The 72,089-nt window shown below is 40.8% G+C and overlaps 1 protein-coding gene across 4 annotated transcripts; it reads left to right on the plus strand.

The window, feature by feature from the left end:
* Positions 1-372: 372 nt before the first annotated feature.
* LOC147571716 (uncharacterized) lies at positions 373-46,672 on the plus strand. Of its 4 annotated transcripts, none has more exons than XR_015247116.1 (6): positions 1,455-1,692; positions 2,535-2,570; positions 2,653-2,939; positions 4,244-4,326; positions 45,561-45,695; positions 46,624-46,672. XR_015247116.1 is itself a non-coding variant. In XM_086696129.1 (6 exons), the coding sequence occupies exons 3-6, from the start codon at positions 2,680-2,682 to the stop codon at positions 7,944-7,946; spliced, it is 357 nt and encodes a 118-aa protein (XP_086552255.1). In that variant the 5' UTR covers positions 1,457-1,692; positions 2,535-2,570; positions 2,653-2,679; the 3' UTR covers positions 7,947-8,025. The 4 variants fall into 4 exon arrangements, 2 of the variants coding, with proteins under 2 accessions (XP_086552255.1, XP_086552256.1); XM_086696129.1 differs by lacking the exons at positions 45,561-45,695; positions 46,624-46,672 and adding an exon at positions 7,809-8,025 and having other exon boundaries at positions 1,457-1,692; positions 2,653-2,720; positions 2,845-2,939; XM_086696130.1 differs by lacking the exon at positions 46,624-46,672 and having other exon boundaries at positions 1,461-1,692; positions 2,653-2,720; positions 2,845-2,939; positions 45,561-45,748.
* The last annotated feature ends 25,417 nt before the right edge of the window (positions 46,673-72,089 follow it).

The raw sequence follows: 72,089 nt of genomic DNA on the forward strand, positions 1-72,089 counted from the left end.
TAGGGGTGCCAGTAGTACTGGATCCCTGCATCAATTCTGCTAGTGAGATTGTTCACAGCAGGCCCAATTCCTAAGGAAGCTGAGTTATTTCATGTCCCCTGATTTTTTAAGTGTAACTGCTCTGAGTCTTCACCAAAGCCCACAGCTTCACTAGGGCTCATCTTTGCTGGCCGCCTCTGAACTACACGTTTCTTTCTAAGTCCGTGCCCATAAAGTTGTTCACCTATTTTGCAGTTCAGTTGTCTGTCCCCAAGTTCATTCATGAGTCCTGGGGAGATTGGTTCCCACTGCCAGGCTGGCTTTGTCCTGGGATTCCTTCTTCTCCATCTTGGTCACATGTGTCTTCATGGGGTCATTAGAAATTTGGTGCACTCGCTCACATGTTTCCTCCTTTGTACAGTATTTCCTTTTGTTCTCAGGAGGAGATCAGGGCCTTTAGAGTCCCTCATTCACATTGAAAAGGAAATACTTCCTTCTCTTCCCTGGAGACTCAGCTTCTGTTAGTCCTTCCCACACCTGGGGTGGAGCCTGCTCTGTCTCACTGGCATCTTGTTTTTATCATTTCTAAGCTCTTTTGGGAAGCACGTACAGCACCCTGGCCACCTTTCTATTTTCAATCCCTTACAACAGAACCACTACATTCCAGCCACTCCAGAAAGCATTTGTTGAAGGACTGCCTGAGATGCCGGAAGGAAATGCATGTGCCTTTCTCTGTCTAGAGGTTTGGTGTCAGTTTCTAGGAGTCTTTCAATTTTGCATGTGACTCTTGAATACATCCATTACCAAGTTGAAACCCTTTAAAGCAACACCATGAACAAAATAGTCTGAGGGCAACACAGCAAGCCAGCCTTTCTAAGCATTTCCCTTTGCTGCCTTCACTGTCAATGAACTGAGTCTTGTTCAAGTACATTGGCTCCATGAAGTTGATAGTTTTCCATCTGAAATCTGTTTCCTGGAGATAAACCCAGACTGTGTGACAGTTCATATCAGGTTCTACTTCAGGAGATGTTGCTGCTCTAAGATTGGCCTTTTCCTCCACCAGGATATGTGAAGGTGGACACAGGGGTTGTACTCCTGGCTCTAGCGATGTCTGGGAGGGAGCTGCAATGTTGGGGAAGCCATACCTGGCAGGTCGTCTTTCAAGGTGATTGTCTGTGTCAGGGTACAACTTCTGGACTGAGAATCAGGGCTCCCCATGGAGGTCTGAGACTAGTGATGATCCCTTGCTTCATCCTAATGGGTATGGTTGGTCAGACACGGTTTTTCATGCTGAACTAAAATGAGCCTTCACCATTTCAAACAAAAGACCAGCTCTGGGAAGGCACAAAGTGCAATGTTATTTGATGACTTTATGATGAAGGAGAGGAAACAGGTCTGAGAGCAGAGACATGGCAGCAGGCAGAGGCTTAATTTTGTTTAACTTAAATGGGGTGTTCAGTTCATTTCTCTCACTGTGTTGTCAGTCCGTGCATTTATGGGTGAGGTGGGGGAAGGGATATTTGCATCTAGGCCTTCAAGAGTGCTGGGAGGTAAAAAGGCAGAATTTGTGGACCTTGGCTCCTGGACTGTGTATATGTCTTTCCCATCTTAGGAAGCTGAAAATGACACAGTGTGAACTGGCGGCAAAGAAGAATCAGCTGGCAGCTGCAGGGAAAATGTGAAAATAGCTATGAAAGAAATAAACAAGTACAAGTGAGTTCAGCTACTAATTACCAGCAGCTCATGAACCTCTCTTCATTTTTTTTGTTTCTAACCTTTTTACAAGGTTAAAAGTCTATGTTTAGACTCAACATACTAATATAAACAAAACTTCAGAGGACATATGCATAGATTATTAACAGATAAAAAGGTAAGATTTAGAAAGAACAAAACAATTAACTTCATCAACATTTCCAGATTTCAAGCAATGGCCAGACTGTGTGGAAACTTCATCCATGCCAACGTTCCTGGGGGTGGTGTCAAGTATCATAATCTGTAGGAAAGCAGTGTGTCTTAGAATGAATCATACCATCAACATGGTAGTGCCATTTCATGGCCCTGGTCTTTGCAACCCTAGGAAACGTGGTGAAGATCTAAGTGAAAGGACGAAAGAGCTTTATGATGAAAGACACTTGTCACATGATGAATTAGGGCACAATTGAAAGGGGGAAGGAATTATGTGAACTCTGAACCCTACAGTCATGGAATGAGTTAGGAAAGGATGGAACAACAGTTTTGATCCTATTGTACATTTACAATCATGTGAAAAGTGTTTCATGTGTAAAATTGTATTAAGGGACACATAGGAGGATGATGAGAACATGGGCAGATTATTGAAAATCATACCCAATATTGGGCCTTATCTGACAAAAGCAACTATAACTCACAGGCAACAAAATGGACAAAGACAAGAACAGCTTCAGCAGGCAGAACTCACCTTCAGACACCAGGGACCCTAAGCTCTGCCTGACATATTGAACCCTTAGTACCTCATGTGGGTGAGTGTAGTGGCCCTTGGAATTCCTAAACATGGACTTTTCATTGTTGCTTTTCAGATCGCAGTTCATGAGAAGAATGCTCAGGACAACTGGGTAAGTGTTTCCTTTTTTCCTCCTCTCCCTCTTTGGCACACAGTCTGGCACGACTGAAGGTGGATGTGTTTTTCTCCCCCAGGTCAAGCCTCAGATCTGGGAGAGGGAAATGGAAGAGCAGAGCCGGGAGGTCGCCCGCTTGAAACACAGGTGTGGGAGCGTGACATGAGTTTTTATGGGTGTTTTGAGGGATGACAGCTGTGTTGTTTAGTGTCTAGTCAGAGGACGTGGCATTGCAACTCTTATAGAAGTCCATTCTTTTTCTGTATCCAAGACTGGATGGGATGGAAGGAAAGAGGCTGCTTGAGGGATACAGGAGGCAGAGACCAATGCCTGGAAGTCCAGAGACGCAGAACCCTCCGAGGAGAGGTAAGGAGCAGATGGTGATGTGCAGCAGCCTAATTTCTGCGGCAAAGCCTTTTCCTGTGGGTGATCATCGTGTGTCCTGGACAGAACCACAATTACTACCTAAAGACAGCAGGTGGTCTGAAGGGGTGACAGGAGGGTGTTCTCCTCTGGTGCCCCAGCCAGCGGAGCACCTGTCCCTGTGACTGGTGGAGCTCAGGCCCCTCCCCTGACTGCGGACCCTCCCACCTCCTCCAGCATCCCCTAGCTAAAGAGAGGAGCCTGGAGGGGATGATGGGACATGGGCCTTAGCTTTCTTCCCACCTTGACGCAATGTGAAGACTTTATTTTAGTTTTGTTTGAGGAGAAGTTCATTTCGTTACTATTTTTAACGTTGTCATTTTTATTTTATTTTTTTCTTGAACCATAGCCCTACGTTCCTAAATTCAGGCTCCATATAGCTTTGTCCTCTGATGTTATCAGGGCAAGTCTGCAGCTTCACTGCTAAATACCCATCGTTTTTCTTTTCTCGTTTATATATTAGTATAAGTACATTTCTATTCAGATATAGTTATATAATAATTTCCAATGTAGAAGGCAGCTTATAGATAAGCGAAAAGACTGAACAATCCACCTGGAGCCTGAAGAAACATACCCAGGTTGAGCATTCCCTGATGATACACCCCAATCAGTATTCTCCATTTACCCTTTTTTAAAGCTCATTTATTTTGAGAGAGAGAGAGAAAGAGAGAGAGAGAGAGAGAGAGAGAGAGAGAGAGAGAGAGTGTGTGTGTGTGTGTGTGTGTGTGTGTGTGTGTGTATGTGCGCGCGTCTGTGAGGAGCAGAGAGAGAGGCGGGGAGAGAGAATCTCAACACCGTCAGGGTGGAGCCGGATGCAGGGCTCGAACTCACAAGCTGTGAGATCATGACCTGAGCCAAAATCAAGAGTCAGATGATTAACTGACTGAGCCACCCAGGCATCCTTATTTTTATTCTTAATCTGTAATGAAATGGTGATTTCCCATAATGTATACTGAGAAACCTCTGTTTAGGTGATGACTTCTAGATTGCTAGTTGAGCCTGACCTGTCTACAGTTATTTGATTAATTGCGAAAAACATGAACTAGGGCACGGTGAGGTCTTTATCAAGGTGAGGGGATGGTTCTCCCCCTTATCCTTGGGGGTCACCTGAGGCATGTGGGATACCCTCTGCCTCTGGCCAAGGACCTGTGTGTAGGGAACAGTTTAAGATATTGGAGGAATGAGGTGAGGGCTTCTTTTAATTTCACACAGTCCACTAAAGTAGAATAAACCTCTATCCCTTCCAGGGTCCTTAGCAGATCCAGAAACTGGTGCAACCTCTGTGAGTTACAGCAGCTCTGACTGTACAAAGAATGCAGACAAGGACAAGGTAAATCCTGGGACCATTCTCAGTCGTAACACTTTCGGGAAACCCTCATCTGTCTGTACAGCACGCTCTCCTGGCCTAGTCTCGTTTTGTGTGTTGTGTGATATGCCTGCTTGTTATTTGTTTTCCAAATGCACACTCTTAACCTAGGAGCCTACAAGCTTCTCTATTTTCAGCCTGTCATCTTTTTGTGGTAAGTTTAGAAGCCCAAAGGGCTTAGAGGCTGAGTACCCTAAAACTTTACCATGTGTTTCTGGAAATGACGAGAGGAGGATGACCCCATATTCCAAACAGACGTCTCCTGGCCTGGGTCACCCCTGCCAGACCTCAACTCTGTGGGAACAGTGTGGCTGCTGTGTCTTCCTTTCTTGATTCTGGCTAGGAGATTAACCTGCTAGAAAGTCTACTGTATTGTTTAAAATTGAAAAATGCAAAACCCCATCATTACTCCAACTTTTTATTTTGAGCCCTGTGCAATTTAAAAATTTTTTTAATATTTATTTATTTCTGAGACAGAGAGAGACAGAGCACGAGTGGGGAAGGAGCAGAGAGAGAGGGAGACACAGAATCAGAAGCAGGCTCCAGGCTCTAACCTATCAGCACAGAGCCCAACGCGGGGCTTGAACTCACAAACCTTGAGATCATGAACTGAGCTGAAGTCAGTCACTCAACCGACTGAGCCACCCAGGTGTCCCTGTGCCCTGTGCGATTCAGAGTGGTCTTAGACAAAGTCATTATCATCACTCATCACCTTCCCGTCTTTGTTGGTAAATGAGTTGTCTGGAATCCTTCCAGCTATACCTTAGGTAAAAATAACCTGAACATTGTGTCCTTCGATTGTGTTCATATGAGCAGTTTCTGGTTGTGTCCCCAGTCACTGTTAGAGCTGATACAGTCTCATGACACATCCCAGGAGTTTTATACCAGAAATCAAAACACACTTGAATTAATTCTGTCATGTGAATTTTTACCTCTTGTTCTCTGTAGGACTTAATTACTCTGTGTCCTGTAGTATGCTTAAAATCAGAATTCCCTATGAATTAAGATGAACACATCTGAGCTTTGGAGACATTCACCACAAGTCACTTGTTCCTTACAGAAGACTCTCATTCCCCTGCAAGATCCCAGGCATCCTCCACTCCCCAGAGGTCTCAGAGGCCTTTGACAACACTTCAAGAGGGAAGACTCTTTTCAGGGAGAGGAGCAGAGGAGGCAAAGTGAGGGTCCGGCTGCAGAACTTTTCGTCAGGAGTGGCTGTGATTCCACGAGCAGAATATGAGCCATTTATTCGCACTCAATTTGTTGTGTTCCTAATATATCAAAAACAGAGCATCAGGAGTCACTGCAGAGGACGGATGCAGGGTGAACTGGGACATAGATGCCTGCCTGTCTGGAGAATGCTGCTTCATTACTATGTAATTACTTCTGTTAACCCTCTAGGACGGGACCCTTGCCATTTTACTTCCGCAGACATGGGCAGTGATGTGTGGTGACAGCAGTTCCACCTCTTGCATCTACTACCCCAAGCTGTAGGTGGTATCCAGTGGCAGGGACAGAGTTTTCAGGTACTGATGCTACACTCTTGGATCCTGTTGGCAGAGAAGGTGGCAGGTGCTGACATGTTCTTCTCTGGGTTACAGCTGCTTTGGGTATTGGTTCTCTTGTCTGGCATATGCACATAGCTGTCACTTCTGTTCTGCAGGACAGTGTGGATCCATGGGGACTTCCTCCATTAACTGGAAGATTCTGCAGACAAGGACCCTAGACGCACCCCCATGGGCTATTCAGCACATCCACCTCCTGAACCTTGGTGGCCCTGGGGTCACTCCGAACCCTCCACCAGCAACACTTGGTAAGATGATCTGAGCGGTATGAGTTGACTTGTAAAGCACACTCATTTTTGTTGGTGTTAGGTCTTTGGCCAAGGTGCAGAGGTGGTACCACAGACCATTATGATGCAAGGGGAATGTGTCTGCCGCCATTACCACATTCCTTGTGTTTCATGATCGACATATCATCTTTCTGTCATTTCCTCCACTCTGTGTTGGTACAGGTGTCTCTCGTGGATAAGGAATGGGGCTGTATGCAGAAAAGCAGACATAGCGGTTCATTAGAAATGCCCTGCCCACGGGCTGGGCTCTGTGAGGCATGAGGCACAGCCTAATGTATATCCATGTACTCGAGCCCCAGCCATCCATCATTGTTTGATGAGTGATGAAAACATCTGAATCAAGGCTTTTACAGGTCTTCGTCAGGGTTTACAGGATGGGTCTTCCACTTCTTGGGGATCACCTGAGGGATGAGGCACACCCTCTGCATGTGATTTGTGATCTGACTGGAGCAAAGAGTTTAAGTTGTGTGAGGAATGTGAGGAGGGTTTTTTTGTTTTGTTTTGTTTTGTTTTGTTTTTAATCCCCCAACAGTCTACTCAAATCAGAGTAAATGTCCATCCCATCCAGGGCCGTTAGCAGATCCAGGAGCTGGTGTCACCCCCGTGAGTGATACCAATACTGACTCTACCAAAAGTGCCGAGAAGTACAAGGGAAATGCTCTGGCCATTTTCAGTTCTAAGTCTCTCCTGACACCCACATCTTTCTGTACAGCACACTCTCCTGCCAATGTCTCTGGTTTCTGTGTCATATGATATGTCTGCTTGTTTTTTTATGTTCCAAATGCACAACCTTTACCGAATAGTCTACGGGCTTCTCTACTGGCCACCTGGCATCTCTTTGTGTAAGTTTACAAGTTAAGTGTGCTTAGGGGTGAGGACCTTAGGGCTTTTCCAGTGTGTTCCTGGAAATAAGCCAAGGTGGATGATCCCACACTCCACTTGGAAGTCTCCTGGCTTGCCTCATTCTTTCTGGATCTCCTCAATGTGGCATCACTGCTCTTGCTGTTTCTTCCTCTCCTGTTTCTGTCAAGGGTTTTAATGTGTTCAGAAAATCTGTGGCTATCTCTACAATCTGAAAATGCAAACTCCCTTCACTGCAACTTATATTTTTGTATGTGTCATATAGAGTGGTCTTAGCGTAACTTTCATATCCATCAGCATTCAATCTTTTTGTGGTAAACATGCTGTCCAGAATCCCTTCAGGTGTGCCCTGGGTATGAACATTCTGAACTATAAGAGGTGACATACTTGTTGTAGAAAACACGCACTGAAAGTTAAGTTGTGAAGAGAAAAAAATCCAAAATGACCTGTGTGGCAAGTCCCCACCATGGTCTTCACTTGGGTTCACATGAGCAGGTTCTGTGGTGTCCTGTGTCACAGGTACGGGTAAAACACGGAAATTTACACCAGAAATCAAAGTGCATTTGTGTTAATTTTGTTAATTAGAATTTTAGCTTATATTTTTAGAGGACAAAAGTACCCTGCAAATTTTACTCTACTTAAGCTGAGAAGTACCTCTGAATTAAAATAAATTAGCTGAGCCCAATTAACATGTATAGGCGAAGTGTTTCTCTAAGAGCATGCTTTTTTCCAGATTCTCTGCAGGACCTCAGGCTCCCTATCGCTCCATGTGTCTCTGTGCCACTGGATAGCACTTCCAGAGAGGAGGAGACCCTACTGTCAGGAGAGCAGCAGATCGGGCACAGGCGGGGGCTTAGAGGCAGAGCTTTGAGCCACAAGGGCTATGATTCCATGGGTGGAAACTGGGACTGTCATTCCTTCTCATTCTATAGTTCTTCACATACACAGTAAGCAGCCTTTGTGGCGGAGGGGTATAAACGGTGGGGGGTGACTGTGGACTTAGGTGTCTTCCTATGGGGAGTATGCTATTTTATTAATTTAGTATTCACTCCATAAATCCTCTAGGAAAAGAGCCCTTGCTCTTTTCACAGTGGTCACAAAGAGGGGACAAAGGAGCTGGGACAGAGGAGCTGGGTGGCACCATTTCCCTCCTCTGCTCCCCAGCATAAACACAGAGCCACCTACCGGAAACAAGGCAATTCCCACACTGACTGCCTAACCTGCTTACACCAAGCCCCACCTTCCTGTGCTCTGGCGAGACTGGCCTTCTAGGTCAAGCTTGCCTCGGTCCCAGAGAAGCTGGCCCCTTCTCCAGAAGACCAGCAGAAGCCCCTGACCACAGCACCTCTCTTGACCAGACAGTTGTGCAGGGCTTCACTTCTAGTGGCAGTCGTTTCAAGTCTCATTTAACAAGCAGATCAGAGCAGACCTAGATAAAACTCCCCACGTTCCGCCCAAGGACCATACATTGCCCATACAACTGGCCTGAAGGATAGTGCAGCCAGAACACAAAACAGTGCACGCAACACACACCACAGTCACTCCCTGATGTGCCTGGCCCTGGACACTAGATGACATCCTCTTCATAAAGCCATTTATCTCACAGGCAGGTAACCTAAGGAGCTTTTGGAACACAGAGAAGGCAAATACTCAGCCAAAATGCCAAGACAAGAGGAATGCATCCCAAATGAAGGAACAAGATAAGGTTACGGCCAGAAAATGGAAGGAACACTTCCAAACTCATTCTATGAGGCCAGCATTGTCTTGAGTCCAAAGTGGACAAAGATTCCACTAAAAAGGAGAACTACAGACCAATTTCCCTGATGAAACTGAATGCAAAAATTCTCAAAAAAAATAAGCAAACCAGATCCAACAATACATAAAAAGAAGTATTCACCATAATGAGGTGGGGTTTTTTCCTGGGATGCACAGCTGATTCAATATCTGCAAATCAAGTGATGTGATACATCACATTAACCAAAAAAAGGATAAGAACCACATGATGCTCTCAATAGATGCAGAAAAAGCATTTGACAAAATACAGCCTTCTTTCTTGATGAAAAAACCCTCACGAAAGGAGGGATAGAAGGATCGTGCCTCAACATCATAATGTCCATATGTGAAAGTCCCAAAGCTAATATCATCTTCAATGGAGAGAAACTGAGAAGCTTTCCCCCTAAGGTCAGGAACATGACAAGGACTAAAACATAAATTAAAAAAAAAAAAAAAGAAACAGTACAAGAGATGAAGATGGACACTATCTCATAATAAAGGGGACAATCAAACAATAAGATCCAACGATTGTAAATTTTTATGCATCCAACATGCAATCACCAGATATATGAAAGAATTAACAACAAACATAAAGGAACTCATTTATAATAATGATAGTAGAGGACTTTAACACATTACTTACATCAAAGGACACATCCTCTAACAGAAAATCAACAAGGAAACAGTGGCTTTGAATGACACACTGGACCAGATGGGTTTAACAGATATATTCAGAACACTCCATACTAAAATGGCAGAATACACATTCTTTTCAAGTGCACATGGGACATTCTCCAGAATCGATCACATTCTAGGTTACAAATCAGGCCTCAACAAGTACACAAAGATGAGATCAGACCAAGCATCTTTTCTGACCACAAAGCTAGGAAATGTGAAGTCAACCACAAAAAAAAGGGGGTGGGGGAACCACAAATAAAGGGAGGTTAAACAACATGCTACTAAATGAATGGGCCAACCAGGAAATCAATGAGAAAATACACTGAAACGAATGAAAATGAAAATGCACTGGTAAAAACTTTAGAATGTGGCAAAAGCAGTCCTAAGACAGTATATAACAATACAAGCCTACCTTAAAAAGCAAGAAAAAATCTCAAACAATCCAAACTTACAATTAAAGGATGATAAAAAGAACAATCCAAGGCTAAAGACAGCAGAAGGAAGGAAATAATAAAGATTAAAGCAGAAATAAGTGATACAGAAACAAAAAACAGTAGACCAAGTCAGTGAAACCAGGGGCTGGTTCTTTGAAAACAGTTATCAACTTGAAAACCTCCTAGCCAGACTTATCACAAAGAAAAAAGAAAGAATTTAAATAAATAAAATCACAAATAAGAGAGGAGAAATAACAGTCAACACCACAGAAATACAATTAGAAGACAATATTATGAAAAACTAAATGCAAACAAATTGGACACTCTGAGAGAAATGGATAAATTCATAGAAACACATAAACTACCAAAACTGAAATAGGAAGATATAGAAAATCTGAAACCAGAAAGAAATTGAATCAGTAATGTAAAAAATATCTCCCCAAACACAAGAGTTCAGGGCCAGATGGCTTCACTGATGAATTCTACCAAATATTTAAGGAAGAGGTAATATCTATTCTTCTCAAATTATTACAAAAAATAAAAAAGAAGGAAAACTTACAAATTCATGTTATGAGACCATCACTACCCTGATACCAAAACCAGATAAAAACGAAAACGGGCGCCTGGGTGGCTCAGTCGGTTGAGCGTCCGACTTCGCCTCAGGTCATGATCTCACAGTCTGTGAGTTCGAGCCCCACATCGGGCTCCGTGCTGACAGTTCAGAGCCTGGAGCCTGTTTCGGATTCTGTGTCTCCCTCTCTCTCTCTGACCCTCCCCCGTTCATGCTCTGTCTGTCTCTGTCTCAAAAATAAATAAATGTTAAAAAAAAAATTAAAAAAAACAAAAACTGCAGGGGCACCTGGGTGGCTCGGTCGGTGGACTGTCCAACTCTTAATTTCTGATTAGGTCATTGTCTTGCGGTTCATGGGTTCAAGTCCCACATTGGACCTGCGCTGACAGTGCAGAGCCTACTCAGGATTCTCTCTCTCCCTGTCTCTCTGCCTCTCCCTCACTTTTATGTACTCTATCTCTCTAAGTAAATAAATAAACATTTGAAAATATGTTTTTAAAAATTTTTAATAAAAGTGAACGCCAATACCCTGATGAGCATGTATGCAGAAATTCTCATTAAATACCTTCAAATGAAATTCAACAATACATTAACAGAACCATTTCCCATAATCAAGTGGGATATATTTCTGGGCTGCAAGGGTGGTTCCACACGCACAGATCAATCAACATGATGCACCACAGTAAGAGAAGAAAGGATAAGAAAAATAAGATGCTTTCAACAGATGCAGAAAAAGCAACTGGCAAAATGTCACATCCATTCATGATAAAAACCCTCAGCAAAGTAGATTGAGACTCAACACACCTGCACATAATAAAGGTCATCTATGAAAAACCCACAGCTAATCTCATCCTGAATGAGGAAAAATTGAAAGCTTTTCCTCTAAGGTCAGGAACAAGACAGAGATGTCCCCTCTCACCACTGTTATTCCACATAGTACTGGAAGTCCCGGACATAGCAATCAGACAACAAAAAGAAATAAAAGGAATCCAAATCAGCAAGGAAGAAGTAGAACTTTTGCTATTTGTAAATGACATGATGCTCCATACAAAAAACATGAAAGAATCCCATAAAAATTGCTAGAATTGATATATGAATTCCACAAGTCACAATATACAAAAATCAATGTACAGAAATCTATTGCATTTCTATAAACGAATCATGAATTAACAGAAAGAGAAATTAAGGAATCAATCCCATTGACAGGTGCACCAAATACCACAAGATACCAGGAATAAACCTAAGCAAAGAGGTGAAAGGCCTGTACTCTCAAGGCTATGAAACGCTGATGAAAGAAATGGAAGAGGACACAAAGAAATGGAAATACATTTCATGTTCATGGATGGGAAGAACAAATACTGTTAAAATGCCTACTCTCCTCAAAACAATCTATACATGTAATGAAATCCCTATGACATTAACAAAATTTTTTTAAATATATGAAATTTATTGTCAAATTGGATTCCATATAACACCCAGTGCTCATCCCAACAGGTGTCCTCCTCAATGCCCATCACCCACCCTTCCCTCCCTCCCATCCCCCATCAACCCTCAGTTCATTCTCAGTTTTTAAGAGTCTCTTATGGTTTGGCTCCCTCCCTCTCTAACTTTTTTTTCCCCTTCCCCTCCCCCATGGTCTTCTGTTAAGTTTCTCAGGATCCTCATAAGAGTGAAAACATACGGTATCTGTCTTTCTCTATATGGCTTATTTCACTTAGCATCACACTCTCCAGTTCCATCCACGTTGCTACAAAGGGCCATATTTCATTCTTTCTCATTGCCACGTAGTACTACATTGTATATATAAACCACAATTTCTTTATCCATTCAACAGTTGATGGACATTTAGGCTCTTTCCATAATTTGGCTATTGTTGAGAGTACTGCTATAAACATTGGGGTACAAGTGCCCCTATGCATCAGCACTCCTGTATCCCTTGGGTAAATTCCTAGCAGGGCTATTGCTTCGTCATAGGGTAGGTCTATTTTTAATTTTTTGAGGAACTTCCACACTGTTTTCCAGAGTGGCTGCACCAGTTTGCATTCCCACCAAAAGTGCAAGAGGGTTTCTGTTTCTCCACATCCTCTCCAGCATCTATAGTCTCCTGATTTGTTCATTTTGGCTACTCTGACTGGCGTGAGGTGGTATCTGAGTGTGGTTTTGATTTGTGTTTCCCTGATGAGGAGCGACGTTGAGCATCTTTTCATGTGCCTGTTGGCCATCCGGATGTCTTCTTTAGAGAAGTGTCTCTTCATGTTTTCTGCCCATTTCTTCACTGGATTATTTGTTTTTCGGGTGTGGAGTTTGGTGAGCTCTTTATAGATTTTGGATACTAGTCCGTTGTCCGATATGTCATTTGGAAATATCTTTTCCCATTCCGTTGGTTGCCTTTTAGTTTTGTTGGTTGTTTCCTTTGCTGTGCAGAAGCTTTTTATCTTCATAAGGTCCCAATAGTTCATTTTTGCTTTTAATTCCCTTGCCTTTGGGGATGTGTCAAGTAAGAGATTGCTACGGCTGAGGTCAGAGAGGTTTTTTCCTGCTTTCTCCTCTAGGGTTTGGATGGTTTCCTGTCTCACATTCACGTCCTTCATCCATTTTGAGTTTATTTTTGTGAATGGTGTGAGAAAGTGGTCTAGTTTCAACCTTCTGCATGTCGCTGTCCAGTTCTCCCAGCACCATTTGTTAAAGAGACTGTCTTTTTTCCATTGGATGTTCTTTCCTGCTTTGTCAAAGATTAGTTGTCCATCCGTTTGTGGGTCTAGTTCTGGGGTTTCTATTCTATTCCATTGGTCTATGTGTCTATTTTTGTGCCAATACCATGCCGTCTGGATGATTACAGCTTTGTAGTAGAGGCTAAAGTCTGGGATTGTGATGCCTCCTGCTTTGGTCTTCTTCTTCAAGATTACTTTGGCTATTCGGAGCCTTTTGTGCTTCCATATGAATTTTAGGATTGCTTGTTCTGGATTTGAGAAGAATGATGGTGCAATTTTGACTGGGATTGCATTGAATGTGTAGATAGCTTTGGGTAGTATTGACATTTTAACAATATTCATTCTTCCAACCCATGAGTACTGAATGTTTTCCCATTGCTTTATATCTTCTTCAATTTCCTTCATCAGCTTTCTATAGTTTTCAGCATACAGATCTTGTACATCTTTGGTTAGATTTATTCCTAGGTATTTTATGCTTCTTGGTGCAAGTGTGAATGGGATCAGTTTCTTTATTTGTCTTTCTGTTGCTTCATTATTCGTGTATAAGAATGCAACGGATTTCTGTACATTGAATTTGTATCCTGCAACTTTGCTGAATTCATGTATCAGTTCTAGCAGACTTTTGGTGGAGTCTATCGGATTTTCCATGTATACTATCATGTCATCTGAAAAAAGTGAAAGCTTGACTTCATCTTTGCCAATTTTGATGCCTTTGATTTCCTTTTGTTGTCTGATTGCTGATGCTAGAACTTCCAACCCTATGTTAAACAACAGCGGTGAGAGTGGACATCCCTGTCGTGTTCCTGATCTCAGGGAAAAAGCTCTCAGTTTTTCCCCATTGAGGATGATGTTAGCTGTGGGCTTTTCATAAATGGCTTTTATGATGTTTAAGTATGTTCCTTCTATCTTGACTTTCTTGAGGGTTTTTATTAAGAAAGGATGCTGAATTTTGTCAAATGCTTTTTTTGCATCGATTGACAGGATCATATGATTCTTATCTTTTCTTTTATTAATGTGATGTATCACGTTGATGGATTTGCAAATGTTGAACCAGTCCTGCATCCTAGGAATGAATCCCACTTGATCATGGTGAATAATCCTTTTTATAAGCTGTTAAATTCGATTTGCTAGCATCTTATTGAGAATTTTGGCATCCATATTCATCAGGGATATTGGCCTGTAGTTCTCTTTTTTTTTTTTTTTTTTTTTTTTGCTGGGTCTCTGCCTGGTTTGGGAAACAAAGTAACACTGGCTTCATAGAATGAGTCTGGAAGTTTTCCTTCCCCTTCTATTTCTTGGAATAGCTTGAGAAGGATAGGTATTATCTCTGCTTTAAATGTCTGGTAGAATTCCCCAGGGAAGCCATCTGGTCCTGGACTCTTATTTGTTGGGAGATTTTTGACAACTGATTCAATTTCTTCGCTGGTTATGGGTCTGTTCAAGGTTTCGATTTCCTCCTGTTTGAGTTTTGGAAGTGTGTGGGTGCTTAGGAATTTGTCCCTTTTTCCAGGTTGTCCAGTTTGTTGGCATATAATTTTTCATAATATTCCCTGATAATTTCTTGTATTTCTGAGGGATTGGTTGTAATAATTCCATTTTCATTCATGATTTTATCTAGTTGGGTCATCTCCCTTTTCTTTTTGAGAAGCCTGGCTAGAGGCTTATCAATTTTGTTTATTTTTTCAAAAAACCAACTCTTGGTTTCGTTGATGTGCTCTACAGTTTTTTTAGATTCTATATTGTTTATTTCTGCTCTGATCTTTATTATTTCTCTTCTTCTGCTGGGTTGAGGCTGCCTTTGCTGTTCTGCTTCTATTTCTTTTAGGTGTGCTGTTAGATTTTGTTTTTGGGATTTTTCTTGTTTCTTGAGATAGGCCTGGATTGCAATGTATTTTCCTCTCAGGACTGCCTTCGCTGCATCCCAAAGCGTTTGGATTGTTGCATTTTCATTTTCGTTTGTTTCCATATATTTTTTAATTTCTTCCCTAATTGCCTGGCTGATCCATTCATTCTTTAGTAGGGTGTTCTTTAACCTCCATGCTTTTGGAGGTTTTTCAGACTTTTTCCTGTGGTTGATTTCAAGCTTCATAGCATTGTGGCCCAAAAGTATGCATGGTATGATCTCAATTCTTGTATACTTATGAAGGGCTGTTTTGTGACCCAGTATGTGATCTATCTTGGAGAATGTTCCATGTGCACTCGAGAAGAAAGTATATTCTGTTGCTTTGGGATGCAGAGTTCTAAATATATCTGTCAAGTCCATCTGATCCAATGTATCATCCCGGGCCCTTGTTTCTTTATTGACCATGTGTCTAGATGATCTATCCATTGTTGTAAGTGCGGTATTAAAGTCCCCTGCAATTACCACATCCTTGTCAATAAGGTTGCTTATGTTTGTGAGTAATTGTTTTATATATTTGGGGGCTCAGGTATTCGGCGCATAGACATTTAGAATTGTTAGTTCTTCTTGATGGATAGACCCTGTAATTATTATATAATGCCCTTCTTCATCTCTTGCTACAGCCTTTAATTTAAAGTCTAGTTTGTCTTATATAAGTATGGCTACTCCAGCTTTCTTTTGACTTTCAGTAGCATGATAGATAGTTCTCCATCCCCTCACTTTCAATATGAAAGTGTCCTCAGGTCTAAAATGAGTCTCTTGTGGACAGCAAATGGGTCTTGTTTTTTTATCCATTCTGATACGCTATGTCTTTTGGTTGGCGCATTTAGTCCATTTACATTCAGTGTTATAGAAAGATAAGGGTTTAGAGTCATTGTGATGTCTGTAGGTTTCATGCTTGTAGCGATATCTCTGGTACTTTGTCTCACAGGATCCCCCTTAGGATCTCTTGTAGGGCTGGTTTAGTGGTGATGAATTCCTTCAGTTTTTGTTTGGGAAGACCTTTATCTCTCCTTCTATTCTAAACGACAGATTTGCTGGATAGAGGATTCTTGGCTGCATATTTTTTCTGTTCATCACATTGAAGATTTCCTGCCATTCCTTTCTGGCCTGCCAAGTTTCAGTAGAGAGATCCGTCACGAGTCTTATCAGTGTCCCTTTATATGTTAGAGCACGTTTATCCCTAGCTGCTTTCAGAATTTTCTCTTTATCCTTGTATTTTGCCAGTTTCACTATGATATGTTGTGCAGAAGATCGATTCAAGTTACGTCTGAAGGGAGTTCTCTGTGCCTCTTGGATTTCAATGCCTTTTTCCTTCCCCAGATCAGGGAATTTCTCAGCTATGATTTCTTCAAGTACACCTTCAGCACCTTTCCCTCTCTCTTCCTCCTCTGGAATACCAATTATGCATAGATTATTTCTCTTTAGTGCATCACTTAGTTCTCTAATTTTCCCCTCATACTCCTGGATTTTTTTATCTCTCTTTTTCTCAGCTTCTTCTTTTTCCATAATTTTATCTTCTAGTTCACCTATTCTCTCCTCTGCCTCTTCAATCCAAGCTGTGGTTATCTCCATTTTATTTTGCAGCTCATTAATAGCATTTTTTAGCTCCTCCTGGCTGTTCCTTAGTCCCTTGATCTCTGTAGCAATAGATTCTGTGCTGTCCTTTATACTGTTTTCAAGCCCAGCAATTCATTTTATGACTATTATTCTAAATTCACTTTCTGTTATATTGTTTAAATCGTTTTTGATCAGTTCATTAGCTGTCATTATTTCCTGGAGGTTTTTTTATGGGGAATTCTTCCATTCCATCATTTTGGATAGTCCCTGGAGTGGTGTGGAACAGCAGGGCACTTCGCCTGTGCTGTCTTGAATAACTTGCATTGGTGGGCGGGGCCGCAGTCAGACCTGATGTCTGCCCCCAGCCCACCGCTGGGGCCACAGTCAGACTGGTGTGTACCTTCTCTTCCCTTCTCCTAGGTGCGGGATTCACTGTGGGGTGGCGTGGCCCGTCTGGGCTACTTGCACACTGCCAGGCTTGTGGTGCTGGGGATCTGGCATATTAGCTGGGGTTGATCGGCCAGGTGCACAGGGTTGGGAGGGGCAGGCTCAGCTCCCTTTTCCTTTGGGTATCCGCTTCGGGATGGGCCCTGCGGCACCGGGAGGGAGTCAGACCCGCCGGAGGGATGGATCCGCAGAAGCACAGCGTTGGGTGTTTGCACGGTGCACGCAAGTTCCCTGACAGGAACTGGTTCCCTTTGGGATTTTGGATGGGGGATGGGCGAGGAAGATGGCGCTGGCTAGCGCCTTTGTTCCCCACCAAGCTGCGCTCTGTTGTCCAGGGCTCAACAACTCTCCCTCCCATTGTCCTCCAGCCCTCCCGTTTTCCGAGCAGATCTAACTTATAACCTTCCAGATGTTAAGTCCCGCTTGCTGTCAGAACACACTCTGTCCAGCCCCTCCACTTTTGCAAGGCAGACTCAGGGGCTCCTCTTTGCCAGCGGGCTGCCCCTCCACCCCGGCTCCCTCCCGCCAGTCCATGTAGCGCGCACCGCCTCTCCGCCCTTCCTACCCTCTTCCATGGACCTCTTGTCTACGCTTGGTTCCGGAGACTCCGTTCTGTGAGTCTTCTGGCAATTTTCTGGGTTATTTAGGCAGGTGTGGGTGGAATCTAAGTGACCCGCAGAACGTGGTGAGCCCAGCGTCCTTCTATGCCACCATCTTCCCAGAAGCCTCCAACAAAATATTTTTCACAGAACTTCAATGAATAATCCTAAAATTTGTATGGAAACACAAACGACCCCAAACAGCCAAAACAAAACTTGTAGAAGACAAGCAACGCTGGAGGCATCACAGTTCCAGACTTTAGGTTTTATTACAAAGCTATAGTGATCAGAACAGTATGGTACTGAGGGAAAACACACACACACACACACACACACACACACACACACACACAGATCAATAGAATGGAAACCCAGAAATGAACTCACAAGTATACGGTCAAAGTGGGAAAGAATATCCAATGGAAAAGATAGTCTTGGGGTACATGGGTGGCTCAGTCACTTAAGCATCTGACTCTTGCATTCAGATCAGGTCATGATGTCAGGGTTCATGAGTTTGGACCCCACGTCAGTGCAGAGCCTGCTTGGGATTCTCTCTCCTTCTCTCTCTGTCCCTCCTCTGTATTCTCTGTCTCTCTGTCTCTGTCTCTCTCTCTCTCAAAAATACAGATGGCCAACAGGCACATGAAAAGATGCTCAACCTCACTCATCATCAGGGAAATACAAATCAAATCACACTGAGATACCACCTTACACCAGCCAGAGTGGCTCAAATGGACAAATTAGGAAACTACAGACGCTGCTGACAAGGATGTGGAGAAACAGGAACCCTCTTGCACTGTTGGTAGGAATGCAAACTGGTGCAGCTCTCTGGAACACAGTGTGCAGGTTTCTCAAAAAATTAAAAGTAGAGGTACCCTATGACCCAGCAATAACACTACCAGGAATTTACCCAAGGGATACAGGAGTGCTGATGCATAGGGGCACTTGTACACCAATGTTTATAGCAGCACTTTCAACGAGAGCCAAATTATGGAAAGAGCCTAAATGTCCATCAACTGATGAATGGATAAAATTAACGTGGCTTATATATTCAATGGAATACTACTTGGCAATGAGAAAGAATGAAATCATGCCATTTGCAGCAACATGAATGGAACTGGAGGGTAGTATACTGAGTGAAATAAGTCAGAGAAGGACAGATATCCTATGTTTTCACTCATATGTGGATTGTGAGAAACTGAACAGAAGACCATGGGGGAAGGGAAGGGGAAAAAAATAGGCACAAACAGAGAGGGAGCGAGGCAAACCACAACATCCTTAAATACAGAGAACAAACTAAGTGTGAATGGGGGGGTGGGGGAGAGGGAAAATGGGTGATGGACACTGAGGAGGGCATTTGTTGGGATGAGCAGTGGGGTTGTATGTAAGCCAATTTGACAATAAATTATATTCACAAAATAAACAAACATAAAAAAAGTCTTTAACATATGGTTTTAGGAAAACTAGACAGCAACATGCAAACAAACACGGAACACTTTCTTTTTTTTTTAATTTTTTTTTTCAACATTTATTTATTTTTTGGGACAGAGGGAGACAGAGCATGAACAGGGGAGGGGCAGAGAGAGAGAGGGAGACACAGAATTGGAAACAGGCTCCAGGCTCTGAGCCATCAGCCCAGAGCCCGACGCGGGGCTCGAACTCACGGACCGCGAGATCGTGACCTGGCTGAAGTCGGACGCTTAACCGACTGCGCCACCCAGGCGCCCCGTGGAACACTTTCTTACAACATACACAAAAATAAATTCCAAATGGATAAAGACCCATGTGTGAAACCTGAAACCACAAAAACCCCAGAGGAAAACACAGGCGGTAACTTATTTGACACTGGCTGTACCAACTTCTTTGTAGATACGTCTCCTGATGTAAGGGAAACACAAGCAAAAATAATGGGACTTGATAAAAATAAAAAGCTTCTATAACAAAGGAAACAATAAACAAAATTAAATGTAACCTACAGAATGGAAGATATTTGCAAACAACAACTGATAAAGGGCTGGTATCCAAAACATATAAGGTTATACAACATCCAAAAAATGAGAAATCCAATTAAAAGTGGGCAGAAGACATTAAGAGACATTTTCCCAAAGAAGACACACAGATAGCCAAGAGACTCATGAAAAGATGCTCAACACTGATCATCAGGGAAATACAATCCAAAAGTACAATGAGATACCACCTTACATCTGTCAGAATGACTAAAATCAATGAATGACGAAACCACACGTGTTGCCAAGGATGTGGGGAAAGAGGAACCCTCTTGCATGGCTAGTAGAAATGCAAACTGGTGCAGCCACTCTGGACAACATCATGGAGATTCCTCAAAAAATTGAAAACAGAACTACCTTACAATCCAGCAATTTCACTACAAGGTATTTACACAAAGAATACAAAAATAATACTTCAAAGGGATACATGCACCCTGATGTTTATAGCAGCATTTTCTACAGCAGCCAAATTACAGAAATTGCCCAAGCTTCCATCAACTGATGAATAAACTGAGATGTAGTATATGGGATGGAACATTATTTAGCCATAAAAACATGAAATCTCATCATTTGCCACGAGGTGGATGGAGCGAGAGAATGTTATGCTGGGTGAAATAAGCCTGTCAGACAAAGACAAATACCAGGTGATTTCACTAACACATGGAAATGAAAGAAAACAAAGGGGGGAAAAAGGGGACAGTAACGAACAAACAGACTCTTAACTAGGAAACAAACTGAGGGTTTCCACAGTGGGATGGGGGGGGGGGGGGGAAGGAATGGATGAAACAGGTGATGGGGATTAAGACGTGCACCTGGGATGAGCACCAGATGACGTGTGGAAGTGTTGCTCTATATTGTACACCTGAAACTAATATTACACTCTACCATTACCAACTGGAATTTGAGCTAAAAAATAACATAAGGTTAATGACACCTACCTACCAGGTTTTCTGTAGTTTTCAATCACTTCCCTATGTGGAAAAATAAGCATGAAATTTTTTAAAAGCATGTATGATGTGGGGGACAGTTTGTGCCCTTACCTCGGTCTCTGGTTCCAGCAGGACTCGGAGAGTGGGTCCCAGCTCATTCTTCTAGAAGGTCCTGAGACGAATATTTCATGTATTCACATCCTAACTGAAAGCAGCTCCCGGTCTTCTGAATTTCTGTCAGGATTTCTCCCTGGAAACCAGCCTGAATCTGGAGCAAACCATCCACGGCATCCATGATGTGATGTCGTGAGACCCCTCGATCCACGGGTCCTTTAATAAAATACGTCTTGTTCAAATACTGTCCGGGAAAGTGAGGAATGAAACACGGGAACAGCCCACAAAATGCAAGGGCCTGTGCTGCTGACCGACTGGCCAGTGCCCAGGGAAGCCACCCAGGGCCCTCTCCTCAACACTCAGTGCAACAAGGCAGCTTCTCTCTGGCGACTTAGGAGACACCAAGTTGCTGCAAGGCTCCCAAGGTCTCCCCTGGGGAGGGCGGCAGAACCTGCTGGAAACGCCGCTCTGGTCTCTGTCCTCAGGCAAGGGCAGAGGCCCTGAGTGCTCTGGGAGCCACAGAAGCCTTTCCTGCTCTGAGGTGCCCTGGGTCAGAAAAGCTCATGGGGCGCCCTCTGCCGGCTATCACCGCGCATGGAGAGGAACCCGCCCCTTCCGGTTTGTGGTGCTCGCACGCCCTCTGCTGGCCACCGTGGGAAGTCCTACAATGCTGAAGGCCATGGCCGCTCAGCTGAGGCATTGAAGTTGCTCTGGGCAACTTAGCCTGTTCTCCAGATTGGGATGGATCTTAGTGACAGGGCCTGGGACACAAAGAAATCTTTTCCTTTTCCTTTCTTGCAAGTGAAGAATGAAACCAAATTTATTAATAGAATGACATCATTTGTAATGCTTTAAGCAATGTTCACAGAAAAATAGCCCACCAATTTACACATGCTGAACAAGAGGTAATTGTGCTTACCACCAAAATACTTAGGTTAGATAAAAAATTGACACCTTTGAGAGAGAGATACTGGCTTCCATCTATGGAACGAATAAGTACTAGGGATACAAGGTAGAGCCAACGGAATAGAGTCATTCCTGCAAAAATAGTGTGGCACGCTTTCACGTGATAGCTACACTTGTGGTTACATACAACATATTTACAGACATATGGAATCACGAGGATGTATGCCTAAAATTAGTACAAGAAATGTGTCAACAATATTTCACCCAAAAATGTGCCAATGGGGGGGTGCAGGCGTGCCACCCCTCCATCACTGTCATGCCTGCACCAGCCCCCAATAGCGATGGAGGAGTCTCATGCTTGCACCCCTTCATTGGCGATGGAGTTGCGATGCCACTATCAAATCTGATGCTTCCTGAATGGCTCTTTTCACTTTCACAGCTGAAGAAGCCAGCATCTGTTAGGGTTGGGGTCAGGGGTTAGGGTTAGGGGTTAAGGTTAGGTCACACTCGCGGCACCCCATCGGTGACGGAGGCGTGTCACGTGTCACGCTTTCATCTGCAACCCATCATTGGCAATGTAGCAGTGATGCCGCTTTTAAATCCGATGCTTTCTGCGGCGCCTGGGTGGTTCAGTGGGTTAAGCGTCCCATTTTGGCTCAGGTCATGCTCTCTTGATATGTGGTTTCGAGCCCTGGGTTGCCCCTGTGCTGGCGGCTCTGAACCCGCAGCCTGCCTCAGATACCGTCTGTCTCGTTCTCTGCCCCTTCCACACTTGTGTTCTGTCTCTCTCTCAAAAAAAAAAAAAAATGTACCTAAAAGCATCTTAAATCAGAGGTTTCCCAGATTGCTCTTTTCCCTTTCATTCCTGAAGATGCAGGCATCTGTCTCACCCATCGTTCTTTTGTTATCTTTGGGATAGGTGACGACATACACCACATTTCCCCAGCCAGCGTCGGGGACATGCAACATTTCTTCTACCGGCCGGACACCTCTCATCCACTGTGACACTGCATTCCTCCAGCTCATTCTACATCCTCCCGGAAACTGGACTCTACCTCTGGACAGCAGCCCCGTCCCATCGTCTTCTGATGGTATTTCAGTAGGCTCTTCATTCACATCTTTGGTTACCTGAGTGTCTTCTGACATCTTCTCTTATTTTTCCACTGGGCCACTGCTAGGACGCCCGACAGGGAACCCGAAGCAGCGAGGGATCCAGAAGCAGCCCAGCTACCGCTTGGCTCTCCCAAAATGGTCGCCTTGGAACTCTTTATAGAAGAGGAGAAAACACCACTGCCAGCGTCACCATTTAATAACCCTGGACTTAATGTGGAGCAAACAACCACCCACCCCAAAAGGAAACTCTGGCAGAGTACATGTATAGTACCTACGGCATTGATCAAGTATTTTGGATCAATAAGTGAGGTTGTACTTTTGACTGGTAAGTGTAAATCTAAATCCCTCGGAGCAGATTTTATTCTCTGAGGTCACCCCAACCTAAATTGTTGGCCCATGGGGAGATTTGTTGTCCCTACTGGTCGTGTTGGTGTAGGCTCTTTGGGCCAGTGAATTAAAGCTCCATAGGGCTTTCTTGTCTTCTCGTCCTATTCTTGCTTCTTCACGGGAAGGTCAGTTTCACAGCTTGGAAGTAAGAGACAGTAAAACCCTCATGTGGCCATTCTTACTAATCTCTATTTAGGGAACAAGTGATTTGCAGGTCAGGATACCAAGGCCATTTAATGAATGTCCCCGGGCAGGCAGTGCCTCTAACACTAGAAATGCTAGAGGTGATGTTTTTGGTGAACAGGCAAGGTTTGTGTTTGCTGAGCTCCTTTTACTTGGTTTAATCTTTCCTTGATTGCATACCTGTGTTGGGTCAACAACTGGTTTGATATTTAGTTTACAGTTAGGTTGTTTTCATTTTATTGTTAACTAGCAGTGGTTATCCCCTCTGATATAAGCTTATGCAAGGAGAAATATTTCTTGTTACTCATACTAGCATTATTGCTTCTATTGTCAAAGTAACCCACTATTAAGTTAGGAGTTGGGCACATATTTTTGGTACTAACATCTGAAGATCGTATACCAATGCCTGAGCCCTACGACAAGAGCTCATCACCACATCCCTAACAGCTGCCTACGGTATGCCAGTCATATTCTTTGCCCTTCTAGGGCAGCCTTGTTTCAATTCCTTATACCCTCTCATTGGTGAGATGGCAATGTAACGCTTGCACCCCCCTCATCGGTGATGGAAGGGTGTAATGCTTGCTGTCAGCACAGAGCTCACTTTAGATCCTCTGTCTCCCTCTTTCTGCCCCTCCCCTTCTCATCCACTCACTCCAAAATAAACATTTAAAAAGATCAATTGCCATTAGATACGTTTGTGCCATCCTCACGATCCTGTTGGCTCCTGACACTGTAGAAACTACTTTCCCCACCCTTCCCCCCACAGTAGCCATTGGCCACACCCAGCCACAATCTATCCCAGATCATCCTCGTTTGGGGAGGACAGAAGAGGAGTACAGAGCGTTCTGTTGCTTAAACCAAGAAAATAGGACTCTCCTTGTCCATTCTTCATGGACCTCTCCGGTGTCGTTGCCTGAAATAATTCTTTGGCCCTTCTGAGATAGGAGTCCCAGCCAGAGCTGACAGTTGGTGGCGCATGTACCGCAGAGAGTCTGGCAGCGCTGGGGAAACACCACATGGTTCATCCCAACAATGCTGAGTTTGCCAGAGGGAAAGTGGCCGGGGCTCTATGTAAGAACTAGAATACAAGAGCAAATGGCCTTCGGGTCCTCTGTGCATTCTGAAACCGCTGCTGCTCAGCCCAGCAATGACTTGCAAACAGCAGCTGGTGTCAGTGGCCATAAGACAGATGAGCCTGCTAAGCTGGCTGGAACAAACGACAGGTCATTGTTCTCTTCAGTGTTGACTGTGCACAGAGCAAGTCACCCCACCAGCAGCAAAGGTGAAGATAAATAGTTCTAACCGGAGTATCAGCTGAAAAGAGCAGGGAGTGGTATGGGAGAAGCAGAATAATTGTCAGGGATAGCATGTTAAATGTTGGCAGTAAAACACTTGAACATTCCACTTGATTCTTTTGTCTGGTGCTTATAGTTTAAAAAAAAACAAACAACCCAGCATTTAGTTACCAAAGGCTTTGAAAACATCTATAAAAATTTGGTGCACGAGCAACCATGTCCTTTGATGTGAACATTCTAGAAGTAATATAGATAGAAGAGGAAGGAGAAAAAAATCTCTTGAGCACCAGCTTTGTACTCATCACACTATAGCCACTATTTAGTTAGCCTCTACAACAACCCTGTGAGGTACGCATCGCTATCCTAGTTTTACAGAAGAGAAACTATGCTTACACAGGGTAAGTCTCCTAAAAGCATGCAGCCCTTGAATAGGGAACTAGAATTTGAATCCATGTGTGCTTGACTGAAATGCCGTGATCTGTCCTTCAGGCACGCAGCCTCCAACCCACAAAGAGCGTTAGGGAAATTTTAACAGGAACCACAATTCGAGAGTCAGGTGATTTGTTCTTGTAATAATGGATTGTCCTCTTTCCTACTGCTTCTTTGTTTTCCTGTCCCCGTGGTTGCTAAACAGTAGTCTGCAGACGAACAGAGCTGGTTCCAGGGAGGAGAAGCTGGAAGGATTATATTGTGCATGTTCACTGTTTTCCAAAGGGTTTCTTCAAGATGCATGCCATGGAACAACCATGACTGGGGAGATAAAAGCTTCATCACGGCCTATGTCACCAGCAGAGACTTTGGGGAACAAATGTTCCCGTTCAACATAATTAGCTTGGCCAGTCGGGACTGCAACTGTCAAATATGGGCGACTGTTTTTTCTTTGCCAAATCAATGAGTGAGGATCCAAAATACTAATTACGGTGCAGAAACTACCCACCACATATTACACAAGCTTGTGAAGACTACCACGGTTATTCCATCTGTTTGTACCACACAGCCATGAGACATGTCAAAACAGAAGAATAAAAGCCATCAGAGTTTATGAGCTGATGTTAACCCATCCAGCTACATGTCTACTATAGTGTATTATGGGTGTTATTTCAGGCAAGTAGAGGTTATAAGCCCTATTCTCATTAGAGAAGACAGCAATGGATAATTTGTACCTACAAAGGTAATTGAATGTTGCATATAATTTCCTTGAGAGCCTGTGGCAAGTGTATGTAGAGTCTTTGAATAAAAAGCTCTTGTGGGTATTAAAAGGTTGCCTTTGGGTTAGATAATTCTATAATACTAATTCTATTGGGTCAGCCTCATTGTTTAGCGGTAATAACATAAAACATGCCCTTCAAAACTTACCTAAGGTCAAGGCTTTTTTACAGAAAATAAAGTTTTAGGCTTTTTGAGTTTAGAGTGTATGGTGTCCGGGGACGTGAAGCAAATTTTATATGTCTTGTCTTCCCTAGGACCTGGTACAGTGCATGACTAAGGTGGGCTTTTAATCAATGTTTATAGATGATTGGGCCAACATGCTGGAGAAGTAGGGGGATCCATACTTCCCATGTCTCTCAAACAAAGAGGTGCAGAAGCCAAACGACTTTGAACACCAGAGCCTGGGAGGAAAAGAGATTGCACCTACTAGGAAGAAAATGGGAAAGCTGGAGAAAAGATAGGTGGGTAACTGTGAAACGGGGGAGATTTTAAAAAAAAGGCTGCGTGGGCATGGAGGGCAGGGACCGCCTTCTGCAGAGAGACAAAGGGAAGAGAAAGAGATGCTAGGGAATTGTAGGACCCTATCTGGACAGGATAAAGACCTTGGACTGAGACTGAGAGGGATCTGATCTCTAACTGTGGGGCTTTCTTCAGACTGGAGCCGGCTCCCTCTTCACACACCTGGGGAGGAGGGGAGCCAGCCTGGGTGTGATGGTAGGTCAGGGGCTCAGTCTGCAGTTGGAAAAAGCGGTTCCCTTCCTGGAGCTGCGCGACAGTACAAAATCTGCCTGTGTCCACCACCCCTAGGCTCAGTGGCTGGGTGAGGGTGCAGTCTGCAGGAGGAAAAGGCAGATGTCTCCCTGGAGTGCTGTGGGAAAAGACAAAGCCTGCCTGAGTCCACCGTCCACCACCCCAGGGGCTTGCGGGGAGGGCGGCGGCTCTTGGTCCACAAGAGGAGAAGTCAGTCCTCCCTGTAGTGTGGTGGCACAGACAAAGCCAGCCAGGACCACATATCCTCCCACTGAGAGGTGCTTCCCCAGTGCCAGAGTGCATGGAGCGGGACTTTGAATCCTAGCCAGCCCAGGTCAGGGGAGTTGGTGGAACGAAAAGGACCCGCCTGTCTGCCCCCGCGGTGCAATGGTGATGACTCAAATGGAGTCCAGCGGTCCAGCTCCATGGAGAAGAGACTGGGGATCACCATTTCCCACCACCACCACCACCAAAGCGGGGCCTCAGGGATTACTCCCGGGGCCCACAGTGGAGGTGGGTCCAGACTACACCAAATCACGCCCCTTTGCACTGGGTAACTGTGTAACTACCCGAGCGGCTCACACCCTGTGGAAAGCCCCTCCCGACGAGGGATGCAGCATTGTCTGGATTAAATCTAGGTCAATTCTGGATATATAGATATATTCTCCCCGCCCCCATTTCTCCTCCTTATCTCTTTCCTCCCCTAGGCTGGTTACTCTGGTTATTGGTCTGTCTAAACAGACATATTTAATCCATTGTCTTGATACACATTCTACACCATCTTCTTTACACTCCTTTCTCTCTCTCTGGAATAATCAAGCCATATAGTTTCTCTGTGTGGGTAACTTTATCTTCGTTTTGTTTGCCCCGCCTCCTTCTTTATTTTCCTCTCTCTCTCTCTCTCTCTCTGGATTAAGCCTTTTAGTCTCTCTGCCTAGTCAATGTTTATTTTTTCTTCCCTCCCCCTTCCCCCACTCCTGTCATTTCTCGCTTTGTATGTGCTCTTCCATCGGCACTGCCTCCACCCTCTTCTTTACTTGTAGTTGGTGTTTTTGGGTTTTTGGTTTTAGTCTTCAGTTTTTCATTTTTGTTTGTTTGTGTTGTTTGTGTGTTTGCATGTTTTTGTCTCCTGTTTGTCTATCTGTTTTCCTTTACAGGGCTACTCCAAGGAGCAAATCAAAGCACATCTGGTGGAGGGTCCAAAATATCACTACAAGTAGGGTAATAAAATAACCAAAGTCACAACAATAGAGAGCAAGTAACAATCTCCGAAAAAACACCTCCTGAAGGGCCAGGCCCTGGACAGTGTATGATCCTCCTTTAATATAGCAGTGCTCACAGGTGCAGAGCACACAACAAGCTTTTAAAACACATAAGGGACAGAAAACTAGACAAAATGGCGAAAGGGAAAAATTCAACTCAAAAGAAATTCCACGAAGTAGCGACAGTTAATGAATTGATCAAAACCGCTATATTAAGCAATATAACTGAGGAAGGATTTAGAATAATAGTCATCAAATTAATTGCTGGTCTTGAAAAAAGCAAAGAGGACAGCAGAGAATCTATTGCTACAGAGATCAAGGGGCTAAAAAATTTTCATGATGAATTAAAAAAATGCTGTAAATGAAATGCAAAATAAAATGGAGGTGGCCACAATGCAGATTGAAGAGGCAGAGGGGAGAATTGGTGAATTAGAAGATAAAATTATGGAAAAAGAGGAAGCTGAGAAAAAGAGATAAAAAAATCCAGGAGAACAAAGGGAGACTTAGAGAACTAAGTGATTCAATCAAATGGAACAATATCCATATCATAGGAATTCCAGAAGAAGAAGAAGAAGAGAGAGAGAGAGAGAGAGAGAGAGAGAGAGAGAGAAAGGGGCTGAAGGTGTACTTGAACAAATCATAGCTGAGAAATTCCCTGATCTGGGGAAGGAAACAGGCATTGAAATCCAAGAGACACAGAGAACTCACTTCAGACGTAACTTGAATCGAACTTCTGCACAACATATCATAGTGAAACTCACAAAATACAAGGATAAAGAGAAATTTCTGAAAGCAGCTAGAAATAAACACACTCTAACATATAAAGGGAGACCAATAAGACTAGTGGCAGATCTCTCTACTGAAACTTGGCAGGCCAGAAAGGAATGGCAGGAAATCTTTAATGTGATGAACAGAAAAAATATGCAACCAAGAATCCTTTACCTGGCAAGTCTGTCATTCAGAATAGAAGGAGAGATAAAGGTTTTCCCAAACAAACAAAAATTGAAGGAATTCATCACCACTAAACCAGGCCTACAAGAGATCCTAAGGGGGACCCTGTGAGTGAAATGTTGCAAGGACCACAAAGTACCAGAGACATCGCTACAAGCATGAAACCTACAGACATCACAATGACTCTAAACCCATATCTTTCAATAACACTGGAATGTAACTGGACTAAATGCTCCAACCAAAAGACATAGGGTATCAGAATGGATTAAAAAAAAGGAGGACCCATCTATTTTCTACAAGAGACTCATTTTAGACCTCAGGACACCTTCAGATTGAAAGTGAGGGGATGGAGAACTAGCTATCATGCTACTGGAAGTTAAAAGAAAGCTGGAGTAACCATACTTAGACAACTAGACTTTAAATGAAAGGCTGTAACAAGAGCTGGAAAAGGGCATTATATAATAATTACAGGGTCTATTCATCAGGAAGAGCTAACAATTATAAATGTCTATGCACCAAATATGGAAGCCCCCACATATATAAAACAATTACAAACATAAGCAACCTTATTGATAAGAATGCGGTATTGCAGGAGACTTTAATACTCCACTTACAACAATGGATTGATCATCTAGACACAGGATCAATAAAGAAACAAGGGCCCTGAATGATACATTGGATCAGATGGACTTGACAGATATATTTAGAACTCTGCATCCCAAAGCAACAGAATACACTTTCTTCTTGAGTGTACAAGGAACATTGTCCAAGATAGATCACGTACTGGGTCACAAAACAGCCCTTCCTAAGTATGAAAGAATTGAGATCATACCATGCACACTTTCAGACCACAATGCTATGAAGCTTGAAATCAACCACAGGAAAAAGTCTAGAAAACCTCCAAAAGCATGGAGGTTAAAGAACACCCTACTAAAGAATGAATGGGTCAGCCAGGCAATTAGAGAAGAAATTAAAAAATATATGGAAACAAATGAAAATGAAAATACAACAATCCAAATGCTTGAGATGCAGCAAAGGCAGTCCTGAGAGGAAAATACATTGCAATCCAGGCCTATCTCAAGAAACAAAAACCCCAAATACAAAATCTAACAGCACACCTAAAGGAACTAGAAGCAGAACAGCAAAGACACCCCACACCCAGCAGAAGAAGATAAATAATAAAGATCAGAGCATAAATAATATAGAATCTAAAAAAATAGTAGAGCAGATCAATGAAACCAAGAGTTGTTTTTTTGAAAAAATAAACAAAATTGATAAGTCTCTAGCCAGGCTTCTCAAAAAGAAAAGGGAGATGACCCAAATAGATAAAATCATGAATGAAAATTATTACAACCAATCCCTCAGAAATACAAGCAATTATCAGGGAATACTATGAAAAATCATATGCCAACAAACTGGACAACCTGGAAGAAATGGACAAATTCCTAAACACCGACACACTTCCAAAACTCAAATGGGAAGAAATAGAAAATTCTAACAGACCCATAACTAGTAAAGAAATTCATTCAGTTATCAAAAATCTCCCAACAAATAAGAGTCCAGGACCAGATGGCTTCCCTGGGGAATTCTACCAGACATTTAAAGCAGAGATAATACCTATCCTTCTCAAGCTGTTCCAAAAAACTGAAAGGGAAGGAAAACTTCCAGGCTCATTCTATGAAGCCAGTGCTACTTTGTTTCCCAAACCAGACAGAGACCCAGCAAAAAAAGAGAATTACAGGCCAATATCTCTGATGAATATGGATGTAAAAATTCTCAACAAGATACTAGCAAATCGAATTCAACAGTATATAAAAAGAATTATTCACCATGATCAAGTGGGATTCATTCCTGGGCTGCAAGGCTGGTTCACTATTCACAAATCAATCAATGTGATACATCACATTACTAAAAGAAAAGATAAGAACCATCTGATCCTATCAATAGAGGAAGAAAAAGCTTTTAAAAAAATACAGTATCCTTTTTTTTTTTTTAATTTTTTTTTCAACGATTTTATTTATTTTGGGGACAGAGAGAAACAGAGCATGAACGGGGGAGGGGCAGAGAGAGAGGGAGACACAGCATCGGAAACAGGCTCCAGGCTCCGAGCCATCAGCCCAGAGCCTGACGCGGGGCTCGAACTCACGGACCGCGAGATCGTGACCTGGCTGAAGTCGGACGCTTAACCGACTGCGCCACCCAGGCGCCCCTACAGTATCCTTTCTTATTTTTATTTATTTATTTATTTATTTTTTAACATTTATTTATCTTTGAGACAGAGAGAGACAGAGCATGAACGGGGGAGGGTCAGAGAGAGGGAGACACAGAATCTGAAACAGGCTCCAGGCTCTGAGCTGTCAGCACAGAGCCCGACGCGGGGCTCGAACTCACAGACTGTGAGATCATGACCTGAGCCGAAGTCGGCCGCTTAACCGACTGAGCCACCCAGGTGCCCCTAGTATCCTTTCTTAATAAAGACCCTCGAGAAAGTCGGGATAGAAGGAACATACTTAAACATCATCAAAGCCATTTATGAAATGCCCACAGCTAATATCATCCTCAATGGGGAAAAACTGAGAGCTTTCCCCTGAGATCAGGAACACAACAGGGATGTCCAGTCTCACCACTGTTGTTTAACATAGTGCTGGAAGTGCTAGCATCAGCAATCAGACAACACAAGGAAATCAAAGGCATCAAAATTGGCAAAGATGACGTCAGGTTTTCACCGTTTGCAGATGACATGATACTATACATGGAAAACCTTATAGACTCCACCAAAAGTCTGCTAGAACTGATACATGAATTCAGCAAAGTCGCAGGATACAAAATTAATGTACAGAAATAAGTTGCATCTTTATACACCAATAATGAAACAACAGAAAGACAAATAAAGAAACTGATACCATTCACAATTGCACCAAGAATGCACAATCCCAATTCACAAATGCAAACCAAGAATTAGGTTTAGGAGTAAACCTAACCAAAGATGTAAAAGATCTGTATGCTGAAAAGTATAGAAAGCTTATGAAGGAAATTGAAGATAACAAAGAAATGGAAAAACATTCCATGCTCATGGATTGGGATAATAAATATTGTTAAAATGTCAATCCTACCCAGAGCAATCTACACATTCAATGCAATCCCAATCAAAATTGCACCAGCATTCTTCTCCAAGCTAAAACAAGTGATCCTAAAATTTGTATGGAAACACAAAAGACACTGAATAGCCAAAGTAATATTGAAGAAGAAAACCAAAGCAGGAGGCATCACAATCCCAGACTTTAACCTCTACTACAAAGCTGTAATCATCAAGACAGCATGGTATTGGCACAAAAACAGACACATAGACCAATGGAATAGAATAGAGACTCCAGAATTGGACCCACGAAAGTATGGCCAACTAATCTTTGACAAAGCAGGAAAGAATATCCAATGGAAAAAAGACAGTCTCTTCAACAAATGTTGCTGGGAGAACTAGACAGCAACATGCAGAAGATTGAAACTAGACCACTTTCTCACACCATTCACAAAAATAAACTCAAAATGGATAAAGGACCTGAATGTGCAACAGGAAACCATCAAAACCCTAGAGGAGAAAGCAGGAAAAAACCTCTCTGACCTCAGCCGCAGAAATTTCTTACTGGACACATCTCCAGAGGCAAGGGAATTAAAAGCAAAAATGAACTATTGGGACCTCATCAAGATCAAAAGCTTCTGCACTGCAAAGGAAACAATCAACAAAACTAAAAGGCAACCAACGGAATGGGAAAAGATATTTGCAAATGACACATCAGACAAAGGGCTAGTATCCAAAATCTATAAAGAGTTCACCAAACTCCACACCCGAAAAACAAATAATCCAGTGAAGAAATGGGCAGAAAACATGAATAGACACTTTTCTAAAGAAGACGTCCAGATGGCCAACAGGCACATGAAAAGATGCTCAACCTCACTCATCATCAGGGAAATACAAATCAAAACCACACTCAGATACCACCTCACACCAGTCAGAGTGGCTAAAATGAACAAATCAGGAGACTATAGATGCTGGCGAGGTTGTGGAGAAACGGGAACCCTCTTGCACTGTTGGTGGGAATGCAAACTGGTGCAGCTACTCTGGAAAACAGTGTGGAGGTTCCTCAAAAAGTTAAAAATAGACCTACCCTATGACGAAGCAATAGCACTGCTAGGAATTTACCCAAGAGATACAGGAGTGCTGATGCATAGGGGCACTTGTACCCCAGTGTTTCGAGGAGCACTTTCAACAAGAGCCAAATTATGGAAAGAGCCTGAATGTCCATCAACTGACGAATGGATAAAGAAGATGTGGTTTATATATACAATGGAATACTACTTGGCAATGAGAAAGAATGCAATCATGCTATTTGCAGCAACATGGATGGAACTGGAGTGTATTATACTAAATGAAATAAGTCAATTAGAGAAAGACAGATATCATATGTTTTCACTCATAGGTGGATCCTGAGAAAGTTAACAGAAGACCAGGGTGGAGGGGAAGGCGGGAAAAAAAGTTATAAAGAGGGAAGGAGACAAACCACAAGAGACTCTTAAACACTGAGAGCAAACTAAGGGTTGATGGGGGGTGGGGGAGAGGGGAAAGTGGGTGATGGGCATTGAGGAGCGCACCTGTTGGGATGAGCACTGGGTGTTGTATGGAAACCAATTTGACAATAAATTATATGTTTAAAAATAATAAATAAATTAAAAATCAGTGTTTATAAAATGAATGAACAAATGAATGAATGAGACATTTGTGACTCTTTGGTTTGAGTTTATAAAATTAGTTCAGTAGGTACTGCTTATTTCTACTTAAATTATTAAATCGTATTTTGTGCATTTTCCTCTAACTCACAAAATGCTTACACCTCTTTCAGTGATGTTTCTTATATAAAGATGTCTGGATACTGAAGGCAAAAACAAGCTGAGTTAGGAATGGCATATACATGCCATTCCTCTCTTCTGTATCCATGGAAGACATTTTTGTTGACACCAATTTCTCCCTCGCCTCAAGACCCTTCACAGTCTGACCACCCTGGCAACTCCCAACAATTGCCTGGATCTGGCATAAAAGATGAACCTACTGACCCTCCTTAAGCTGGGATTTCCTTTTGGTATGGATAACATGAGAGATGATCTCAGTGCACATAATAAGACCAATTGGTGAATTTAGATTTCCTACCAAAGAGGTGATTCTACTGGCAAAGCAGTTTTCTTAGAACATAAATCTAGTTTTGCTCTTTTGTTTTAGGAAGAGGACAAGGTTAGAAGAACTGTGGGGTCTGCTTGGTCCATCCAGCCTCCTGCTTAGCCAGCTTCCAAGTGGTCCTGGGTACTTAACATGTAGTTGTCCCAGCTCGTGAGTGAGGCATTTCGTGAGATATGAGAAATAAAGTATACTGTAATGATTAGATGCTGATATTTCTAAATGTGCAGTCCACTACATTGCAACCAGGAGATAAAAAAATAATATAAGAATAACTTAAGCATTTTAGAACTGAAGGTGCCTTAGCAATGGCCTCATTCAGCAGTTCTCAAACCCTCTTGGCTTCAGGACTCCTTTTCAGGCATAAAGAAATAATCTATGTCAGGCCAATGAGAGCCTCCTGGGGACTTTGGGAACAAATTGATTGGGAGACATACCCCATCTTCCTCCAGGATTGCAGACTCAGAGGATCAAGTTGCCGTGAGACAACTCTTCTGGCTTCGGAGAAAATGTCATCTGCAGAATGGATCCAGCTTTCTGAGGAAACCCAAACTGAATGCTGTGGACAGAGTTTCAAAGACCCCTGGACCTATGGTCCAGTCATGCCTTAACTTGGACGTGCTAGACAGCCCTGACTGGTTCACCTCCCAGCAAAGTGATTGAAGGGATACACTTTTGCTTGTACTAGTTTTTGTGAAGATTCCCTTGCAGTCAAGGATCCTTATTTACACAAATACCCACACTAATTTTCAGGATTTGGTCTAATTTATGCAAACCACTTAGCACAAAGTGACAGGCTCCATGATCATTATTGTGCAGCTGATTGCAAAACTGGTCTTGATGCACCACCACCTCCAATAGCCACGCTTTTCTCTTTGTCGTCTGTGTTGTGTCCCTGCTCCTTCCTCCACTCTGACTTTAGGCTCTGCTCTGTGATTGGTTTTTGTAATGGGATTTAGCAAGCATGATCCAAGAAAAAGTTTAAAATGATCTTGGGCTACCGAGGTTGCTCTCTCTCTCTCTCTCCGCTATCACCAGGGGAAGACAAAAGGTAGTTTCTTAAAGATCAGTTTCAATGAGGAATCTGGAACCTGATCAATAAGGTTTTTATATTCCATTTCATTAAAATTGGTCTAACGTGAACTTTGAACAGTTCCTTTAGCCATGAGTGATTTCGTAACATCATGGATCAAGCATTTGGAAGATACTGGTTCCCTGAGTTGTACGGATCTTCCAAATGTCGCACATTCCGTTGAAATATCACAAATCACATATGTCAATATTCCCACCAACCTCATTAGAAAAACTCATCATGTCATGCTCACGGAGGTGCTTATAAAATTTTCCACAGTTCCCATCTGTACATGAGACTTCAAATTCTGCAGTTGGTAACACATGCTGTCAGTTGTTTTCCTCAAAGTGATGGTCTCCCTTTGCTCATTTTGAAGAAACTGTCTTCCAAATATCCAAAACTGAATAACCATAGTTTGTCTGTAGGTAGTTTTTCAAATGGAGATCCCACCCTATGAAAAAAAGCAGTTAGTTTAGCTCTTAACCCAGTTGTCCACAAGCACTGTTCCTCAAGACAGCCAGAGTTACTTCAAAATTCAGCAAAAATGCTTCCTGGATGCTTTCCATTTTGTCACACAGAAAACCGAGGGCTGTTATTCAGTAAAATTAATAATTTGGTTCATCAAGGACACTCTTCATGAAACCGGCATTTATTTTTACTTTTATTTTCAAATGATTATTTGTCCCTGTGAGTGCCTATCAGTGAAAAACAGAACGATGGCTAGAAATTCCATACCACTGCCTGGATCTATGCTACAGCCCAGCAGTTTGGCCCAAAGTTGCTTTTGCACTAGACATGGCAAATGTCAAAACCATTGTTCCACGACTAAATCATGAAGTGCAAAACATTATTCAAAATTTGAGTGTTTCAGCACTTTTTTTTTTAATCTGTTGCTGAGGATTCACGGAAAAAGATTCTATGGGATAGTGAATCGATGCTGATAGGGGCATGCAAGCAAACCAGCAAGCCCAGGTCATCTTTAGATTCACTCAGATTTGCAGGGCGCCTGGATGGCTAAGTCGGTTGAGTGTCCAACTTTGGCTGTCATGATCTCATAGTTCATGGGTTCAGGCCCTGTGTCAGGCTCTGTGTGGATAGCTCAGAGCCTGGAGCCTGCTTTGGATTCTGTGTCTCCCTCTCTCTCTCTCTCTCTCTCTGCCCCTCCCCTGCTCATGCTCTGCCTCTCTCTCTCAAAAATAAATAAATGTTAAAAAAATTATTCACTCAAATTTGCAAACTGTAAGTACAGTTTTGCAAGTGAGAAATTAATGCGTTCTTTATATTTGCAGCAAAATATTCAAATCCATGAATTACTGTTATCTCCGGAAAATGCCACTGTTGTTGTTCTTTTGACTGACTTTTCATGCAGCAGGCATTCAGCAATGTCAACAGTACAGGATTTATTAGTTTAGCAGCTCTTCTGTGTGCTTCTCAAACCAATGAAATATTTAACCTGTGAGATGCATCAGTAGCTGCTTTGTTTCTAGCTTGCAAATCTGTATCGAACAACTTTTGACTTTTAAAGAGTTTATCACATCTGTGGTTAAAATACTCAATTCTTTTTTTCTTTAAACTTTTAATGATGACTCTCAGTGGTATCTCAATTGATACCACAATTTTGCACACAATAATATTTGAAAATATTCTGTTGCACAGACCAGTAAGGTAATTGTTAGCATCTATAACGATGGCTCACATTATATATTTGTTATTTTCAGCTTTGCCTGTTTTGTTTTTCGCCATCTATCCTTCCCTTCCGTGAGACAGAATTCTCTGAGGTATCTGTTTTCTCTTTCAACATCTTCAACATTTAAGCAAGCCATTTTAATCTTCCTGTTATAAGCCAATGAACCATCTTTAAATATAAAGAGAATATCTTTTTTTCATTTGAGAATAAAATATAAATCCTAAAATAATTTTGATAAACCTTAAATGGAGTTTTTTGAAAAAAAAAGTAAAATATTGCAAAATGAGACAATAAGGTATACTCCCATTTAGTTGTGTCTTTGTGTGTATACAAGAAAAATTCATGGATTTCAAAATTTGTTGGACGTCAATGAGATTATGATTGTGAGGGTACAGTAGAAGTATTGAAAAAGTGTGAGTTCATCTCTGGAAAGATACATACTTATACCTTAAACTTACTACCTCTGACAGGTGCAGGCACCACAGGAATATTCAAGCATATATTCAATTATCCATTAAAGTGATGATGTCAACACTTGTCCTGTAGTTTGGAGAACTATTTGTGAGGGAATGACTGTAAAAGACAAATGTGTTTTAAAATTACTGTGAAAATCAGAGCTTCTGGGTGGCTCAGTTGGTTAAGTGTCAGACTCTTGATTACAGCTCAACTCATGATCTCGGAGTTAGTGACATTGAGTCCTTGGTAGGGCTCTGCACTAACAGCACGGAGCCTGCCTGGGATTCTCTCTCTTTCTGTCTCTCTCTCTCTCTCTTTCTCCCTCTCTCTCTCTCTCCCTCCTTCTGGCCATACCCTGCTCATGTGCTCTTTCTCTCAAAATAAATTTAAAAAATTACTAGGAAAATAGTTTCGAGCTCCTAGACCCCCTACAAGGCTTGTAGGAAACTTACACTTCCCCTAGACTGTCCTCTGAGAAGTAGTAAACTCCTTTATATTTTGGAGACAGAAAAAGAGACAGACCAAAAAAAAAAAAAAAAAAAGGCACTTACTTAAATTAGCTCAAAGGTAGAATTATCATGTAAATCTCCTGCCTTCCACTACTATAGAGTGCCTTCTCTGTCTCTCTTTCTGTCTCTCTCTCATCCTTTTTGTCCCAACATTCCACTGAATTAAAAGTCCCAAGAAGATAGAAATCTTCATATTCATCTCTGGGTGTCCCAGCACTTACCAACTAGAGCAAATTGATACCCAGTAACTGATTTGTCGTTTGGGATTCAAGATTTGGTGATAAGAGATTGCTTTTGTATGCTCACATGAAAATCAAGGCTCAGTTAAAATTACCATGACTTTTAGAGATAAACTAAGAGTTCCTCTAATTTAATCTTTGGCCATAACACAATCTTTCTGTTTTTGTTTTTAGTAAAAATGGCATTCAATTACTAATGAGAAAATCTAGCTGAGCTAACTTAAACCACAAGTTAGGGGGACGTGGGTGGCTTAGTTAAGCATCAGACTCTTGATTTCGGCTTAAGTCATGATCTCACAGTCATGGGATCCAGCTCAGCCTGAGATTCTCTTTCTCTCTCTGTCAAAAATAAATAAACAAACATTTCAAAACAAAATAAAAAGTACTCACAAGTTAGTTCATAGGCTTAGGTAACTAACTATAAGTCCAGTGATGGGTTTGGCTTCAGGAACAGGCGATTCCAGGAGATCAAACAATATCGCCAGATACGACCACCGGTCAGACCTCATTTCTCTTCTCGTGGCATTTTGGCTTTATTTCTATAAAGATTCCTTCCACAAGTGAGGGAGGAAAACTTCTAGCAGCCCAAATCTATATCTGTACAGTCTATAATTCAAAGACAGAGACATGCTTTCTCTCTCCTAACATTCATTTGTCAGTCACATGAAAGAACTTTGATTAATGTTTCCAGGGCTCACACGCATATCCCTGGAAGAATTAGTGAGGTTAGGAGGATGGGGTTCTATGATTGGCCCAGACTTTAATATGTGCTCACCTCTGAAGACAGAGATAAAATAGACCACACCTGTGACTCCCCTTCTAATTTTTCATGGAGTGAAAGTGGGTACTAAAGAAAAAACTGCTGCATTTTAATTTACAATATTTTTATGACCAATATACATATACTTCATAATACCAAAAAAAAAAAGGAGCATGAAAATCGCCTGCAATGCTACCATACACAGAGATTGCAAGAGAAAAATGCATGTGTATATTTTCAGTTTGGAAATAGGATTGAAAAAGGAAAAAGGTACAAGTTTTTAAGTTCAATATATATTTGGGGTGCCCGGGTGGCTCAATCAGTTAAGGGTCTGACACTTGATTTCAGCTCAGCTCATGATCTCACGGTTAGTTAGTTCAAGCACCACGTTGGGCTCTGTGCTGACAATGCGGAGGCTGCTTGGGATTCTCTCTCTTCTCTCTCTCTGCCTATCCCCGGCTAACGTGTGCTCTCTAAATAAATAAATAAATAAATAAATAAACATTGAAAATTTTTAATAAAATAAATTAATATATAGACAACCATTTCCTCCCATTGCAAAATATTCTCCATAACCTAACTGTAATGACTGGTTCAAAGAGCAATCTTGGGAGATGCTCACAAACTTTCCTCTTCCATAAGAGTAATTTTGATCTTCGTTTTGTAGGTGAAGTTACTATTTTCTCTGCAGCGTGCCTTGGTGTTTAGGTAAGGCTATAGGGTGGACGCTGAGCATCTCATGGAAAGCCTTTGCTTCCCTATGCCCCCAAATAAATTCATATTCAAATATTGAATCTGGGGAAAGATTACAGACATACCAGCATGTGCCCGGACTTGCAGAGGTTTGAAAGAAAGCTTGGCTGGAGGCCCGTCTCGCTCCTGCCATGTGGCTGAGCAGGCTGTGAGGCCAGAACCTCACACGTGCATGAATGCCGGAAGCGGTGAGCATGGTGAGCAATATCCTGACTTGATTATTTCAGATTCTTGTTACTTGTTAAATAATGGAACAGGAACAATCCACAGCAGGCGTCCTTGAAGTTACAGGGAGCCAGTCATGCCTAGGAGAAAAAGTCTGTGAAAATGTCCTTCTTTCCTTGCACAAATACAGCCAGATGCGAAGACCTTCAGTGAAAGTCTTCCCGATTGAGCTATGGAAATGGATGCGTTGCATGTGCTCCGTTGTGAGACAGGATTCTCTTAAGCGGTATGCCGGTAAATGTTCAGCAACAAAATAAAGAAAACAAAACAGTATTTCTAAGCGTTTGCCAACATCTATGGTATAAATACTCCCGCAATGTTTAGTTTTCAATTGTCAACCTGACATCACTGAATGTGGTTTTAGGAAGAGAATCAGGCGTTTGACTTGGATCACCTGGCAAAAGCGTGCAGCAGCACAACATTGATTCAGCCCTTCCCTTCAACCACGTGTTTAGTGAGTTCCTCTGCGGTGTCAGACCTGGTGCTAGCCTCTGGGGGTTCAATAGTGAGCAAAACACACACATGGTTCCCGCTCACTTGGATTTGTAACGTAGTGGAGAAGAGAGACGTGAATCAAACATTCACTAAAATAAAAGTCACACTAAAGCAGGTACTAAGAGGTTGTTACCTTGTCTGGGATCAGAGAAGACTCCCCTGACTGTTATTTGTCTGCATGCCAGGGTAGGATACTGGTTTCAAGCCAGAGGGAAAAGCCGCTTCCAATATCTGGGCGTCACCCCTCTTCTCTTGATAACCAGATCCTTGTATTAAATCCCCATATCTGAAATATCTAGGGTGGATTCTCTTTTCCTGACTAGACTCTAGATGATGTACTGAGGAAGTACATTTGAATTGAAATCTGTGAATATCTTACATTGGCTTTCTCCCCAAGCATCGAAACCTTGAGACAAGGATTTGAAGAAAAAGTCGGGGAGTGGAGAAGTAAGACAAGGGACAGAAGGAAGTAATTAAAGCATGCGTTATCAAGCAAACTAGCACCGTGAGCATCTTGAGCTGAATTCTACCTGGGACTCTCAAAGAGTGTGTTGAAAATGCCCCTCAGACTTATTTAAGGAGAGAGACAACTCCCAACAGCCATCTGTTGAGGGCTGCTTCTGAGGGGTGTAATTCCCCAGCATTTTTGGCATGCAGTAAAAATGGAAAGTGTGCACACTTGTGGCCAAGGAAGACCACAGGCAAGGAGACTCAGGGATGGCATTTGGAAGTCGGGTCAACTGGATTAGAAATGGTCAGTGCCAAAGGGATTTGTGCAGGGCACTGATAATGTCTGCTACAAATAAGTAAAAATAAATTGGTGTGTGTGTAGAACCATGTGAACACCTTTGTAGAAAATGTATTCAAAGCTGTTGAGAGTTGGCTCAAATATTACAAGTATGCATAAGTAGTTCATCATTCTATACCGGGCTTCAGCTAAATATGTTTGGACACCACTGTAATAATAGCAGCCCTAAACCAACCTGAGTTATATTGCTACCCACAGATAGCTCTTGAAATTTCCAACCTTTGACCTTTGAAAATGTGCAGTTGGTAAGGATGTGTTGTATTAATAGCATGTGTCAACCTTCTCTCTGACATTTCCCTCTTTCACTAAAGCCTTTTATTTTGTCTCCAAACTACCTTCACTTCCTCTGCCTATACGTTTTCACAAACTCTTCTACCTTTCTAGGATGCTTCTGCCTTCCTCCTCCACCCTCCCCCACACGCAAAATCACACAATCTGTCCGGTGAACCCCCATTCATTTTTCCATACCCAGGTCCAGCATCAGCCCCTCTGTAAAGCTTGCTCTGAGCCTCAGGATCAGATAAGCTTAGCTTTCCTACACTCCATTTTACATAGCAGCATGTGGTCAAGAACAAGAACTTGAGAAACAAACTACCCTCCCTTTTTATTCAGGTAAAGTTGATGGGACACAAAATTAACCATCTTAAAATGTGCAATTCAGTAGAATTAGTACATTCACAATGTTTTGCAACCATCATCTCTAACCAGTTCCAAAACATTTTTAACACCCTAAAAGGAAACCCTGTACCCATGAAACCAGTAACTGCTAAGAGTTCATTTATCCTGGATATTTCTTAAAAATGGAATTATACCAATATGCAACTGGCGTTCGTGTCTCACTTCTTTCACTTGCCATGTTTTCCAGGTTCCCCCATGTTGTAGCCTATGTTAGTACTTCATTTTTATGACTGAAGAATATTCCCTTGTATGGATATGCATACCCTTGTATGGATTCCCTTGTATGTATGTACAAATAGGTTTGACAACCTATTTCCAATACTTCTGGGTATCCACTTAGGAGTGGGATTTCTGACTCACATGGAAATTCTATGTTTAACTTCTTGAAGAACCATTGAACTCTTTTTCACAGTAGTTACACCATTTTACATTCCCAACTTCGAGGTGAGAGGGTTTAATTTCTAGAACTGCCCAGTCTTGAATATCGGTCCAGCTGCGTACTAGCTGTGCAGTCTTGGGCAAGTTACTTTCTGTGCCCAATTTCTATCATAAATAAAGAAGAGTAGAATTGTACCTACCTTATATGATTGTTTGAAGGGTTGATTAAGTGTATAAGTGTATGTAAAACACCTAAATACTGCCTGGTCCATAGGAAGCACCAAGTGTTAGCTATTTTAGTTATTTACTGCTGTTAGAGCACTCATTGTTCTCCATGAAAACTCAAAACATATCTCCACTTTTTAGCAGCATACCTAGCAAACAGAATATAGTCAACAAGTGTTTGGAGATTGAAATGGATGGTAAAAGCTAAGGAACTTTTCAAAAATAAGTAGGTAGAAATTTAAGCCATATTAAATATTGAAATATATAGCAACAAGTATTTAAACTGTGTGATACTCACATAACAATAGATACATAGATACGTATTTTGTAGGTAACAATCAAGTGGTCCATGATAGACCCTACTATATAAGTTCTTTTCTTCAAAAAAAAAGTTAATGTTTCTTTATTTTTGAGAGAGAGAGAGAAAGAGAGCAGGGGCAAGAGAGGTGCAGAGAGAGAGAGAGGAAGACACAGAACTCAAAGCAGGCTCCAGGCTCCACACTGTCAGCACAGAGCCTGATGCAAGGCTGAAACTCATGAACTGTGAGATCATGACCTGAGTCAAAGCTGGATGCTTAACTGACTGAGCCACCCAGGCACCCCTATAAGTTCTTAATATATGGCAGGCGTATGATAAATTATAAAGAAGTATGAATTATAAAAAGTTCTGTATCTAACACCATATACCAGGGTCAATCCAGATGAATGTGAATTTTTATTTAAAATTAAATTACACAAAATTACAAGAAAATTTAGGCAGGGGCACCTGGGTGGCTCAGTTGGTTGAGCATCCCACTTTGGCTCAGGTCCTGATCTCATGGTCTGTGAGTTCGAGTCCCAGGTCGGGCTCTGTGCTGACAGCTCAGAGCCTGGAGCCTGCTTCAGATTCTGTGTCTCCCCCTCTCTGCCCCTCCCCCCTCATGTTCTGTCTCTTTATCTCTCTCTGTCAAAAATAAATAAACATTAAAAAAAATTTTTTTAAAGAAAATTTAGGCAAATATATTTGTCTCTCTACCTGGGAGATAAAAGTATGGAACAAATCTCAAAGGAAGAGAGCAATGAATCTGGTTATTATAACAGAAAAAGGCTCTGCTCTTCAAAAAATAAATGAAATAAAAAGGCAAGCAAACAGAAAAAATAACATAAATATTACAAAGTGTTTATATCCTTAACATAGAAAGAACTGTTATAAGTCATTAAGGAAAACAGCACGGCAGTAATAGAAAAATAGGGGGAAAAGTAGTGTTTTAAAATAATTTCCAGGGGCGCCTGGGTGGCGCAGTCGGTTAAGCGTCCGACTTCAGCCAGGTCACGATCTCGCGGTCCGTGAGTTCGAGCCCCGCGTCAGGCTCTGGGCTGATGGCTCAGAGCCTGGAGCCTGTTTCCGATTCTGTGTCTCCCTCTCTCTCTGCCCCTCCCCCGTTCGTGCTCTGTCTCTCTCTGTCCCAAAAATAAATAAACGTTGAAAAAAAAATAAAAAAAAAAAATTCCAAAGGAAAAATAATAACCAAAAAACAAATTTAAAAAAAATCATGAAAATGAAAATATCTTATTTTATTAAGAAACAAAGAAATGTGAATTAAAGGAGAAGCCATTTTTACCCAATAAATTAACTGGACTTTAGACACTGATAAGCCTCAGTGACAGTGTGGGTACACTGAGATGGGGCTGTCACATATTGCTGATCGCTGTGCAAATTGTTGCAAATTTTCTGGAAATTCTAGAACTTCTTTTAATACAATCATATATTCTTGTTTATGCCTGGTTTCTTCTACAAGTTTAATGTTTTTGAGATTCATCCATGTTATTGTGTATATCAGAAGTCCTTTCTTTTAGTTGTGAAGCAATGTTCTGTAGTGTGAATACACAACAAATTGTTTATCCATTACTATTGGTGAACATTTGGGTGGCTTCTAATTTGGGGCTCTTACAGATAAAGCCCGTTATGAACATTCTTGAACAACTCCTTATTTGGACACATGTTTCATTGGGGGGGGGGGGGGGGCGGTAAATACCTAAGAATGAAATTGCTATATTGTATGGTAAATATACATTGCAGTTTATAAGAAACTGTCAAACTATTTTCCATTTTTTGAAATATTCGACTAATTTATATTTCTACCAATAAGGTATGAGAGTTGAAGGAGTTCCATTTCTTCACCAACACTTAGTATTGTCAGTCTCTTAATTTAGGCAATCTATTCGTTGTGGGTTTTTTAAAATGTTTATTTAGTTTTGGGGGGGGGAGAATGCGAGTGGGGGAGGGACAGAGAAGGGGAGACAGAGGATCCCAAGTGGGCTCCACGCTTACAGCACAGAGCCCAGTGCAGGGCTCAAACTCTTGAACCATGAGATCATGACCTGAGCTGAAGTCAGGGGCTTAATCGACTGAGCCACCCAGCTGCCCCAGGATTTTTTTGTTTTAAAGTAAGAATATTTTTTGGGTGGTGTTGTGTTTGTCATATTGCCTCCCATCTTGGCCATGATGTCTGGTTGTTTCATTCTTAACAGACTAAAGGCAGAGCAAGTTCAGGTGGCCAAAACCTGATCTTTCCAACCTTTCATCAATTGGTTCATCTACTGAAGGCCTTTGACTGAATCAATTATTTTATTAGGGAGTACAAAATGATAATTTAAAAAATTCTCTCATTCTTTCCATATTTTTACCTAGAAGGTTCCCATAAACCACAACTTTCACATACTGACCATAGCTATTTTGTTGCCCTGAAAGAGCATCTACACAGGAAACAGGAAAAATCCTTATTCTTTCTCTTAAGTTGCCAATAAATGGAATTGTCAATAATTTTTTCGAAGAGTTTTCTCTTGACTTGGGAAAATGTTCACAATATAATGTTGAGTAAGCAAAGCAGGATAAAGCTATATTTAGTAAGAGCATTCGTTTTCTCTGCTTTATGGGATTGTAGGTAGTTCTTATTTAAGCTACACTTAGTATATTTTCCTAGTTTCAATAACGAGCAATACTTACAAAATCTGTCCAAAAAAGTTATTATAAGTTTGCTGACTTATTCGATGGATGGCTGGATCAAGTTTTTTCAACATTTCCCATTTTCACAGCTGTTTGAGGCTGTGTAGTGCACATATTATAAAGGGGGTGAAGAGCATTAGACAGGGAAAAGGCAGAGGTTCCATTAAGCCAGCTCTTGAGTTTCTCCGATCTAATCCATTTTCTTCCTTTAGGTCCTGACATCTTTTAAGAAGAAGTGAGATAGAATGGGCTGGACTATAAATAAAACTGCTGCTGGCAAGAAGAAAACATGAGGGGTTGCTACCATAAAATCCCACCATGAAAACTTGAAAAGAAAAATGCCTCAGGTAAAAGGCCTATGTTCCTGCTTGTTGATAAGTAAAGATATTTAGAGACATAACATCACCTCTGATCTCTCTAATGTTTTTATAGCTCATGCTGATATTTAGGTATTTGGGATATGTCAAAATCCTATTCTGTTACACACTGAATCGGTCAACGTCTCCAAAGAGTGCCATTTACTGTTGTATGTGTGCCTTTTAAGTGTTCAAATCTTTGCACCAAAATGAATTCCACTTTATAAGAAAACAACTCAGTGAGGGATCTTTATGCGAGACAAATACTGATTGGAAAATATGGCTTCCTTGGATCCAGGCACCCAGGTCTTCCCTGGAGCCATGGCTTATTTATGGAAGTTGAAGGCTAGCATTTTCACCTTTAGCATTTGATTGTCAGAATCTCAGCCTGGCATACAAAAATCTGAACTCACATTTTTTCCCCCTCTACAGGCTATTTGTTCTTTAGTGCAGCTTTCATTCCTCTTTGGATACATTCTCTTTGGCCGATTCAGCACCATTAGACTACAAAATGCCTCAAAGCATCAAATGATGTTTATTGAGATTGACAATCTCTGGGAAGCAGGCTTTCATTGTGGTTTGACTGAATTGAGTATTTCCCCCATGACAGTCACCCATGCAATTATTTGATCAGAGAGAGGCTTCATGCTGTTTACCAGCGTGGTGATCCCAGAAGTGAACATCATGAGAGGATTTCTCATTTTAGAGAAAGATACTGATATTTCAAGTGGCTACTATAAGCTAGACTTTTTTGTTGTGGCTATTTGTTTGTTTTCCTCCAGCAACCATATCCAGTTTTCCTCTAAAGAATGAGCACTCCACATTTGTAGTCATGAGGTTTAGGTACGACTGACTTCATCTTTCTGGGGATGGGCTTCCATAGCTTTCAAATAAATGTACTTCTTTTCTCTTACTATAGTGATTGATTTGAGAAGAGGCAGGTAAATAAAGCACACTGATTCCAGGTACTGAGAGAAGTTATCTCCTTCTTCCATGGAAACCACCAGAGGACAGAACTTTCTTTTGGCTAGACAGTAAAGCATGAGGATGTATGGCCTAGAACTTCCTCAGCAATTGTTGAAAGATGAGGTGAGCCATTCTGGGAGCACGGTCAATGCCCAGAGGAGGCACACGACACAGAGGTAGATTACTCGTGACTCCATCAACTCTGGACCAAAGCTCCTCCGGATGTTTTACAGTGAGTGAGCCATTAAATGTGTCTATATTTCTTAAGCTAAGTTGGATTGAGTTTCCTGTTGTTTGCAATCCAAGATTCTTAGCTAATGAGGAGAAGTCAGTCTAATGTTGGCTCCTTTGGCAAGGCCAACACAGGAGTTCAGGCTATTGATTCTGTTTATAAGGAGTTCAGAATCAGGAAAGACGAATACTTGGTGAAAGAGGTAAAAATATTAGTTATATCTTGGGGAAAGGCACAAGGGAGCTTTCCGGGTGGCTGGAAATGCTCTGCATCTTGACCTGGAGAGTGGTTACACAGGTGTAGACATATATAAATATTCATTAATCTGTACACTTAGCATTTGCACATAATATCACTGCATATCACTGCACATATATTATACCTCAACTTAAAAACATCTTTAGCTAATTGAGAAAGAATGTTTGACCAAAAATGGCAGCCAGACTGAATTGTTGCTGTAGCTTCCAATAGTACCAAGAAGCAAATTGCTTTATCAAACTTCAACAAAAAACCATGTCATCAGATGCATCTCTGGCAGGAGGGTATCTGTAGATGCATGACATAATTTAGATGCACACACTTTGGGAAAAATCTCTGTATACACATCCATACATACATCCATATACAATACACATCTTAGGTGCATATGTAGCCTGTATTATATATGTGCATGTATATGTATAAATGTACATTTTTGAATCTATATGCTCCTAGTATGTGTGTATGTGTGTACATATATATATATACACATATGTATATACACACATACACATACATTTTGAGGAATACACACACAAACACACATGTATACACACACATACATAATACATTTGAGGAACATACAGAGTCAAACCAAGATGTAGTGACCAAAAAGAACTGTGCTATGAAATAATTTAGTGTTCACTCTTGAAATCATTTTTTTTTTTTTTTTTTTTTGGTCAAAGGGCAGGAGTAGATGTCATAACTTTGAGCTTGTATTGTTTCCAAAAGAAAGAAACAATACAATTCACTGGCATACTCAGTTGCTTCCAAACAAGGCTCGCCTCTGACAGACAAGTGACTCACAAATTCATCTTTTTACATGAAATTTATGTTGCACTTAATTTTTCTCAGGGCCAAAGCTATAAATAGAAATCAGGTCATTGTATCATGACAATAAAATTATGATTATTTATGCACATTGGAGATGAGAAAGCGACTTGCCTTCATAAATTACCTTTTTTCCATGATTCATTGAATTCTTCCCGACCCATGAATAATGAGGTCCCTAATTTCCTACAAAGAATTGGAGAAATGAAGACAAATTGAGGGTGGGAGGAGCCTGGAGGAAAATTATTAAATTAGGGATTTACATTTTTACATAGTAAGTGTATGGAGAATGTTCCATGGCAGTCTGTACTAAATCGATGCTGCATAATGTGGAAAATAGCAGCCTGATGATTCTTTATTTCCCTTGACAAGTGTAAATGCTGTTATTCTAACCATGGCACTGAATACTTTTTTGGAGACTGCTTGTTATATTAAAAAAAAAAAGCCTCCTTTAAGAAGCTCTTATGTTAGTAGCATGTGCAATCCTACCAGCTTTCATACACACTCAGCAAAAGTCTGTTTTGCCTGTCACAGGCTCTCTTTGTTCCTGACTGCAAAATAAGCATTTAAAAATGGGGTTTTTATTAAAATCATGAAATTTTCAAATAAAATTGGACTCTACTCTGTGAAATGCAACATTCACCACTGGAAAAAGTCCATGAACAAGAATAGTCCAATGTGATTATATAACATCATGGAAAGAAGAAAGAAATGTTGACCATTTTTCTTAAACTATGTACCAATAAATTCCTTAAAATGTAAGTTGCCGGAGTCATCCTCTGTCTCCTCTAGAGAATGAGAAATAAGGATGAAAAGCATTAATAGAAGAGAAATGAGTAACACTGTTATAAAATAATATCACCATTTTATTATCCCAATAAATTCTAAAAGTGTCATCATCATTTCCAATTTTATAGAAGGGCTGCAGTGTGATAAAATACAAAACAAATATGAGATTTCTTTCATTTTAAAAGTACTATTGGATCCACTATAGATAGAATTTTATTTTTTTTTCTCCAACAAAAGGAAAACAGTAAGCGCAGTGAAATGGAGATCCTTGTTTAATTAAAAAAAAAAAAAAAAGAGGATTTTCTGCTCTCACACTGTAAGATCTTTGCATTTCAGACTCTACTAACATGACATTCATCATCATTTGGGTAAGTACTTAGTTAAAGTCTTCCCTTGTGGCTTCAGACTGAGAACAGCATTTGATCAGCAGCCTTGGTTTCACACTGGCACAACTTCTCATTAAAATACATATGAAGACGTGGTGTGAGGTGAAAAATCAGGGCAATAACCCAAACTAGGACTGATGACCAACCTAAGCCAATATTTTATATAAATTCCCACTCACTTAGTAATGCCTTTTTAATAGGATGTGAATGACCTTTATCTGTCAGACCTCTCTGAAATACCAGATTAGACATTTTAGTAAACTAAGCTATGTCCCCTGCCTCCACCCTACAGGTGTTCTTTTGGAAGCAGACATTGGTGGCATTCTCCTTCCGTTCTTTCTAGCTCCGTCTCTACCCCAGTAAGGTCTCTCTCTTTGACATCGGATAAGAGACGAAAGCTCCCAGCAATCAAATGGGAGAAGACAAAGGAAGTGCCCCCCTGGTACTAGCTGAAAATTGTACTTGTTCATTTATTTCATGAAACACTTGGCAGTGGTAATAGGCTAAGATCACATCGTGCTGCCAGAGATGCACTTGATGCAGGCATCGATAATGGAGCTGGAAGCTGTACGTGTGAATTTATTTTCCCAGGTTATATCTTAGTCCTTCATCAAGGCTATTCGCACAAAATAAGAGCCTCTTGTAAGACACTCATATGTTGAGGCACCTGGCTGGCTCAGTTGGTAGAGCATGTGACTCTTGATCTCAGGGTTCTTGATCTCAGGTGAGTTCGAGGCCCATGTTGGGTGAAGAGATTACTTAAAAATACAGTATTAAAAAAAGACCCTTGTATGTTTATAGCATACAACCAGGAGTATGGATTGAGTGGCAATCCCTACACCCTGGTGAATAGCAAACAAAAGATCAGATGGACTCTGTCATTCCTATAGGCAAAAAACAGACAACCTCAAAACCCCCCAGGAATTTATGAAAAATATGGCAGGAAAGGAAAAGAAACCATTACCCTGGAAACTCAGAACTAGCCTCTGAAAATGATTCACCACAAAAACAGGGTGAAAAAGTTAGAAAATCGGCGTCCTTACTTGAACCACAAGAAGTTTGCCATGAGGAAATCATACTGAAATGAAAATAAGATGGAACACAATGAAACATGAGATTAATGGGCTAAAGAGGGACAAGGAGAAAATTAAAATTGCAATGGCAGAATGAAAAACTTGTGAGAGGATCAAAATGAAGATAGTCACTGTTGAAAATTAAATCATTGTGGGGGGAGATGAGGTTAAGACACTCTTCCATTCTCAGAAGCAAAGGACAAAGACATTAAGACAATTCAGTGAATTTGGAATGGAGATTATACTTAATCATTTACAGGTACTTCTGAGGAAAGAGCCAGACTATTTTGAATAGAAGAAATCCTGCATAAGTTTAAGGAAGTAAACCTTCTATGACTGAAAGAAAACAACCAATAGCGAACCCTGTGTATAAAGCTGTGAAAGAGGTTGCCATTGTTTAAGTCAACCAGCATATGCCTGGAGACTTTTTGAGTTGCAAGAATAAATATATACATCCTAAGAGAGCCTAGCAAGGTAGTGGGATGAGGTGGGGTTGTGGTGGGGAGAGGCCAAGTACAGGTAACACAAAAATTGAATTTAACACCAGATGTCTCCTTAGCAGGAAATATGAATGTAGTATTTTATGGAGAAAATATTTTAATACAAAATTGGCCCTAAAAGGGTAACATATATCTTTATTAATCATTTCTTCAAATTGTCTTTGTGACCCGAGAAATATCTAGGGAAAAGGCTATTTTATAGAACTGCTCAACCTTCCCCTGAAGGCCAGAGGTGAGGAAAAGGGCGAAGAAGAGAAGGCCTTTGACTTTTTGGAGATGTCAACCAATGAAAGACAAAACTGCAAGCTGCAAAATAAAATATGTGCTTTGGGACACCTGGGTGGCTCAGTTGGTTGAGGGGCCAAATCTCGGTTTCAGCTCAGCTCATGATTTCATGATCTGTGGGGTCAAGCCCCGCGTCAGGCTTCAGGCTTTGCACTGACAATGTGGAGCCTGCTTGGGATTCTCTTTCTCTTCCTCTCTCTCTCTCTGCCCCTCTCCAGCTCATGCGTGTGTGTGCACTCTCTCTCTATCTCCAACTAAATAAACATTTTTTTATAGTGCATTTATTTGGGGTCTTAAAGATTGCAATCCAAGAGGGGCGCCTGGGTGGCTCAGTCGGTTAAGTGTCCAACTTCGGCTCAGGTCATGATCTCGCGGTCCGTGAGTTTGAGCCCCGCGTCAGGATCCGTGCTGACAGCTCAGAGCCTGGAGCCTGTTTCTGATTCTGTGTCTCCCTCTCTCTCTGACCCTCCCCCATTCATGCTCTGTCTCTCTCTGTCTCAAAAATAAATAAACATAAAAAAAAAAAGATTGCAATCCAAGAGACACAGATTCCACTGAAATCAAAAGCATGTTCTGGGGTGACAAAGAGGTTAGAGCTTTTGAAGAGCAAAGAGGAAATTTATATAAGTTGTTTTGAATGAAATGAAACAGGTGCTGGTATAGCTACAGTTACACTAATCTATAGGTGGCTGGTTGCTAGGGCTAGTGTTAGGTGGAAAGTTCATTTGTGTCCATTCTTACCTATAGCAGATATCTTGGCTTTGGGCTGAGTTCAGAAAAATTTCTGAGAATTTGAGATGGAAGACATGTATAAGTCCCACCTCCTCAATGTCCTCCCGGCTCCATTTTAAATAACCCTCTTAGCATTGCTTACTCCATTTTTTTCTGGGTTGTCAAAGAGGACAACCGATATTTTCCTAACAGTTCCGTGATGATTAATTTTACGTGTTAACTTGAATGGGCTAAGGAAGCCCAGACAGCTGATAAAATATTATTTCTGGGTGTATGTGTGAGGGTATTTTAGAAGAAATTAACATTTGAATAGCTGAACCAAGTACAGATGGCTCTCCTAAAAATGAGTGGGTGTCATCCAACTTGTTGAGGGCTTAAAGAGAACAAAAAAGTGGAAGGATGGTGAATTCTTTCTGCCAGAACTAATACATCCATCTTCTCCTGGACTGGGACATTGGCAGTCCTGGATCCCACCCTTTGAGACCTGAAATCTTAATCATTCACAGGTCCCTCTGAGGACTGAATTCTACCACTGGCTTTCCTGGTTCTTCAGCTTCCACGTGGATTTCTCAGCCTCCTTGATTGCATGAGGTTATTCCTATAATACATCTCGTCTTGTATGTATGTATGTATCCCATTTGCTCTTTGTCTCTAAAGAACTCTGAAAAGAACTCTGAATTGAACAAGTTCAATAACGTGTTTGGTATGGAAGTTGCAGGGGGGTGGGTGGGGAAGAGAATTCTTTCTTTTGCATTATACAAATGCCAACACGTGGTTTCTGCTGTCTCAATGTTTTCAGCACAAAGACCTGACACTCTCTATTTTCACACTCTTTAATTTTTGAAAAAAGGGTTTGGATAATTGGTAGTTTTTTCCTTAACTGTTTTACAGAAGGTAACAGTGAAGCCTTCTGACCTTAGGCTTTTCTTTTCTTTTTTTTTTTTTTTAATTTTTTTTTTTTTCAACGTTTATTTATTTTTGGGACAGAGAGAGACAGAGCATGAACGGGCGAGGGGCAGAGGGAGAGGGAGACACAGAATCAGAAACAGGCTCCAGGCTCTGAGCCATCCGCCCAGAGCCCGACGCGGGGCTCGAACTCACGGACCGCGAGATCGTGACCTGGCTGAAGTTGGACGCTTAACCGACTGCGCCACCCAGGCGCCCCTGACCTTAGGCTTTTCAACATAAGGTTTTTATTTATTAATTTGATTTCGTTATGTAGGTCCATTAAGATTTTCTTTTTTTCATATTTTTTTAATGTTTGTTTATCTTTGGGGAGAGAGACAGAGTGCAAGCGGGGGAGGGGCAGAGAAAGAGGGAGACAAAGAATCTGAAGCAGGATCCAGGCTCCTAGCTGTCAGCACAGAGCCCAACACAGGACTCGAACCCAAGAACCACGAGGTTGTGATGTGAGCTGAAGTTAGACACTTAAGAGACTGAGCCCAGATTTTCTATTAATTTTCAAGTCAGTTATGATCACTTGTATCTTTCTCAGAATTCACCAATTTGTATACAGGAATACTGATGCATAGGGGCACTTGTGCCCCAATGTTTATAGCAGTACTCTCAACAATAGCCAAACTGTGGAAAGAGCCTAAATGTCCATCAACTGATGAATGGATAAAGAAATTGTGGTTTTATACACAATGGAATACTACATGGCAATGAGAAAGAATGAAATATGGCCCTTTGTAGCAATGTGGATGGAACTGGAGAGTGTGATGCTAAGTGAAATAAGCCATACAGAGAAAGACAGATACCATATGTGTTGACTCTTAGGTGGATCCTGAGAAACTTAACAGAAACCCATGGGGGAGGGGAAGGGAAAAAAAAAGAGGTTAGAGTGGGAGACAGCCACAGCATAAGAGACTCTTAAAAACTGAGAACAAACTGAGGGTTGATGGGGGGTGGGAGGGAGGGGAGGGTAAGTGATGAATATTGAAGAGGGCATCTTTTGGGATGAGCACTGGGTGTTGTATGGAAACCAATTTGACAATAAATTTCATATATTAAAAAAAATAAAAAAATAAAAAATAAAAAAAGAATACACCAATTTCTACAAAGACAGAGTTGTATTTAACAGACTTATACATGGAATTGTACATAATATTCTCATATAGTCTTTTAGTCTTTGTAGAGTAGATAGCATGACACTTCTTTCCTTATTTCAATCATTTTTGTCTCCTCTCTTCATCTCTTCATTAGTAACTAAAGGCTTATCAATTTTGTTAATCTTTCTAAAATGCACACTTTCAGTTTCCTTGAATTTCTTCATTGTTTTTCCATTTTCTATTGCATTGACTGCTGCTCACTTTTTCTTTTTGTTCTTCTTTTTTAAATTTCTTAAGATGGAAGCTTCTATTATTGATTTGACACCTTTTTTATCTGTTCTGTTGTATTTTTTTTGAGAGAAAGTGCGCGTGCGTACGCATGATGGGGAAAGAAGCAGAGGGAGAGGGAGAGAAAGGGCCCCAAGCAGGCTCCATGCCTAGTGCAGAGCCAGGTGCAGGGCTCCATCAGACCACCATGAGATCACAACCCGAGCTGAAATCAACTGACTGGGCCACGCAGGTGCCCCCTTTTATAAGCATTTGATGCTATAAATTTCTAAGTTCTCCTTTCTCTGCACCCACAGGTTTTTGATATTTTATACCTTTACTTCCATTCAGTAAAAAGATTTTCTAATTTCTTATGAGTTTTTTATAAGTATATTATTTAATTTCTAAATATTTGGAGATTACTCAAATTTCTTTCTGTTGAGTTCTTAAGTGTAATTATTTTGTAGTCAGAGAATGTACTTCGAATGATTCCTAACATTTAAAATTGATTGAAACTGTTTTAGTCCTTAGCATATGGTCTATACTAGAAAAGGTTCCATGTGCACTTGAAAGGAATGTGTATTCTTTTGTCGTTGGGTAGCATATTCTATAAATGTCAGTGAGGTCAAGTGCTTGAAAGTGTTCAGATTTTCATTATTCTTGCTAACAAGATTTTCTGTCTTATTCTATTAGTTATTTACAATGGGATATTGAAATCTCCAACTATAACTTTCAAATTTTTGGTTCCTCCTTTCACTTCTGTCAGTTTTTGCTTCGTGTATTCTGGGCATCCTTTGTCAGGTACATATACATTTATAATTGTAATACTGTCATGATATATTGACCATTTTACCACTATTAAACCTTTCTTTTTATCTCTAGCAATATTTCTTGTCTTAAAGTCTATTTTGTCTGATATTAATATTACCACTCCAGCTCTCTGATGGTTACTACTTGCATTCAGTGGTACAGTGACTGCTTTATTCAATCTTAAATTATTTAAGAAGTTAAAAGAAAAATCTACCCACATCATCTTTTATATTTACCATTTCTTGTGCTTTTTTTTTTTTACCTTCTCAAGGATTTGAATTACTGCCTGAAGGTATTTGCTCTCAGCCTAAAGCACTTCCTCTAGCATATCTTGTAGAGCAGGCCTTTCTCAATGGATGCTCTCTGCCTTTGTTTACCTGAATTTGTTTCTGTTTGGCCTTCATTGTTCAAAAACAATTTTAGTGGATGTAAACTTCTTAGTTGATAAGCATTTCCTCTGAGCAGTTTGAGGCCTTCTGGCCTCCATTTTTCCTGATAAGTAGTCAACAGTTAGTTGGATTGTTTGACTCTATGTAATGAGTCCTTTTATTCTTGATGCTTTTGAGAACTTTTCTTTGTCTTTCTAGACGAGAATTTCCCTGCTGATCTACTCAGAGCTCCTGGCAAGTCTTGGATCTATAGATAAATACTTTTCATGAAATCTGGAAAGTGTTAGGCCATTATTTCTTCAAATTTTTTTTCTGCCCTGTTTTACTTCTCCTCTCTCTCTGGGGTACCCATTTTTCACTTGTTAATGCACTTGATGTTGTCCCATAGATCTCCAAGGCTTTCATTTTTCTTCAATCTTTTTTCTCTCTGTCTTCTAGACTGAATCAGTTCTACTGATTTTTATGCAAGTTCACTTTTTCTTCTGCCTTCTCAATTTTGCTATTGTGTCAATTTGGTGAGTTTTTCATTATGATTATTGTATTTTTCAACTTTAACATTCCTACGTTTTTCTTTTCTTTTTCTTTTTCTTTTTCAAGTAGGCTCTAAGCCCAACATGGGGCTCAAACTCACGTGACCCAGAGATCAAGAGTCACATGCAGTCACATGTTCAGAGCACCCGGGTGGCTCAGTCAGTTAAGTGTCAGACTCTGGGTCTCTGCTTACATGGTTTGTGAGATTGAACCTATGTCAGGCTCTGTGCTATTAGTGCAGAATTCTCTCTCCTCCTCTCTCTGCCCCTCCCCTGCTCTCTCTGTCTCAAAATAAATAACCATTTAAAAAAATAGTCACAAGCTGGATTGACTGAGCCTGCTAGGTGTCCCTCCATTTGTTTCTTTTTAATAGATTCTGTTCCATTGTTGATATTCCCTATTGTTGAGTTATGGTCATCACATTTTCCTTTGTTCTTTAAACATGGCTTCTTTTAATTATTTGAACATACTTGTAATAGTTTCATTGAGTTAATCCAGCACCTAGACCCATGAAGAGACAGTTTCTACTAATTACTTTTTGTCTTGAATATGGGTCACCCTCTCCTGGTTTCCTAGTTCTCACAATTTAAAAACTGGGTATTTTAGATAATTTATTATAGCAACACTGGATTGCAATTTTCCTTTTTTCCTATGGTGAGTTTTATTTGCTAATGTTTGTTTCTTGCTGTTTAAAGCAACTTGCCTGTACTTAATCTATAGAATTAGATTATTACCTCACAATGTGCAGCCTCTGATGCCTCTGTTCAGTTTTTCTTTATTTTCTTTGTTTAGCTTATGTCTACATAACCTAGTGTTCAACCAGCGATCGGCCAGTGGTTGTGCAAAATATCTTAAGCTCAAAAGGCTTCCACCATCTGCTTGTGGATCTGTGTTTGGTTTGAGGCAAGCATTCAAAATTTAGGCAATATTCAAGTCTGCCCTAACATTTACTTTCCACTGACTCTCAGTTCTCCCATTGTGCATAAGAATAGGCTCCCAGACAGCCAGTGATCTGTAGAATGGTTATTAAACCTTTCAATGGCTAACTCATATCCCTATTAAAGTTTTTGGTAGTCCTTCAGTCTATCATTCCCTTCCCCCCAGAGGGACTGAAATCCTGGGCTCAGAGAGAGGGCTCTAGCCCTTTCCCATTCACCCCAGTTGCCAATTTTCCACTCTCTGCTCGAAATCAAGTTAGCCTGCTCCTCTTGCAACAAGGCTGTCAGTTTTCATGGTCAGTCTCATCTGATAGAATTGGTGTGCGGGCCAATCTGGGGTGGGGTGTGGGAGTAGCCACAGGCAAGAAAGCCACAGACTTCTACTGTTCTTACTCGAAGGTCAGCAGTTTTTCATGAATATATGCTTTTCAAATTGTTGTTTCCTTTTGGTCCATTTCCAGAGCCCCAAAATGACTGTTTTTGACAATTTTGCCTCGTTTTGTAGGTTTCGTTGTTGCTGTTTTTGAAAGAGGATTTATCAAGCTACTCACTACTTCAAAACCAGAATCTACACAACCTCCACCTCCCTGTGTTTTTCAGTCTGCTTCCAGGCTACGCTTGACCATTGCATTGTCAGAGCAAATCCTAGGACACACACAACTCTTTCTAGGGCAGATTCTTAGTTGAAAGCCTTTTATTGTCACTTGTTGATTCCCAAGTAATTGTGTAACCCGTATGAGATCTGCATCTTCTCCAGCCCTCTTAGTTTGCCCTTCCCTGCTTCCCCTGCACAAGCAAATGTCCTACTATCCCCCAAACAGAGAAGAATGATGGAACATTGATGAGAACTTTCTTAGGAAAGATTGTATAGAAGATTTTTTTTTTTTTAATCACACACCACTCAGCAAAAAGCCATAGTAAATCCTCTTTCACTAGTCAGTTCTAATCTCATCAAAGTCCCACTTTGCAAGACTGCAGGGGGACATTCCACCCTCACCTTTTCTCTAAATAGTGTTGAGTCCTGTTACTACTCTTCTCAAGATTATCCATCTGCCAACACATACCAGATCTAACTTCTCCCTCCCCTTAATTGTGCAGACTAGCTTCCCTTTTCCTTGTGAAAACTGGACTCAAATTCTAAACCTAGATTTCAAAGGCTTGCAATTGGTTTCATCAAAAAATCTTCTAAAGACTGTTGGATCTCTCTCTACAGAGATTTTGTACCACAAGATCAGTACATAAAATGTTTTCAAGTGTTAAGTTATTTTAAATTTTTTTTAACGTTTATTCATCTTTGAGAGACAGAGACAGAGCATGAGCGGGGAAGGGGCAGAGAGAAGGAGACACAGAATCTGAAGCAGGTTCCAGGCTCTGAACTGTCAGCACAGAGCCCGACCTGGGGCTCGAACTCACAAACTGCGAGATCATGACCTGACCCAAAGTCGGACGCTCAACCGACTGAGCCACCCAGGTGCTCCTAGTGTTAAGTTATTTTAAAAATCACATTCTATCACCTCACACTTGGCAGACAGTCCAATCCTTAGTTTGTTAAGAAGTTTGAGGTCATTTGACCTGAACCCCTTCATCTACCTGTCAGCTTGTGATTAACACCTATCTCTTATGCTTTCCTTGGGTCCCAAAGAAAGGAAAATGGCTCTCTACATCAATGTTTAGAGTCCCTACCTACATACTGGTTAATGTTCTTTTAGTTTCATTTAACTTACTGTACCTCTGGATAGTATAAGCAAAGACTGATTTATACAAGAATGTTAGAAAAAAGAAAAGAAAGACCTACTAAGGACCTCGGCAGTAGAGCATGTGGTTCTTTCCTCAGGGATGGTGTCATAAAATGATGGAAGGAAGTATCTGCTTAAGTTTCAAATCTCAGAAGAAACAATCTGATTGGCTAGCTTGTTTCAGAAGCCCTTTCACTGACCAATCACAGTGGAGTGAGATGAGGTTGGGGTCTGTCACTGAAAGAAAGGGGAGCAAAGGTGCTGGATAGATAAGGGTAGTACTATAGTAGAAATAGACCTAGAGGGTGTTGAGCTAGGTGAAATAAGGCAGAGAAAGACAAATACCATATGATTTCACTTATATGTGGAATCTAAAAAACAAAACAAATGCACAAACAAAAACAGAAACAGACTCATAAATCCGGAGAACATACTGGTGGTTGCCAGAGGGGAGGAAGGGGGAGGAATAGGCAAGATAGAAGGGATTAAGAGGTACAAACTTCCCATCATAAAATAAATAATTCATAATGATGAAAAGTATGGCATAGGCAATAGAGTCAATGATATAATAACATTGTGTGATGACATAAATACACAATAAATACACTTATTGTGGTGAATGTTGCATAATATATAGAATTATTAAATTTCTATGTTGACCACCTGAAACGAATATAACATCATATATCCATTATACTTCAATAATAAAAGTTTTAAAAAATATAGAAGTGCAGTGATACTGACAAACTCTTCCCTCCTGACTTTCCCTCGATCATCAGTGTCTCTCTTTCAATTGGTTATTTCTTCTTGTCTTCAAATAAGTGCAGATACCCCTTAGCTTGAAAGAGAATTTTTCTAACTTTGTAACCTTCACTTCTCATCTTATTTTTTTTCCCCTTCTTTTCATCAGGTTCCCAGGCAGCTGATTTACTCTCTGAAGAAAGCTTGCTTATATTGTTCCTCTTCACCTTCTTTGCTATCTCAAACCCTCTCTTTTTTCCAGAAAGTCTTCAGAAAGCCTTTCCTCCATCCCTGTTGACCCCAATCAAAAAATTCTAAAACACCATTTGGTTTCAGCAACATTATTAACTATGTTAGATGCTGTTTATTTGAATTTTTATGGATTTTATAGCTTGTTTTTAATTTTGTTTTCTTTTTTGTTACTGTTTTTTTTTTTAATTTTTTTTTTTAACATTTATTTATTTTTGAGACAGAGAGAGACAGAGCATGAACGGGGGGAGGGCCAGAGAGAGAGGGAGACACAGAATCTGAAGCAGGCTCTAGGCTCTGAGCTGTCAGCACAGAGCCTGATGTGGGGCTCGAACTCACGGACCGTGAGATCGTGACCTGAGCGAAGTCGGACGCTCAACCGACTGAGCCACCCAGGCGCCCCTGTTACTGTTTTATAGTTAAGAATAATAGGGAGTTTATAACATGCTTTTATGTTTGTACATATTTAAATAGTATTATAGTAAAAATAATTCAGGTAAACCCTGGGAGTCTGATAGAACACTTTTCTTTAAAAAAGGTCTTAAGTTTCAGGAAATGTAGGTCTATGGTGTCAATTTATTGCTTAATCACAGTATTTCCTGGTAGGTTATTGAACCTCACTTAGTGATAGTCCCCACAAAGGTACTATAAATTCTTCAAAGGTAGTGAAAATGAGGTCTGTATTTCTTTGTGTATCTTCCTCGAAATATCTAGCAGCATCTCAAAACCAGATTTTATTGAGTGAACTCATAGAAACTTTGATTCTTAAGAGTAGTTATGAAATTTTTTTAGTGATAAGAACTATCTTTTTTTTTTTTTAACTTTTACTCATCTCTTTGAGACAGAGAGAGACAGAGCACAAGTGGGGGAGGGGCAAAGAGAGGGAGACACAGGATCCAAAGCAGGCCCCAGGCTCCGACCTGTCAGCACAGAACCCAACCCAGGACTTGAACCCACGAACCACGAGATCATGACCCGATCCGAAGTTGGGTGCTTAACTGACTGAGTCACCCAGACTCCTCAAGAGATAAGAACTATCTTTTACTGAGTCCTGCCTTTTATTCAGCACCAGGAATTGTACTAGTGCTTTAGACTATCTCCGTCTTCACAATGAACAAATAGAATAGATCTAATGAAGATAACCGTTTTACAGATGAGAAAACCGAGGCTCAGAGAGATTAAATAAATTGCCTACGGCCATATACCTAGTAAATACTAGAGCTGCAATCGCATATGAAATGATTGTTAGAGAACTAAGTGCAAGACTCTTACAGCATAAGTCTCATGATAATTTAAAACTATATTTTGTAAGATTTATATTCAGTCCTTAGTCTGTGAGAATATCGCTAGGTTTCTTTTTCTCACTGAATACTTGACAAATGGTAAAAGCTTAGTCCGTGTTTATATAGTCACGGATGCATTTCCCCTCACTACATTTTGTACTCTTACTACCAGAAATTTATTTATACTCATTTAGTCAAACAACTTTGTTTAACTTTGCACTTGATAAGAGGATATTTTAATGTTTTGGGCTGTATTTTGTAATACAGGAAATGCCATGCCAACACATCATTAACGGCACATTTCTGCCCATTGACTTTCCATCTGGAGCAAGGAAATATGTGTTGTGGTAAGTACTGTACAGAGAATCAATGTTGCTAATATTTCAACCAGTGAGTAGCCATATAAAACACTGTAAACAGAACCTTAGTGTAAATGGGATAGGCATGTCTCAGCTCAATCTTTGCCTGATAATTGCTGCATGTATCAATTTTTAAGCAATTATACATTATAAAAAATCATTCCCAAGACTTTAACTCCAGGACTTTAAAATCTTGATGACTTTGTTTCACATTCTCAATGGCACAGATTAGCTAAACGGAGGAAGAGAGGGCTTTGTGGTTAGTGCACAGTAACGTATAGCTTGGCCGTGGTTGGGTTGTCCACTCCTTATGGCTGTATTCAAACATGTGGTCAAAACCACTGCGCCCCATCAATGATGCTACTCTTGCTCATTTTTGAAGAGCAAGCTTAAGAGTTAGAGTAACCCTTATTCTAAAGAATAAATATTTAAAGAGGAGGCATTGACCTTTCATGGTGTAAGAAAAAGAATCCAAAATTCTTATCATGGTCTAGAAGTTCCTGCTTACTCTAGACCAACCCGGGTAGCATTCTCGGCCTCTCCTTGACAACCTATGTAAAAACTGCTGTTTCCTCTGCCTGAAGCTCTCCACCATTCCTCTCCCTGTCCCCTGTTATCCCTACTCATTCCTCAGATCTCAGCTTAAGGGTTACTACCTCAGAGAAGCCCTCCCCAGCTAAGTCTAGACTCTCATCATAGACTTTCATTGCAAGCTGAACTCTTATTTGGTAGCACTTATGAGTAGAATTAGATACTTATTTTGACAGCAGGTGCTTTGTCTGACAAAAGATCAGATGTTCTCTAGGATCTACCTGGAGAGGGAGAGAAAGAAGGGGGGAGAGACACAGAGACAGAGACTTCTTGAGAAGGGGAAAGGAGAGGGAGAAAAGTATGGAATAGCTGTGCAGGGAGAAGAAAAGACAGATAGATGACGGGCCTCAGAGAGGAAAAGAAGCCTTAGCTGCTAGGGATCCAACCCATTAATTAATTTTGTGTGGTCCAACCTACATTTCTTGCTTATGACAGAGGCTGCTACTGTGTACCAGCACCTTCATTCTCCTCTTATTCTGGGGCACACAGTTAGCCTACCTTTCTCAGCCTCCCTTGCTCTTAAGTGATACCATGTAACTGAGTCCCAGCCAATGGAATATGGACAGAAGGGATGTGTATTTCCAGATGTGGCTCCCTAGTACTCCATTGGACCTTTCCAGGTCCTCTCTCTTTGCTCTTTGATGGGTAGTGAACAGAATTCATCAGAGGATGTGAGACCTAGAGCAACTCTTAGCTAGAATGAACCTACATCCCTGAATCAACTTGTGGAAGACCACCTAGTGAAGACCCAACTGGTCTATGAAATGAGTGAAAAACAAACTTTTACTTTGTTAGGCCACTGAAGATTTAGTGTTTGTGTTAGCAGCTAACTTTCACTTCCATAATACATCTCAATATTTTCATATAATATACCTTTCTTTGGCTTATATTAGTTTGAAGCATCTTAATTATTACCAAATAGCAAAAATTAACTGGTAAAATACTTATAAAGCTTTTAATCATTACTATCAAGATAGCTTTATATTTACTACCAATATATAGGCTTACTATATAATATATGTAATTATATATATAATTTTGTATAATATCTATATGGATACATATATATATATATATATATATATAGAGAGAGAGAGAGAGAGAGAGAGAGAGAAATATTCCTGTTATGTATTACTATGGGAAAGACAAATTTAGAATCAGTGATACTAACTCAGCAAGAGTGAAACATAAAATCTATTACTGTGTAACTGAAAGAAATCAAAAAGCCAAATTAGATGACCAGTAAAATAGTCTGCAAATACTTATTGAGCTATTATACATGTGTGTGTGCGTGTGTGTGTGTGTGTGTGCATGTGTGCGTGTTTCTAATACACAGCCAGGTTGGGGGCCATTGATCCACAAGGACACACACCAAACCATTGGCAGTGTTTATTGCTGGGGAGGCCTAGAAAGGAAGAATGCTTGCATTCTTCTGTTATCACAACTTGTATTATCACATGGTTCTGCATTCTTGTTCCAAAAATCATGTTCCTAAAATTAGGTTTTTGCTTAGGTAATATATGCATGTGAGGCAAAATTGAAGATACAGAAGGGTTGTACTAAGAAATGAGCCTCTCTGAGCTCTCTTGTTTGTAAGGGACCCATTTCACCTTCCAATCTGAACCTCAGCAAAAGCTACTGTTATGAGCTATATTTATATGTATATAAATATATACATTTATAATTAAATATACAAAATATATAATTGCATAAAATATATTAAAGATATAAATTAACATGTGTTATATAAACATGCTTTCTTATTTTTAATATTATATATTTATATTTTATGTATGTATATTTCCACATATACATAAAAAAGGTTCATTTTGAAACAGACAAAACAGGAATGACTTTAAGTTTATCTATGTCTTGAATTGTAAATCATTCTAATTAATCTAGTCTGATTAGTATAGGATTTATATCACAGTGGATCTCTTACATTGAATTCATTATATTTTGATATATCCCAACTTAATTTCAACTCTCAAGATACCAGTTAGAGAGACCTTTTTTCCATTCTCTCCCTTACCTCCTCCTAGGCATCTTTTGTGCTTCCAAACCCTGCCGATTACTCTGCGGGCTCCTGTGTGGTGTGTGTGTGTGTGTGTGTGTGTGTGTGTGTGTGTGTGGTGAGGACGCAAACGGCTTCTGCGGGAAGTGACCCCAGGGAGCAGGCATGAGAGACAGACGGGGAGTGCCACAGAGAAGGTGGGACAGACAATGTAAAGCCACTGCTCCATGTGACCATTGCAGCATCCTCTGGGACCTCCCAAGGAGCCTTGTGAAATGCATCTCAGAACCGTCTGCCAACTGGGACAAAAGGCGGAGGTATTTCTCCTGAGGCACCCATCGCTCATTGTGTACCATTCACTTCTGGATTTGCTTCTTAATGGGCCTGAGGCAAAACTGTCTGGTTGCACAGATGCTAATTATCCGAGACTATTCTTAATTAGTTGTGTGAGTTATTCGTTCTGGAACCATGACAAAACCCTCAGACGCTTTGGTCCCTGAAGACATAACCCCGGGAGCTTTCCAGGAGCTTGGTTTATGACCCCTCCTCCATGTCTCTCTCCCGTTTTGAACCAGAACATTTCAGCTTAGTCAGGCTCACAGAGGCCACCCCCCATGGGGACCTTTAAAATTAAATTCTCGGGATGTACATGATTTTTAAAAGCCCCTTGCACATACAAGCTAAAAGCTTCAGTGCTGCTGCCGGTGAGATTATTCAACTCCAGATCAAATGGCATTGTGGATGACCTGGTCTTCTCTAACTGTGAACTGACCATTCATTTTCCTTGGACTTGTAATTTCCCTCGCTCTGGTGATTTGTGCATTGTGCTGTACAATGTATTAAGCATGTTGGCTGCCTTCACGATCATCTAAAATAATTAAAGCTTTATTGAGGAGAGCACTGTACAGATTAGTGTATTAAATACTAATCTGCTTGTTCATTACAGCCTCTTACACAAAATTGGGAGGTGGGTATGCCCCAGCTCATATGAAATTACCTGTTCCTCAGAGAATACTCATATGGACAAAGATGGTTGCATAGATGGTCATTTTGAAAGGGTTTACTGGAGGACATTGCTGGTCCATTCATCTGGGAACCTACTTTTTCCGAACAGAACAATTGTTATTGTTCTGTTAACAACAAAGCTTCCTTCACGCTGAAGACCAGCTCTGGGCAGCAAGAAATGAAGCACTCCAGGTAATAAAATATATGCAAGAGAAAAATGATTTCCACTGGAGATATACCAGAGGGGGAAATAGAATGGTGCTCATGTTGAAGAAGTTCAGAACCAGCATTCTTTTTATGAGCCTGGTAAGAGTGTTAGACCTGCATGGGTAAAAAGAGAACATGACCTATTGGAATCACAATTTAAACTCTTCTTTACAAGATACAGTGGCTCGTTAAAAAGGATGAAGCAGTGTTTTCTATAACACTGTGGAAAGATACCCATGATATGATAAAAGAACAAACAAGTTAAGGAGTAACAGGGTAATATAATCTCATTTGTATAAAATGAAATTACTGAAAACCTTATATATAACGTACATATATTTATAAATATGTCAAGTAATGTTTGAAGGATAACAAACCAGCTATTTTTGTGTTTCTTCTGGGAGAAGCAATTTATATTAGGGGAGGGAAGGGAAAGCTTTTGTTTGTTCTATCACAGCAAAATTTTAAAAATAAATGAGAGACAAATACCTCAGCAAAAATTAGCTGAAGAATTTTATTAGTGTAAAAAATTGTTTTTACAATTAAGCTAGAGTCCTAAAACATTTGGGATCAAAGGAATGGTATAGAAGATTGGTTTAGATTCCATAGTTTCCAGGAACCTTACAGTGTTAAACTGAGGACTTGAAGGAAAGTATGTTTTTCTAGAAATCTAATTTATTTTCCCCACCTCTGTCAGAAATATTTTTCCTACATAAAAAAAAAAAAAGCAGTGCAGTAATTTAAAAGGAAGCAGGCATGGGGTTTGGAGTCAAAGAGAATGATGTTGAAATCCTGCCTCCACTGCTTATGAACTATGTGACTCAGAGCAACACCCTCAATCTTTCTAAGCCTCTGTTTTCTTTCCTGTAAAATGGAGAGAATAATAAAACTAGAGCATTATAAAAATTAAGATACTATATATAAAAGGCTTGGTCTATTAGCTGATATAAACTAAGCACACAATAAATGTTAGCTACTTGTAGGTGCTATAGAATGTATTATTGTCCAGAATACCCTGTTTACCTTCTAAAGAAGGTTTATGTGTCTCAACTCTGTTGAACTCAAGAGTAGCCAAATGACTTGCTTCTGCCCATGAATCAGAGAGAACTATGGCTTCCAAGAAGACGCATTAAGAACCAACCCGTTTTTCACTATTTTTCTCTTTTGTCTTTCCCATGACATCAACAACGTATCAGATAGAAGCTGTTCCAAGAGCCTAAATCTTGGAGTGAAGACAAACATGGAACACCAGCCAATCAACAATAGCCATGGTGTGTAACAGGAATGAAAAATAAACTCTGATGGTGTAAGTCAGTGGGATTTTAGATTGTTTGTTACTGCAGCTAAACTTAGCTTCCCTGACTGATAGACACACTTTCCTCTTGGCTAAAAATTGAGGGGCAGGATTTTTTTTTTTCCTATCTACAGCTAGAGTTATTAGTTGTAAACACCAGAAGAAAATATCAACTTCTACTTTGGGCGGACACAAACTCATAAGTAGAATAGTCCTCAAACACAGAAAAAGTGTTCAAATTTTAGGGATGACAAAAAGCAATAGACAAACCTGTACAATATAGCTCTTCCAAGAAATGCACAGCTTGAGGGGTGCCTGGGTGGCTCAATTGGTTAAGTGTATAACTCTTGATTGTGGCTCAGGTCATGATCTCACAGTTCATGAGATTGAGCTCCGCATCAGGCTCTACACTGACAGCATGGAACCTGCTTGGGATTCTCTGTCTCCTTCTCTTTCTGCCCCTCGTCCACTTGTGCATGCACTTGCTCACTCTCTGTCTCTCTCTCTCCCTCCCTCTCTCAAAATATTAAATAAACTTTTAAAAAATTACCACACAAAAAAAGAAACACACAGCTTGCTATGGTATAAAACTGCATGATTTAAGGCAGTCAACCACTAGCCACATGTGACTATTAACATTTAATTTAAGCAAAGTAAAAAATTCAGTTACCCTGTCTCACTGACACATTGCAGTCATCCATTGCCACGTGTGGCTAGTGGCTAATGTATTGGAAATCATGGGTATAGAACATTTTCATCATTCCAGAAAATGCTCTTGCACAGTGCTGATACAGAGAATGGAGCTTGATGTTTTGAACTAATCTGCAGTGTAGAGAGCTGGCTGTCCAGTGCAGTGAGGGGAGTGCTGGTGAGGGTCCACAAGCTGGGTTCCAGTGACTAACCACCCCTTTGTGTCTTTAGCCTTTTCAAGACTTGATTTTCACATCTGTCAAACAAGGGCATGGTAACTGTCATGGAATCAGTCCCCTCAGGCAGCCCCCAAACAAGACTCCATAATTGGCTTCCTGCTGACACTTGTACTGGGAAATTTCTGGATCATAAGGCCAGGTAGTGATGAGGAACGGGTGAGGGGTGGATTTCTACTCTATAGGTGAATGCTTAAGGATTATAAACTTGGCCCCTTTTGTCTTTCAGGTGCGTACCTTCTTATCCATTTCCCCAGCATTATTTTGACTAAGTGTGAAGGAATTTTGAGGCCACAAGTTCAGGACTGTGAGGATAATTATCAACCACCATTTCATGTCGTATGGATAACATTTCCACTTTCTGGTGTCCTTTAGTTAGTTTCTCACTGCCTTTGAACAAATTGATGCCTTCAGCTTCTAACCTTGTTCTTTCTTGCAGAATCACCCATCCTTCGGTCCAAGGCTAAAGTCTTCTTTTCCTTATCCTCCTTTTCCAGCCCTAGAAGTCAAGGCTTTTTTGTCTCTGAGTATTGTTTAGCAACAAGACTCTAGGTAAAAACAAGAGCCAGTTCTTTCATCTTGAATCCATTTACTTCTTTCCATTTTCACTGCTACCTCCTGGTCCAAGCCACAATATCTCATTAGATTGCCTGCTGGCTTGCCTCACTGATTAATGAATTAAATAAAATCTTTAACAAGTACTTATTTTAGGGGCTCCTGTGTGGCTCAGTTGGTTAAGCGTCCGAATCTTGATTTCCCAGTTCGTGAGTTTGAGCCCCACCTCGGGCTCTGTGCTGGCAGTGTGGAGCTGGCTTGGGATTCTCTCTCTCTTCCCCTCTCTCTGCCCTTCCCCAGCTTGCTCTTGCTCTCATAAATAAATAAATAAATAAACAAACCTTCAAACAAAACAAGTATTTATTTTATATCTGTATGAGAGTCATGACTTTCATCTTTTTTGACAAACCTGTTTAACACTACATTCCAGCTACTTAGATGTTTCTACACCCCACAGAATTTCGTTCTTCACCCAGCAGCCAAAGTGGTCCTGATTAAACTGGTAAACAGAACATGCCTCTCCCTGACTTTAAAAATGTCTCGTGGTTTCCTGTTCCCTTTAAAATAAAGTCGAAAGTCACTGTTTGGTCCAGAGGCCATGCAGGATCTCAGTCATGACTACTTCCATTTCATCTCCTATTACTATCCCTCACAATCAGACTATAGGAGAAACTTTGCGCTTCCATGGAAAACAATACATTATCTAATAGACTTTACAGGACGTTCTTCCAGGATATCTGAGTCTGATTCTATGGAAGCTATTTTCACAATTCTGTAATTTGGCAATGCAAAGTAGTTCTTGTCTCTAGACATGCAAATCTATTCTGCCCAGAAGATCAATTGACTTCCCTCCCCTACGGTAAAAGAAGCTAATTTTGCCTCCCTTTGCACATTCGATATTCCTTTACTCCATATAAATATGTTTTGTTGTGACTTCTTTGAAGCATTGATGACATCTACGAGGTTCCATCACAGATAAATAAAATCCTTACCAAATGTTTATTTTATATTTATATAAAGTCATGCTTTTATCCTTTTCTGAAAATTATCGTTTAGTATTCCATTCTAGCCACTTGGGTCTCCTTTTTTCTCAACTACTCCAATTTATTTCTGCCTTGGAATCTCTGTATTTGTTGTTTTCTTCATCCCAAATTCCTTGCTCTAAGATTTTCCCATCGCTGACTTGTCTTTATTCAGGGATCAGCTCAAATGTCGCCCTCTCAGAAAAATCTTCCCTTGACACTCCCATTCCTGATCACTACCAGTTCCTCACAGTTGTCTTCTCAGCAGTTTAAGCTGAAGGGGTAGGATCATTTGGGACTGACCTTCTGCCATCAGAATTCTGTCTGGCATATGTTTCTCACCCTTCTCTACTCACCCAAGGTGAGGCCACCACTTTCCACTCTTCCCAGGTAATCTCTGCAGTTTCTTGTTGCAGCAAGTTCCTACTTTTTATCCTTCTACCGGTTGTCACTTCTCAGCTCATCCTCTTCCATGGACACCTGACCCAAAAGGTGTATTATTTGGGAGTTAATAGCAAGGGCTCTGAGATCAAAGGAAATCTGGATTTGATCCCAGCTGTGCCACTTATTATCTGTGTGAGCTTAGGTAAGTGTTTTAAACTCTCTAAACTTAAGTCTTCTTATCTAAAAGAGGACCCTACTAACACCTTTAACTCCAGGATTTTCCTGAAGATCCAAGTACGATAATGTGAAGAATTTAGCCAATGAGTAGCCTACAGGAAAGGCGCAGTAAATTAGGACTGTTGGCTTTCCTTTATTCTACATTGATTCTTGAATGTTTCACTCCTTCTTCATCTTCTCTCTGGCAACTTTACAAGGAAATTACATGAGATGTCATAGAAAGTAAGGCTGTTGAACTTGAAATGCCAAAGTGTTCTCTTTACCTGGGATGAATAACTTATATTATCCCTTCCTGGGAGATGCCAACAGAGGGTAAGTGGGACACTTCTCTCTCTCTCTCTCTCTCTCTATCTCTATCTATCTCTTATCTCTCTCTCTATCTCTCTCTCTTTCCAAGGAGACTCCCTATCCCTAGGATAGGGCTGATGCTCTCTTCCTTGGGAATTCTTCTGAGGTCTTCTATTTCTAGGCTTCTAAGAACTAAGGCAGTATTAGTATGGGGTAGTGGGTAAGATAGAAAGGAGTTCATTTTAATTTTAACTTTAGTAGAAAATATTTGTGGAAGTAAAAGGACATTGACAAATGAGACAGGAGGAAGTTTGATGAAAGACAGAGGAGTTTAGCATTTGGAAAACAGCTTGATGGGGTGGGAGAACTGACATCAATTTTCATTTCAAAGTGAAGGATGGAATTAAATACGCTGTAAAGCCATCCTTTGCTCCCTAGCCAGCATATTGACTAGCAAAGGTTGTGCTCCTAGAAAAGGAAGCATATGGTCACGTTCCCACTCAGAAAAACCTGATGGCCAAGACAAATAAACGTGAACCTTACGTCTGCAAGTAATACATGAGAGCCGCCATTTTTCATTCTTTCCGTACTTACAATTCTCAAATAGAATGCGAATTCTACAGTCCTGTATTTTTGCTCACAAGTGCCCAGTTCAGGTGAACATTTTCTGTTAACTTAGTCTTTATTTCTCATTCATGGCATTTTCTCTCTTAAGATTCTTCACAGAAAAGGTTATGGAATGCATGTTTGAATTTCATTTGCTGGTAAAATATGACCAAATCCATGTACTAATGAGCTGGGTTTAACAGGGATATTTCTGTCTCCATAAATGGGTGGAATATATAAAATATGTTGCACGTGTGTTTATTTTCACCCTTTTGTACACAGAATGTAATTGTTTTAACGATAAGAAATTGGAGAGGGTGGCAGATTGCGGGGATGAGAGAATAGAAGATGCCATTGAACCCAAGGGGATCGCCGTCCACAATTAGAGGTATAAATGGCACACACCTGCTACTGACACACTGAAAAAGAAAAGATAGGCACCCATCTTGGTTGCTCTCTCTGAGCCACCATGATCTTGAACCACATTTGTTGGAAAGAATCCTGGATTGTTTGCAGTAGAATTCTTATACTGGTTGTGGTCCCTAGGATAAATCCTACATTCTCTGCACCTCCATTTTTTTCATCTGTGAAACAAGAGAAAGAATCAAATTATCTCTTCATTTGTTTCAGCCCTAATGCCAATTCTACATGCTGGCTAACGTTTGCTTACTTAGATAGAAAAAAGAAAAATGATTTCACTAACATTTGAACCTGAATTGGAAGGTTAGAACAAGGGAAGACTTTTACATTACATTCTTTTATTTTAGATGTGATGGAAATGTCCAACAAAAGAACAGTGGTGGCATCAATCATAGTATAGCTACAAAATGGGATATTATGCAATCATTAAAAGTGACACTTGTAAAGAGGCTTAGCGGCCTGGGAGAATGCTGTCTATATAATGTTAAGTAAAGAAAAGAATCAGGAAACAAAATGGCATAAACAGAAGCATAGCAACGTTGAATATTATAGAAGATCCGTGCCCACATTATTTTAATGTTTATTTATTTTTGAGTAAGAAAGAAAGACAGAATGCAAGTGGAGGAGGGGCAGAGAGACAGGGAGACACAGAATCTAAAGCAAGCTCTGAGCTGTCAGTACAGAGCCTGACACTGGGCTCAAACCCATAAAACACAAGGTCATGACCTGAGTCGAAGTCTGACTGAAGTCTGATGCATAACCGACTGAGCCACCCAGGTGCCCCCAGGTCCATGCCCACATTTTAACAGTCCTTGATTCCTGTTGGTGGAATTATGGCTGAAACATTTTTGAACTTTTTGATGTTTTTTTTTCTTTTTCTATACTATTCTATATATTAAATATTCTTTTTACATGCTGTTCATTTCCTACAAGGAGCATGTTCTGTTTTCTAGTCAGAGGCATGTGCTTTAAACAGTTTTCCCTAGCCATTGGTGATGGATTTCTGTGTCTGGAATCTACAGTTATAATAAGTGACAAATGGCAGGAATCTGAAAAACAGCCAGCCAGCTGTTGAGGACATAGCCTGTGGTCGGTCACTCGACAGGGTAAAGTATTCTCAACTAAACAGCTATTGAATCCCTGGCCTTGGTATTATTAAGGCCATGCACCACCCAAAGGAACTAGCTAACAATAAATGACTTTCGAAGTATTAAAATTGAATAGGTCTTCCTGCCGCTAGAATTAGGTCAATGACACTATAGGTGGTTAGGTTGCAATTTAGATGTTTCAAGGAACTTATTTATGATACAATACTCTTCCCCTATCAAAGGGGAATAGACAGTGCCAGAGTTAAGTGTCATTTACTGGATGTGTGCTTTGTGCCAAGGCTTGTGCTAAGCCCTGAGGATATAGGACAAATAAGATCCAGT

The sequence above is a fragment of the Puma concolor genome, unplaced genomic scaffold (assembly GCF_028749965.1).
Source record: "Puma concolor isolate L17-30 unplaced genomic scaffold, mPumCon1.1.hap2 unalloc_scaffold_11, whole genome shotgun sequence".
Classification (NCBI taxonomy): Eukaryota; Metazoa; Chordata; class Mammalia; order Carnivora; family Felidae; genus Puma; species Puma concolor.

Coding starts and splice junctions, on each gene's coding strand:
- LOC147571716 (XM_086696129.1), top strand. CDS start 2,680: ATGGAAGAGCAGAGCCGGGAGGTCGCCCGCTTGAAACACAG. Junction 2,940..4,243: donor GCAGAACCCTCCGAGGAGAG/GTAAGGAGCAGA, acceptor TATCCCTTCCAG/GGTCCTTAGCAGATCCAGAA. Junction 4,327..7,808: donor AGAATGCAGACAAGGACAAG/GTAAATCCTGGG, acceptor GCTTTTTTCCAG/ATTCTCTGCAGGACCTCAGG.